General features: G+C 37.6%; 1 protein-coding gene across 1 annotated transcript; it reads right to left on the bottom strand.

The window, feature by feature from the left end:
- Nucleotides 1-15,375: 15,375 nt before the first annotated feature.
- LOC108345515 (nudix hydrolase 3) lies at nt 15,376-59,312 on the bottom strand. The gene is made up of 21 exons (XM_017584088.2): nt 59,081-59,312; nt 58,806-58,985; nt 56,934-57,011; nt 56,423-56,519; nt 55,370-55,503; nt 54,444-54,525; nt 52,619-52,705; nt 52,153-52,259; nt 51,611-51,782; nt 51,306-51,535; nt 46,373-46,454; nt 45,400-45,465; nt 40,711-40,788; nt 40,511-40,606; nt 40,113-40,219; nt 39,816-39,984; nt 34,157-34,240; nt 33,486-33,580; nt 33,311-33,401; nt 33,068-33,214; nt 15,376-15,674 (listed from the first exon to the last, which is right to left on the bottom strand). The coding sequence occupies exons 1-21, from the start codon at nt 59,152-59,154 to the stop codon at nt 15,621-15,623; spliced, it is 2,310 nt and encodes a 769-aa protein (XP_017439577.1). The 5' UTR covers nt 59,155-59,312; the 3' UTR covers nt 15,376-15,620.
- Between the last annotated feature and the right edge of the window lie 12,777 nt (nt 59,313-72,089).

Raw genomic sequence — 72,089 nt, 5'->3', positions numbered from 1 at the left:
TTAGATTGTGGAAAGTACTTGTTCAGAAATTTTGTGACCACTGCTTCCCACTCTGTGAAACTTTCTTCTGGAAAAGAGTTTAACCAAAGCTTAGCATTGCCCCCCAACGAGAAGGGAAACAAGCTAAGTTTGATAGCTTCGTCTGGCACCCCATTAATCTTGACCGTATTGCAGATCTCATTGAAAGTTGTAAGGTGCTCATATGGGCTTTCGTGATATAACCCATTAAATTGATTACTCTTCACCAGTTGAATTAATGCTGGCTTGACCTCCATGTTGGCTGCATTGACTCTAGGTCTTGCTATGCTGTTAAAATGTTGAGGTCCAGCAATATTAGTGTAATCTGCAAGAGTTCTTCTAGCATTGTTATTCTCCATACTTCTTGTGCTGTGAACAGAACCTTGTGGTGATGATTGGAGGAGAGTTTCTGGAGAAGGGAAAAGTTCTCTGGACGTTCTGATTCTTCTCCTCCTTCTACTCTCTTCTAGCCCTTCAAAAAGTGGTTCTGTTGTTTTCTTACTCCTAGTCCGAATTGCTTCCTGCATACACAAGAAAACAAAACCCTAGAAAAGATTTGTTAGCACAAAAAGATATAGAAGAAGATATAAATTCAGAAGATAAAAAGATTTAGAAGATAGAATAAAATAAGATAGAATAAAATAAAACCTAATCTAAAAAAATAAAATAAAATCAAATCTAACCTAATCAAATAAAATAAAATAAAAACAGAAAAATAAAATAAAATAAAATAAAATAAAAATAGAAAAAATAAAAACAGAAATTCAAAAAGTCAAAGATAATCAATAATCACACAAATTAACCAGTTAAACCACGAGTCCCCGGCAACGGCGCCAAAAACTTGATGGACAAATTTGTAAGCACCAAAATATGATGTCACAAACTTGTTTCACAATCGGCAAGTATGACCGAATCGTTCAAGTAATAAACTTGGTAAGACCAAGTATCGTTCTTCCCAAAGGACTCACGGCCTAGTTTAGTTGTGTGGTTTGTTGATTAGCTAAGACTTACAAATGAAATAATTGGATTATATTATGCAAAACGAAAACTAAACATGTATGCATGAATTGATCAATGGCAAAGACAAAAGATAAACACTTTCAATGGATTATATGAATGAATATGTTGTTGGGGGTCAATTTCATCTCATCCACTCTCATACATTTTAGGAATTCAACATTCAAATCATCATTGTTAATGCCACTCTCTAATGTACCATTCTAGATGGCTTCTCCCTAATCAAATAGTTCATACAATTCCTAGCATTCCTAATGATTAGTTCATGAGTGCAGGAGCTTAACGACAACCAATATAATATTGTCAGTATAATATTGGGAGAAATTCCCCGGATCTAGACTTCCCCGTACGTGTCCGTATCGACAAAACCAATAATCATGCAATAGAATGAGTTAAACAATGCAAGCATTGAGCAAAGAGGAAAAACCCTAACTAATGATGAAAGAAAGCATAAGTCTTAGATTAAGATGCAAGCATAAATTCCATATATGAGAGCTTCAAGAGATTACATTGATTCCCCAACAAACATACAAGGTTTAGTTCACCATATTCATGGTGAACCTAGATGAACAATAATGAAAGAATGAAAGAATAAACCCTAAAAAGGTGAAGAGGTAGCCTGAGCATCCAAGATCCTCCTTCAAAGGGGTGGAAGAGAGAGTGTTTTCCTCGTTTCTGCCAAAGATACCTAACCCTAGGACGTGCAAGCCCTTATATACTAATCTAGAGTTACAAAAGATTACAAAAGCCCAAGCCCAAAAAGTGCCGCTCAGCGGTAAATACCGCTCAGCGGTGAATGCGCGTCACGTTTCTTCCCCTCAACGGCCATTTTGCCCCTCAGCGTGACTCCCGCAACCTCCTGAGTGCCGCTCAGCGGTAAAATGCCGCTGAGCGGTGCCTTCGACTTCTCTTTTTGCACTCTTTGCTTCCTTTTATAATTCCACTTCTCTCCTTCTTTACTTCTTTCACTAAATTCACCTCAAAACCTGTACAAAAACACTCAAATCAAGCATAATCCTGTCCAGCTCTCTTATTTCTGAAAATATAGATAAAAGCATTGATTTCAAGCTAGTTTCTAAGTCTAAAGGTTGCTTTTAGTATCAATTTTAAGCATGAAAATAACAGTTTTCAACTGTTATCACAACCCCAAACTTAGAACTTTTCTTGTCCTCAAGCGAACAAAATGTAACTCAATCTCCAACCAATTCATATGATGGTTCACTCATTCAAAAATTCTCTTTTCAAGATAAGTAACAACTTCACTCAAACTTATGACCAAGAGTTCAATCAAGATGTGCACATGCTTTTAGTGATCACAAAGTCATTTAGATTCCAACAAATGCTATTTTTCATGAATGATCAATCAATTAAGCATGGATGTTCATGTGCTTATGGAATATTTCCTCACTAGATAAAGTGTTTCACTCATCACACAAGTGTATAAGAGGTAAAGTGTTTCACTCATTCACTCCACTATCACAATGTCACATGAATCAAATTTGCCTTTCATTTTACCACAATCAAAACAATCACAAGCATGCATCATCAAAAGGACTTTTCACTGGCTTATAATGTGGCTGGGCTAACAAGAAAATTGGTTTTTCTGGATCACAAAATCCTTGAGTTAAGAGAATCATCACAACACAATTTTTCTTATTCATTCCCAACTTTCTTTTGCCTTTGCTTTTGCATTGAGCTTTACTTCTTTTTCTTTTGTTTTCTTTTTCTTACTTTTTAGCTCTTAGCTCAATGCTTTTCATATTTTCCCAACAACCCCAAACTTGAACATTTAACAATACCACACAAGATCTTCTACTTAACTCAAGGTAAAGATTTTCAATCAAGGGTTTTCAGTGTATGTTCAAGGCTAAGGGTTCAAAGGATAGAACACAAAGTGTTCTCTTTTAGTAGGTTAATTTTATGTATTTGGCCAATAAAAAGGGTTTCAATAACACGGCCTTGATCATATGATGCAAAACAAGCAATTGATTCAATCATAGAAAACCTGGGCAAAATTATTCATGCTTTCAAAGTAATAGCATTCAACAATAACAACTCTGGAGCTCAAAACCTCACATATAAGCTCATTTACATTTGACATACACATCCTGCTTAATTTCACAATCACAATCATGATATCCTGCATTTGTTCACAAAGCTTGTGAATCACCTGTATAAGCATTTTAATGTGCACATCATCTCAACATCAATCAATCAATAAGCATCATCAAGCATTACTTATCAAACATCACAGTTAATAGCAAACCATCACACAAACCAGGTTTTCAAGAGAGTACATCAAACCCTAATCTAAAACCGAAAACAAAAATACTTACAAGATACTGGGTTGCCTCCCAGTAAGCGCTTGTTTAACGTCCCGAGCCTGACCCAACTTTCAAGGATCAACCAACAACATCATTGTGGAAAATCGTTGCACCTCTCCCCCTAGATAGGGCTTGAGACGTTGACCATTTACCACCCAGCTTTTCTGTGGATCATCAGCAGATGGATCAAATATTTCAATTGCTCCATGTGGATGCACTTCTTTTATCACAAACGGTCCTGTCCATTTTGACTTCAGTTTCCCAGGAAATATCTTCAATCTTGAGTTGAACAATAGTACCTGTTGTCCTGGATTGAAAACTCTATTCACCAGCTTCCTGTCATGATAAAATTTAATTTTTTCTTTGTAAGCCTTGGATGAATCATATGCATGTAACCTCATTTCTTCAAGCTCTAAAATCTGCCTTCTGCGTGTGCATTGAGTTTCATAAGGATCAAAATTCAGAAATTTTAAAGCCCATAATGCTCTATGCTCCAATTCAACTGGCAAATGGCATGCTTTCCCATAGACTAATTGAAATGGTGATAATCCCATAGACGTCTTCATTGCTGTTCTATAAGCCCAAAGAGCATCATCCAATTTGAGAGACCAATCCTTCCTTGATGAAGTCACGGTTTTTTCCAGGATTCTTTTTATCTCCCTGTTAGATACCTCAGCTTGTCCATTGGTCTGTGGGTGATAAGGTGCAGCTACCTTATGCTTCACTCCATAGTGTTTGAGTACTTTCTCTAGCTGATAATTGCAAAAATGAGATCCTCCATCACTAATCAACACTCTTGGAGTGCCAAAACGTGAGAATATCTGCCTCTTCAGGAATTTAATTACCGTACTAGCATCATTTTTAGGACAAGCCAATGCTTCCACCCATTTACTCACATAATCCACTGCTACCAGAATATATTCATTGTTGAAAGATGGAGGGAAGGGTCCAACAAAGTCAATACCCCAACAATCAAAAACCTCAACCTCTAAAATACCTTGTAAAGGCATCTCATGACGTTTAGTGATTGTCCCTGCTCTTTGACATTTGTCACAATTCCTAGCATGATTATGAGCATCTTTAAATAAAGTTGGCCAATAGAATCCTGATTGAAGGACTTTTGCTGCTGTTCTTTCTCCATTAAAGTGTCCTCCATAAGGTGAATCATGACAATGCCAGAGAATTCCTTCTGCTTCTTCATTTGTAACACATCTCCTCAGAAGATTATCTGCTCCAATTTTGAACAAATATGGATCGTCCCACACAAACTGCTTGGCATCATGCAAAAATTTCTTTCTCTGTTGCCAAGTTAAATCTTCAGGCATGACTCTTGCAGCTTTAAAATTTGCCATATCAGCAAACCAGGGCCTCTGCTGAACATACATGAGTGATTCATCTGAAAAAGATTCCCAGATTTCAGGCTCCTTGCAAGTGACCTCATTGTTGACTAACCGTGACAAATGATCAGCAATTAAGTTCTCACTTCCTTTCTTATCACGGATTTCTACATCAAATTCTTGCAACAGTAGTACCCATCTGATCAGACGTGGCTTAGAATCTGGTTTTGTCAACAAATATTTAATAGCTGCATGATTTGTATAGACAATCACCTTAGACCCAATAAGATAAGGTCTAAATTTCTCTAGAGCATATACAATGGCAAGAAACTCTTTCTCTGTAGTAGCATAATTCAATTGAGCATCATTCAACACCTTGCTAGCATAATAAATTGGATGAAACTTGTGTTCTTTCCTTTGGCCGAGGACAACTCCTATTGCATAATCACTTGCATCACACATTAATTCAAAATTTTGATTCCAATCTGGTGCTGCAATTACTGGAGCTGACACTAGTTTCTGCTTCAATATATCAAAAGCTTTCAGGCAATCTTCATTCATCACAAAAGGAGCATCCTTCATCAAGAGATTACTCAATGGTTTAGCAATTTTTGAGAAATCTTTGATAAATCTTCTATAAAACCCAGCATGACCAAGAAAACTTCTAATCCCCTTTACATTTGTTGGTGGAGGTAGTTTCTCAATAACTTCTACTTTAGCTTTGTCTACCTCAATTCCTTTAGCAGATATTTTGTGCCCCAATACAATTCCTTCAGTTACCATGAAATGACATTTCTCCCAATTCAAAACCAGATTTGTCTGAACACATCTTTTGAGGACAGTGTTCAAATTAGCTAAACACCTTTGGAAGGAGTTTCCAAAAACTGAGAAGTCATCCATGAATACTTCAATGCATTTTTCTAAAAGATCAGCAAAGATTGCCTGCATACACCTCTGAAACGTAGCTGGAGCATTACATAATCCAAAAGGCATCTTTCTATATGCAAAGATACCAAAAGGACAAGTAAAAGCCGTCTTCTCCTGGTCTTTTGGATCTACCACAATTTGATTATATCCGGAATATCCATCTAGAAAACAATAGAAAGCCTGCCCTGATAACCTTTCTAGCATCTGATCCATGAAAGGAAGAGGAAAATGATCTTTCCTAGTAGCTTTATTCAGTTTCCTGTAATCAATGCACATACGCCAGCCAGTAACTGTCCGAGTGGGAATAAGTTCATTCTTATCATTATAAATTACCGTCATCCCACCTTTCTTTGGCACCACCTGTACTGGACTCACCCATTCACTGTCAGAGATTGGATAGATGATACCAGCTTCTAGCAGTTTCAACACTTCTTTTCTGACCACCTCCTTCATAGCAGGATTTAACCTTCTCTGTGGTTGAGCACTTGGTTTATAATCTTCTTCCATAAAAATCTTGTGCATGCAATAAGTTGGGCTAATACCTTTGAGATCGGATATTGACCACCCAATTGCTTCTTTGTTGGCTTTCAAAATTTCTATCAATTGCTCTTCTTCTTGTAAAGATAAAGAGTTACTGATAATGACTGGCTTTGTTCCATCCTCTAGAAACACATATTTCAGATGTGATGGCAATCTTTTTAGTTCTGGAGACTGTGCTTTGATTGTTTCTTCCTTAGCCATTGTGTCGAATATTGGATCTTCCTCTGGACCCTTTTTCAATGTTTCCAAGTCCATCAGACATTCATCAATCAATTTCTCTTCTTCTTCATCCAAATCTTCACATGCATCAATGAGCGTTTTTTCCAATGGAGAAATGTTACGCACCATCCTTTCTTGAATCACACAAACTTCATCAAGTTCATCAAATTGAAAACATGATTTGTCATCATTTGGATACGTCATGGCTTTGGATACATCAAAAGTGACTTCTTCCTCGTCAACTCTCAGTTTAAGCTTACCATTCTCCACATCAATCAAAACTCTAGCAGTCTTCATAAAAGGTCTCCCAAGAATAAGAGGAACGTCACTAGTTCCTTCCATCTCCATCACAATGAAATCTACTGGAAATACAAATTTGTCGACCTTCACTAGAACATCTTCAACCACTCCATATGGATATTTAAGAGACCTGTCCGCCAATTGAAGAGCCATTCTGGTTGGTTTAATTTCCAACCCCTGAATTGTTCTGCACATGGAAAGCGGCATTAGATTAATGCTAGCTCCCAAATCAATCAATGCTCTTCCAACTTTCACATCTCCTATGGTGCATGGAATAGTGAAGCTTCCTGGGTCTTTAAGTTTAGGAGGTAGTTTCTGTATGATTGCACTGCAATTGCCCTGTATATTGATAGTTTCCTTCTCAATGTACTTGTGTTTCTTTGTGAGAAGTTCCTTCAAGAATTTTGCATATGCTGGCATCTGTTGCAATGCTTCAGAGAATGGTATAGTGATCTCCAACTTCTTAAACAGTTCCATGAATCTTTCCAACTGCTTTTCTTTCTCCTTTCTTGAATAACCCTTTGGATAAGGAAGTGGCTTTTCATACTCTTTTTCTTTCTGTCTCTCTTCTCTCTCATTTTTTTCTCTCTTCTCATCTTCTTCTTTTTTCTTTTTCTCTCTCTCAACTCTTTCTTTCCACTCACATGTTTCTTTTTCACTCTCACTCTCATTTTCGTTCTCTTTTCTCTCTTTTTTTCTCTCTTCTAACACTCTACCACTTCTAGTCACAACAGTTTTACATTCCTTTCCCAGATTATCATGTTTCATTTCGTCAACTATTCTCTCAACATAGACCTCCATTTTTTTAAATGCAGCATCCACATTATGACAATAAGACGCATTTGTCTTTAAGAATCTCTGGAAAGTCTCTTCAAGCGTTGTTGATTTCTCAACTGGAGTAGATTGCATCTGCCATTTTTGGTGCTCTTGAACCATTGAAACCTGTTGTACTTCCTGTGGTGTTTGAGAAAGTTTCATGGTCACTTCTTCAAGCTGTTGAGAGATAATTCTATTTTGGATAAGCAAGGCCTCATTTAATTGTGACAACTCCTTCTGACTAGGATCTCCTTTTTCAATATTGAGTTCGTTGTCACTAGTAGCCATATTTTCAATAAGTTCAGTTGCTTCCTCTGGCGTTTTCCAGTTAATATTACCTCCTGCTGATGCATTCAGTATCATCTTGGTTTGTGAACCAAGCCCTCCAAGGAAAGTTAGGACTACTTCTGCTTCTTTGAAACCATGCATAGGGGTTTTGCGTAACAAGCTCTTATACCTGTCCCATGCATGTCCAAGTGACTCCTCCATGCCCTGCTTGAATGACGAAATCTCTTGCTTGCCTTTGGTCACCTTAGATTGTGGAAAGTACTTGTTCAGAAATTTTGTGACCACTGCTTCCCACTCTGTGAAACTTTCTTCTGGAAAAGAGTTTAACCAAAGCTTAGCATTGCCCCCCAACGAGAAGGGAAACAAGCTAAGTTTGATAGCTTCGTCTGGCACCCCATTAATCTTGACCGTATTGCAGATCTCATTGAAAGTTGTAAGGTGCTCATATGGGCTTTCGTGATATAACCCATTAAATTGATTACTCTTCACCAGTTGAATTAATGCTGGCTTGACCTCCATGTTGGCTGCATTGACTCTAGGTCTTGCTATGCTGTTAAAATGTTGAGGTCCAGCAATATTAGTGTAATCTGCAAGAGTTCTTCTAGCATTGTTATTCTCCATACTTCTTGTGCTGTGAACAGAACCTTGTGGTGATGATTGGAGGAGAGTTTCTGGAGAAGGGAAAAGTTCTCTGGACGTTCTGATTCTTCTCCTCCTTCTACTCTCTTCTAGCCCTTCAAAAAGTGGTTCTGTTGTTTTCTTACTCCTAGTCCGAATTGCTTCCTGCATACACAAGAAAACAAAACCCTAGAAAAGATTTGTTAGCACAAAAAGATATAGAAGAAGATATAAATTCAGAAGATAAAAAGATTTAGAAGATAGAATAAAATAAGATAGAATAAAATAAAACCTAATCTAAAAAAATAAAATAAAATCAAATCTAACCTAATCAAATAAAATAAAATAAAAACAGAAAAATAAAATAAAATAAAATAAAATAAAAATAGAAAAAATAAAAACAGAAATTCAAAAAGTCAAAGATAATCAATAATCACACAAATTAACCAGTTAAACCACGAGTCCCCGGCAACGGCGCCAAAAACTTGATGGACAAATTTGTAAGCACCAAAATATGATGTCACAAACTTGTTTCACAATCGGCAAGTATGACCGAATCGTTCAAGTAATAAACTTGGTAAGACCAAGTATCGTTCTTCCCAAAGGACTCACGGCCTAGTTTAGTTGTGTGGTTTGTTGATTAGCTAAGACTTACAAATGAAATAATTGGATTATATTATGCAAAACGAAAACTAAACATGTATGCATGAATTGATCAATGGCAAAGACAAAAGATAAACACTTTCAATGGATTATATGAATGAATATGTTGTTGGGGGTCAATTTCATCTCATCCACTCTCATACATTTTAGGAATTCAACATTCAAATCATCATTGTTAATGCCACTCTCTAATGTACCATTCTAGATGGCTTCTCCCTAATCAAATAGTTCATACAATTCCTAGCATTCCTAATGATTAGTTCATGAGTGCAGGAGCTTAACGACAACCAATATAATATTGTCAGTATAATATTGGGAGAAATTCCCCGGATCTAGACTTCCCCGTACGTGTCCGTATCGACAAAACCAATAATCATGCAATAGAATGAGTTAAACAATGCAAGCATTGAGCAAAGAGGAAAAACCCTAACTAATGATGAAAGAAAGCATAAGTCTTAGATTAAGATGCAAGCATAAATTCCATATATGAGAGCTTCAAGAGATTACATTGATTCCCCAACAAACATACAAGGTTTAGTTCACCATATTCATGGTGAACCTAGATGAACAATAATGAAAGAATGAAAGAATAAACCCTAAAAAGGTGAAGAGGTAGCCTGAGCATCCAAGATCCTCCTTCAAAGGGGTGGAAGAGAGAGTGTTTTCCTCGTTTCTGCCAAAGATACCTAACCCTAGGACGTGCAAGCCCTTATATACTAATCTAGAGTTACAAAAGATTACAAAAGCCCAAGCCCAAAAAGTGCCGCTCAGCGGTAAATACCGCTCAGCGGTGAATGCGCGTCACGTTTCTTCCCCTCAGCGGCCATTTTGCCCCTCAGCGTGACTCCCGCAACCTCCTGAGTGCCGCTCAGCGGTAAAATGCCGCTGAGCGGTGCCTTCGACTTCTCTTTTTGCACTCTTTGCTTCCTTTTATAATTCCACTTCTCTCCTTCTTTACTTCTTTCACTAAATTCACCTCAAAACCTGCACAAAAACACTCAAATCAAGCATAAACCTGTCCAGCTCTCTTATTTCTGAAAATATAGATAAAAGCATTGATTTCAAGCTAGTTTCTAAGTCTAAAGGTTGCTTTTAGTATCAATTTTAAGCATGAAAATAACAGTTTTTCAACTGTTATCAGTGATATTGGTATTTTGGAAACCCTAGAAACTCTAAATCAAAGATAGAAGCATATGAGAGAGACGTTTTGGAGAGAAGAGAAAGACCAACAGAAACCCTTAGTGCAAAGGAAGATTGATGGTGTTTTGGAGTTCTAGTTAAAGCCCTAATATTGGCCAAGGTATGTGGAAGCTTACCTTTGTTTGTTTGTTTATTGCATGTTATATGTTCTTGATTATCTTGATTAATAAACCTTGTTTTGATGCATGTGTACATAATTAAGGTTATGATCATTTGTGGTTATAATTGGGTAAGGGTTTCTGTATGCATGGGGATAGAGTTTATATAATATTTGTGATAAGTTTTCTCTATGAATGTATGTATGTTTTGTTGGGTTATCCCATAATAAGGTTTGATGCTAAGAGGGAACAAAGTTATAATAATTGGGGGTTTTACCATGCGAATATATGTTATAAAGATGGTATGATAATCATATGTAGAAGGTTGGGGTTCTTTGGGTTATAATCTTAATAATGTTGGGTTTGGATGATGTATTGGGTATGTTATCACGTGACCTAAGGTTGTTGTATGTGTGTTTCAAACATTTGAATTCTGTCTAACATGTGTTTCGATTTGGATTTAATTGAATATCATTAGTCATAATCGATTATTTTCGCATTGGTTTTGAGTATGTTTTTTGGAATAATCAATTATATAGGTTGATAATCGATTATCTTTTCATAATGATGAATTATGGAATTGGTTGTGTATAACCACTGAGATAATCGATTATCACAGTATATTTCGTGAGAATATGAACGTTTCGAGAATAATCGATTATTCTAGTATATTTTTACTATAATAGTATGTTTTTATGAAGAATGGATGTGGACTAAGCTTGAGGAGCTGTAGTGATGATAATCAAAGAATGAGATCAGTGATTATGTTTAGGGTTAGGTTTGACTTGTGGTTGAGATGGGAGCATGAGTGAGTGTTGAGGTGTACCTGAATATGTGGTTGATGAGCATGAGAGTGGTGGATAAGTCTAGTTTTACCTAGTAAATCCTAGTTTTATCTACGGATAAATGCTTCTTTTTGCTTTATGTGCATAGGAAAGATTGTCCGGGTATTGAACCTTCCTTGTGTGGGGGTGATGGTGTTTTCCTTGTTCTTGTGGTACATGATTACATGTTCCTTAGTTGGATTTTTGGACTACTCGAGCATATCTGTAGGGGAAGCTACATATTGGTCTATAGGAGCAACTATAGACGAGTGAGGTAGCGTACGGGAGTGAGACTGACTCTTTCCACTATGGTGTGTATGGTATGATGATGCTCATGGTGTTGTTCATAATTAGAATAGTCATAATGGTGGTGTATCTATGATGAATGGTATTGGGGATGCTCCAGGTGATGTTGATAATGGTGTTACTATAACGATTATAGTAAGTAGTTAACATATATGCTAATAAGTGGATAGACCAAAGGTCTAGGGGTGAGATGTTAGTAATAACACCAAGGGTCAAGGAATCAAGAATCAAAATCTAATTGAGTAACTCATTATGATTAAGTTGTCATGTTAAAGGATTAGGAACCTTATTATTATCACTATTGGGTAAAGCAGGACGATAATAGGTTACGAAAAGGAAACATACATTGTATATTATTGACAGCTTGATATGTCTATGAATGTGGTTTAGTTTCGTGTATTGTAATGGATAATTTAGACAAATGTGAGTGAGTATGATTTTACGAAAATAGATGTTGCTGTAGAAAATGTTGAAAATATTTAAAGTTAGGAGAATCCTTGGATTTTTGAATGTATTGGAATAACGTTATTTAAAATTGTACTATTACATCCTCCCCTAAAAGCGATACCCCATAAAAAAGCGATAGTTTCCAAATGGCGTCTCATTAAAATTATAATAAAAATCTATATACCTCATTTTTAATATTTTCGAATTGAGTGTCGTGGAAGGTATTTTCATATTTAAAATACATTTGAAACAATTAATCCTAATATACTTTTTTATACATTTTACATTAAGTGTTGCAAAAAATAGTTTTGGATCTCAAAATGTCTTACGAAACACTCATTCTAAAATATGTAAAACAAATTCCAAAGTGAATGTTCTGAAAAACATTTCTGGATCCAAAAATATTTATTGAAACACTCAATCTGAAATACATAAAAAAAAATTCCATATTAAGTGTTTTAAAATGTATTCTGGATTTGAAAATACCTTTCAGAATACCTAATCCGGATTTTAAAACAATTAAATACGGTGAATCTGGAATTGAGTTCTTTATGCTAATAGTTCAAGTCTTTATAATGAAAGATAGAAACACAAATGGTATGGCAGCCTTACCAAAATCAGAACCTAAAATGTGCAAATAATGGTAACCATAATCAAAACCTAAGCAAGAGAAATAAATATCGACTTCAAGAATATCTTATTGTACAAATTTATCAAATGCGGCTACACTTGCTCAAGCCAAGAGGATAGGAATGAACATGAACTCGTATCCACGGAAAAAGTGAGTACCTCCCATCAGAATAACTTCTCTTTGAATCAATTTACATCTATTAAAATTAGAGTTGAGGATGGAAAGAGATCCTGACAGCACTGGAAGAAAGAAACAAAGTTGAGGATGGAAGGAGGCGAAGGAACTGTGCGACAATTGAAAGAACGGAGGGGAGAATGAGTTTGATTTAGGGGTTTCTAATATACAGCTAATGAAGGGTAAAATGGGTATATTAAGTTTTATAGAAGTGTAGGAAAAAAAACGAGGTGCAGAAAGAAGATAACCTACAAGCATCAATATATAAGGCCCAATCAAAATCACATATAACAGTGGACAATTTCTTCTTGCACCCCATGTTTTCTTTATCCACCTTGTAGCATTAGTGAAATGTCTTCAATATTCCCATTAGAAGGATATTAAAAACCCTAATCTCCCTCCTTCATCCCCTTCACCCTACGCTTCTGAGACATCCTTCCTCCCACCGGCAGATCTCTCCTTTGAAGTGTTATTTGATGCCACCAATGCTTTTAGCTCAAATATTTTAAATTAGTCTCCCTCAAGGTTCCAACTTGCACTTGTAGTTAAGCTACGATTACGTTGTCATCGCTAATATCATACAAAGTTGTAAACATGTTAGGGAAGGATGAAGGAAGCATAAACGAAGCACGGCATCATGCGTTCCAGATTCTCTATATTGGGAAGGGTTCTTTTTTAAAAAAATAAAAAATTCCAAATTGGGTAATCCAGAATATACTCTATAATCCGGAAGTACGTTTCAGATTCATCAATTCGAAAATCACACCTAAGTTTTGAATTAAACAATCCGGAATGTCTTCGCAAATCCGAGAATACATTTCGAATTTGACTAGTTCAAAAATTACACATAAGTTCCGAATTGGACAATACGATATGTACCCCCAAATCCGGATCTATATTCCAAATTACTTAATCGAGTAAATATTATTGTGTTTCGAACTAGAGAATCCAGTATATGCATCCTGGTGGTGAGAACCTTTTGTTGTTGGTTCCTCGCGTCGTGCGGCTGCACTCTCCCATGCATGGTTGTTGTTGCACTACTAACATCCACGCAACATGCACAGGAATTTTTATCTCTACGATCAGCCCATTGGATGTGTTTCTCCACTTCGTTGTTAATCCATGGTTTACTTTTAGTCGTGCTAGATGGAATATGTAACTAGTGCTATTGCCCCTCCTCCACACCTGCCTCCCTTGACCTTAAACTTTCTTACAACACCACACTCATCCCCACCTCCACGACAAAAACCGTAACATCTCTCTTCTAACTACGCGACAACAACTAAAGTTGAGAAGTATAATTGCAAAAAACACCATACATGAACTCCAAGCTGTGGCACGACATTGGTTGCCACTCCTATGTTGACTCTACACTCCATTGGAGTTGACCAAGCAAGCCACCAAAGTTGTCAAGATCGTCACGGCGACCAGGAAGGTATTGCGCATCATGGCACCTCTCGTTCACAGGAAGACCACACGGTTAGAACCTCGCATAACATCCTACACAACATTTCGTGTCATCCCTCTACAATAACTGTGGCATGGTCATGAGCTAATCTCTAACAAAATCAACATCTACACCAACTGTACAATGCCATCATCACGAGATCGACAACAACCACGTGCAATTGGGTTCGAGATCTTGGTGGCCACCATCCCAATCATTGACATTTACACCAACTATTATTTGTGAGGAGAAGAAGTTGCGGGCTTTAGTAGGGCATAAGAATCTGGTGCAATTCTATGGAGTCACGTGAAGCGTTTGACCGAGGTCCATGACCTTGCATGGCTGCTATGAGATATACCCAACGCAACATCCATGAAAGAGAAATCCAAATCTTCATCAAACACACGACCATGATACTTGGGGCTGCAAAGATATGCTCACCAATTGCTCAATCAACATTAAGGTAACCTTCAGAAAACCCTTTTGACTGAATCGTCTTCGAGGGCCATATCCATTACAACATGATCAACGCCCTTCCACCTCACGCATCTTGTAGCTCTCGCCGTCATCTCCTTGTGCTTAATGAAGAAGATGGAATAGGCAGCCTTTGGATGCAGTGGCATCGAAGAAAATCCCAGTGATGATGGCGTGGCTTGCAAGGGATGGAGGAACACCTAGAGACCTTGTAACTGTCGTGGTCTAATATGAGATGGAAGAGGGGTACCCACATACGAAATGAAGAAGATGCTGCCCTGACTAATCCAGAATGCAGCACCGAATCAAAGAATACATTTCGCATTGCTCAATCCATAACTCAATTATGATTTTTGCATTGGTCAATCCGGAATGTATCCCAAATTCAAAAATGTATTCCAGGTTGGACAATATGGAAATCACACCTAAGTTTAGGAAATCTGGAAGACGCACTGATTTGGAAATGCTATCATCGTGTTGCTCTGGGGAGATTTAAAGCACTCAATAGTGCTTTCACCTCTCCTTCATTTCCTTTCCCCACCTTTGAGTCTTCTCCTTTTGAGTAACATATTGTATACTGTTTGCCTTAATTTATTTTTTGGGTGACATATGTGAGATGTTGCTCTATTACCAAATAAAAATATATGATAAACCCTATCTAAGGTTTACGATGCAACCTTTCAGCAAGAAGGGACCATCAACAAGAGTTAAATAAGAACTTAGGAATTCAACGATTCAATGTAAGTTCGGTCATTCATCATTAGCGTAATAACAACATTGTAATTAAGACAACGTCTAAGAGACCGATTGCTTTTATTTGAATCAATGAACGGTAAACAGCAACATCCCAAAGAAACAAGTATTCCATCATTACACAGTAACAACTAGCTCAAAGACCGGCTTACAAAAAGATGGTACAGCATCGAAAATTTGCACATTGCTTCTCTTTCCTTCATTGTAATATTTTGCTGGCAATTGGAAAGGTCGGAGTTACATCAACAGGTACCTAGGGTACATACACGATACAATATATCCGGAATTAGTTTCTGTATGCACAAACAGACTATACCAACAGAATTAAGAGTCTAATAAAAATAATTATAAGATTTTAATAATACGATCAAGAAGATTTAGCTTAGTGTTTGTAATTTAATTTCCAGGTCCTCACAGTTTTTCTTTTTCCTATATACTTCTAGTCGAGATAGACTAGGCCATGATATTCTTATTGTCAAACAATAGCCAGCCATATTTAAGCTCTAAAATGCAAATCTTCGTTATTCACATATAAAATGCATAAAGTACAGACAAGCTGTAAGTGGATGAAAACATATAAGAAGCAGCTTTTGGCATACTACAGCCGGGTCATGAAGTGAGATGCTCAAATGTTTCTCTTGGGATGAGGGAAACTGGTAGGTTCCTTTCTAAGAACCTTTCTCAATTATACTAAAGGGCACTCAACACACCAACACCAAGAAGAAAGAATGAAATATTCTTGTATTGATAGCAAAAGAATACAGAGTATGTGAACTGTAAGAGCTTAACCTCCCCCTCAGGAATGATGAATTCCTGTTAGACTATTACAAAACAATCAACTAACTATTCACAATTATTCAATTAGCTATTTATACACACCCCTCCTAACTGCCAAAACAGTTAGGTAACACCAGCTTTATTCCTTCTTTCGTAAACCCTCCAACTCCTAACATTACCCTCCGCTCCCCCAACAACCTTGTCCTCAAGGTTGAATTCAGGGTATTGGTCAGCCATAGTGCTCCAGTCCTCCCAAGTGGCGCCCTCCTTTCCTCCTTCTTGCTATTCTACTAGGACTTGCTGCACTAGTTCTTCTCCTTGCTTCATTTGTCTCCTCTCCATAATGCGAGTGAAAAGTAGGGCCTTTTGCATGCAATTCAGGTGGTAACTCCTTCTCCACTTGCTGGTCTCCAATTGCTTTCTTAAGCTGGGATACATGAAAAACCGAATGTATCCTAGCTGTCTCCGGCAACCTGATTCTAAATGCCACCTCCCCCACCTTCTATAGTACTTTAAAAGGTCCGAAGTAACGAGCTGCCAGTTTTGGGTGAAGCCTCGAGGGCATCGATGTCTGCCTATGAGGCCGAATCTTCAAGTAGACCCAATCCTCCACCCCTATATCTGCTGGACGATGCTTTTTATTCGCTTGCTACACCATTAAATCTTGTGCCCGATTTAAATGAAACTTCAGCTGCTTGATGCCTCATCCCTGGTTAACAGATCCTAGGCCACCGCTTCCACTGGTGTCTCCCCTGAAATGAACCGACTGAGAGACGGCGGTGCTCTTCCATATACCATCTCAAAAGGCGTGCATCGGACTGCACTCTGATAACTGGTATTATACCAGTATTCAGCCCAAGACAGCATTGTACTCCAACTTTTCGGCTATTCTGAGCAAAAGCAATGTAAATAACCTTCCAAAATTCAGTTGATCACCTCCGTTTTCCCATCTGACTCAGGGTGATATGTTGTGCTCATCCTGAGTTGGGTCCCCTGTAGTCTAAACAACTCTTTCCAAAAGACGCTTATGAATAACGGGTCCCTGTCACTCACAATGGAGACTGGAATTCCATGCAATCGGATACGGGTGTTTAAGCAATACAAAATGACTATACTTGCTCAGCCTATCAACCACCACCAGGATTGCATCATAGCCTTGGGACTTGGGTAGCTTGACTATAAAGTCCATACTCACCTCCTCCCAAACTGCATGAGGTATGGGTAGGGGCTGCAATAATCCCTGCGGAGAAGCTGCCAAATATTTGTGTTGCTGACACACCAAACAGCTGGCCACGAAGTACGTGACAGATCTTTTCATTCCTATCCAATATAAGGATTGGGCTAACCTTTTGTACGTTCTGTAAACTCCTGAGTGACCACCCGTGCTCGTTGAATGAAATTCAGCCAAAAGTTTGGGGATCCATCCTGATTTCAATGACAATACTAGTCCCCCTTTATAATGGAGCCTTCCTTGCTCCAGTGTGTACGCGGAATGGGTATCCGGGTCCTTTTGAAGATCGTCCATAACCTTCTTGAGCACGGCATCTTCTTCTACCTCTGCCAACAATTCTGTGAAATCCTGCCAGTAGGGCCTGGCAATCACCCTTACCTCCTTTTCCTCCTCTCCCCTTTCACTTTTGCTGGATAGTGCATCGGCTGCCAAGTTAGATTTTCCCGCCTTATAAACAATCTCGAATTCGTAGCCCAAGAGCTTGGCCACCCAATTTTGTTGATTTTGGGTGGTGATTCTTTGTTCTAGGAGATATTTCAAACTCCTCCGATCAATATGCCCCATGAATTTCTGCCCCACCAAATAAGGTCTCCAGTGCTGAATAGCTAGCACCAACGCCATCATCTCCTTTTCATAAATCGATTTGCTTAATGATATCCTTCAAACAACGCCTTGCTGAAATAGGCAATAGGTTTCCCTCCCTGAGTTAAAACTGCCCCGACACCTGCTCCCGGCGCATCACATTCGATGTGAAATGTTTGGCCAAAGTCTGGAAGAGTGAGAACCAGTGCGGAAGTTATGGCTGCCTTTAGCCTTTCCATGGCCGCTCTGGCCTGGTCATTGCACCCAAATTTCCCCCTTTTTAGCAGTTCAGTTAAAGGCTTTGCCACCTTACCGTAATCTTTCACAAAGCGCCGATAATATCCCGTTAAGCCTAGGAATCCCCGTAAAGCCTTCAATGTTCTGAGCTCCTCCCATTCCAAAACCGCTTTTATCTTCTCCTTATCCATCTCTACCCCCTTTTCCGAAATCTGGTGGCCCAAATACTGAATCTGCTGCCTCCCGAATTCACATTTCTTTTGGTTGGCCACCCACCCATGCTGTTCCAGCAACTGTAATACATTCTCCAACTGCTCCATGTGATCCTCCCATGTGTGACTATACACCAAAATGTCGTCGAAGAAAACCAGCAAACATTTTCTAAGATATGGCTGCAGCAAGCCATTCATTACACTTTGGAAAGTGGCTGGCGCATTTGTGAGGCCAAATGGCATTACTAAGAACTCGAAATGCCCCTGGTGAGTTCTGAACGCAGTTTTGGGAATATCCCTTTCTCCCATTCTGATCTGATGATACCCCGCTTTTAAGTCTATTTTGGAAAAATATTTGGCACCTTTTAATTCATCTAGTAGTTCTTCGATCACCGGGATCGAGCATTTATCTGGAACGGTGGCTTTGTTTAACGCTCGGTAGTCCATGCAGAAACGCCAGCTAACATCTTTCTTTTTCACGAGAATAATCGGGCTAGAGAAAGGACTGGTACTGGGTCTAATTATCCCTGCTTTTATCATGTCCGCCACCTGTCGCTCCAGCTCTTCCTTCATCAAATGGGGGTACCGGTAAGGGCGCACGTTCACCGGGTCCACCCCTTCCTTGAGAGTGATGCGGTGCTCTTTATCCCGAGGTAGGGGTAGCCCGTTTATCTACTGAAACACCTTGTAGTACTTGTGCAGAACCGCACTCAACTATGCCTCCTGTACATCAGTCAAATCACCGCACCACTCACAGTCCACCTCATTTTCCACTAGTCCTAGATCCCAAACCAAAGTCCACGTTTCAGCATCTGCGAGCTTGAGGAGAGCTTTCGGTTCCACCAGCTGTCTCGACAAAGTAGGATCCCCTTTTACTCTCATCCTTTTACCCTTCAGGTTATACACCATGGTCATCTCCTTCCAATTTATTATCACCTCTCCCAACTTAGCTAACCAAGCTACGCCCAAGATAACATCTAAAAGTCTTCCTCCACCATAGCTTCCCCCAAACTCAGTCGAATCTTGTCACAACGCCCTCTGGTAATTTTCTTTTGCCCATCTCCCAGGCTCACCGGATATGGCGGAGTGTCCGTTAATGGTAGCTTCAGTTCTTCGGCTACTTTCCGGCTGACAAAGTTGTGGCTGGCGCCACTGTCAATGAGCACCACCACTTTTCTTTCTCCAATCCACCCCGCCAGTTTCATCGTTTTGGGTGGGGTCAACCCTTTGGCGAAACAGGCTGACAACTCCATGGATTTCTTATCCGTGTCTTCCCGCTCTTCACTCACGTCTTCCTCCTCGTCCTCCGCCAGAAGCAGCACACGTAAGCTTCTCTCCGTGTAGCGGTGGCCAGGTGCGAACGGCCCCCCACAACGGAAGCATCGGCCCTCTTCTTTCCTCTTAAGGAATTCTAGGGAATTCTAGGTAAGGCAGGTTCCTCACCATTCTTCCTCTGTTGTCGTTCCCTCCCATTGTACTCACCCTTGTATTCGAAGTGGTTGGGACTCCTTCTCTCTTCATCGACCCATACTATCTGTTCCTCCTGACTAGTTCATCGTGGGTCTATTAGGTTCGGAACGCACCACTACCCTCGTCGACCGCGACCCTGACGGGTTAATCTTGAACCCACTCCAGTGGCCCCCTTTTGCTCGTAGCGTCGCATCCTCCACGTCTCGTGCGATTCGCATTGCCTCCATCAACTCCTGTGGATCTTATGTCCTCGCGCAATCCGGCGAGGAAATAGCCCAAGACTTGTTCTTCGGGTACGCCCTTGGTTTGCCCCATCAAAACCTCAAAATCGCGAACGAATTCCTCCACCGTGCCCTCTTGGCGCAATGTCGCCAGCCTCTCAAACACCGTCCCCCGGAATCCTCCTCCAAACCGGTTGACCATGGCTGTCTTAAGGCCTTCCCAAGAATGGTTCTTTGCCTTTTCTTTCCAGAACTTGAACCAATAAGCCGCACTTCCCTCCATGCTAACATACGCAAGCTCCACCTTTTCTTCTTCGCTTGTCACCTTCTAGATATCAAAGAATCTCTCCGCCCTATTGATCCAACTAAGGGGCTCCAACCCTTCAAACGTAGGCAAATCTACCCTTTTCCGCCACGGTCTCTGATCGTCATTGCGCTCGCCGACCACTCTGCCTCCGACTTCCCCCACCCGTCTCTGTGAATTCTCGTTCACAGAACTATCATCGGACTGTCCCTCCGCGTTATTGGCGTTCGTTCCCAATATCCTCATTATTTGCTGTAAATCCCTTCGTACTGCGGCTGACTCCGCTTTCATCCTCTCCATCGTAATCTCGATTGCCTCCAATCTTCCCTCCGTATCTCTCTCCATTCTCGCTAACGTGCCCAATTTGGATCCGGCAGGTATGGTGAGGTTTGCACCCGCTTATATATTATAATTTGGCCTTTCCTAAGCTTCGTTTGGCTCCTTGGCTTCTTCTTAAGTCCTAACCATCACTTCAATGGCAGTTCTTCTTGTCGTCCTCTACGCCGCTTGTGCCACCGATGCATGGGCACCTAGTCCTACCTCTACTGCTTCCGCTATCTTCTTCTCCATTCTGAAAGGTGCCATTCTGTTACACCTAGAAATTGATTTGCTGAAAAATTGCGAAGAAGGCCTCCAATTCCAAATCTGTAGGGGGCCTTGGTCTTCAATTTTCCCTCGTGACCAACACCTTTTTGTCTCTTTTTTTGCCTCCACCAATGGTTTCTTCCTTTCCTTGTGCACCACTGATGTGTCTCCACCATCATTCTATTCAGAATCTTGAAGACCGCTCTCGACACCACTCACCTCTTCCTTCGATCATTATTGTTGACTTTCTTCTTGGGCTTGGGTTTATGTTAGGTTCCTTTATTCAAGGAACCGAACAACAACTCTAAGCTCACACACACTCAACAGTATAAAAGAAACATGTATGTATATGTATTTCTATTTCCTCTGTAATGTGTAGAAAAGAAAATACAAGTATCAATCTCTCTCCCAAGGAAGCCTCCCTTCCTCCACTGGCCAAGAGGTCTAGTCTAAATCCCAAAAATAATATCTGATCCCCTCTCCCCCCATTTTGTTTATTATTTATAGTCTCTCTCTTCTAACAAACTAACCTCCTTACGTACATCTTTAATTGTCTAACATTACCCTCCTCCCCAACATCAACCTTGTCCTCAAGGTTGAAATTAAGGAACTGTTGGCGGATATAGTGCTCCTCCTCCCAAGTAGCCCCTTCCAAACCACCCTCTTGCCATTTTATTAAGACTTGGGGTATCTCCTTCCCGTGTTGCTGATGGTTCCTTCATTGTAGCACCTTCAGAGGGATGTACGTGTGTCTATCCTCCTGCAATTCAGTTGGTAAAACTCCCTCCACCTGATGGTCTTCTACAGCCACGATCCTTTTGCTATTATTCAAATCATGATATGCTCCTTCTTGGCAAAGTTGCTGCAATTTCTCCTCTTCTTCAGAAAAAGTTTCATTTTTGTGGCTTTCCTTCCTCAAAAGCATCTGATAGTTTGCTAACTGGTTGTCTTTGGCAGCCTTTAGCAAAGCGAGCTCGACTCTCAAATCATTGACTTGTCCAAGAAGCTCTTCCTTCACGGTCTTCAAGTACTTTATGACCTCTTCTACAGCGGACAAGCAACTGATGAATTTAAGTTGTTGTTCTTCGTTAAGGTGTTCCAAATCCGATAGTTTCTTAGTCTTGACTTTGGTGTATTTGTCATGGAGCTTCGTGTTGCACACAAACTGTACTGAGTTAATTTGAATTTGAAGTCTATCTTCCTTCAATGGAATGCGATGGTCTATTTTCCTCTCAGGTGGCAGCCCCTGGGGTTCTTGAAACACCCCCTTGAACTCTCCCAAAATCGGTTGCAATCCCGCTTCCTGCACTGGTGCTACTCTCTCTGCTTCCCAGTCTCCACTTTATATGGTTTCTATCTCCTTCTTTAACAATGCCTTAGGGATAACCACTTTACATGCCAATGTTGGATATCCCTGAATTTCTACTTCCTTTTCTTTTGACTCAAATCGCATCGTAAGTTCTCCCTAGTTTACCTTAATTTCTCCCAGCCTTGCTAGCCTTGCTAGCCATGCCACCCCTAATATCACATCTCTTCCTCCCAAGTCAAAGAGGTAGAATTTCTCTTTCACTTCCAGTCCTTCCAAAACTAATGGAACCCCCCTACAGCATCCCTGAGCTAATTTTTTCTGCCCATCCCCCATACTCACCTTGTAAAGTGGTGTCTCACTTATTTCCAGTCCCAATTCTCCCACTAGTCGGTTTGAAATAAAATTGTGGCTCGCGCCACTGTCAATTAATACTAGAACTCCTCTCCCTTGCACCCATCCTTGCAATTTCATCATTTTCGATGGGGTGAGCCCTCTTGCCGAAAACACGGACAACTCCATGTTCTTCTGTTCCAATTCTGGGATGTCCTCCACTTCATTTTCATCATCTTCCTCTGCCAAAATCATCACCCGCAGGCTTCTTTTGACACACCTATGGCCTGGGCTATAAGGCCCTCCATAGTGGAAACAACGTCCTTCTTCTCGCCTTTTTATTCAAGGAACCGAACAACAGCTCTATGGTCACACACACTCAACAATATAAAAGAAACATGTATATATATATGTATTTCTATTTGCTCTGTAATGTGTAGAAAAGAAAATACAAGTATCAATCTCTCTCCCAAGGAAGCCTCCCTTCCTCCACTGGCCAAGAGGTCCAGTCTAAATCCCAAAAATAATATTTGATCCCCTCTCCCCCCATTTTGTTTATTATTTATACTCTCTCTTCTAACAAACTAACCTCATTATGTACATCTTTAATTGTCTAACAGTTTAGCCCATACTTCTTGTGATACAGTGCTAAGTATCACCATTTAGGAGTAGTCTAGCAAAGAACCTTTGGATCTCCAATCTATCTTTGGCTTTTTGATGCCATTTGTCATCCTTATGCTTTGTAAGTTGTAGCAGCTGTGATGCTCCTGTTGGGTGTCATTTATTTACAATTCTCCAAGGAAAGTATGTGGTTAACACCAAGGAATTTTAACACCAAACTCATGGGTTGAAGGTTACTCAAGGAGTTCGAGATTCAAAACTTAGTCAACAATTTAATCAACCCTTTGTCAGATATGTTTTTGGGTCCTTTGATGAATAAAGGAGATCATTATGATCTTTCACTTTCACGATTTGTCATCGGCGTGTCGTCATATCCGTCGTTCACCGTGAGGGGGAGTATGTTGTTCCAACCATTGCAAGTCCCACCAGTCAGAGATGGCAATCCCTGCAGTTTGTCCACTGCATGTCGTATCCTTACTTGATGGCAATTTAGTCCCTGCAAGCCCCATCAGTCAGTGATGGCAATTTAGTCCCTACAACGAGGGAGAGTATGTTTCTAGCCACTAGTCAAAGGCCCCAGCTAGTCAGAGATGACAGTCTCTGCTTTCAACCACTACAGGCCCCAATTAGTCAGAGAGTGCACTCCCTGTAGTTTTGTCGCTTTCAGCCACTACAGGCCCCAATTAGTCAGAGATGGCAGTCCCTGCAGTTTTGTCACTTTCAGCCACTGTAGGCCCTGTACTTACCTGATGGAAATCTAGTCCCTACAGATTTGTCATTGTCCTCCTTTGTCAAAGTCATTCTACTTGAAGTTTCATGGAGCTAGTTGAAGGTTTCCAGTTGTCCACCACTGTCCAATCCATATGCTGTTGTTAGTTGTTCGTTGACTTGTGATTGCACATGTGTTTGTCGCACACTCTTGAAGTCAGATTATATATTTCAAATTGAGTTTATTTATACCAAGCTTGGTTCATACAATCTATATGCTCCAGCTTGAGGGGGAGTGTTAAAGATACTATCTTTAATTTATATTTATCTTTTATCTTTAGTTAGTTTGTTTATATTTCTTATTTCTACTTTGGGCTTAGTCCATATTTGTTTTATTATAAATAGAGAACCCAATGTGTATATTGAACACAAGGGAGTTTTCACTATATTCAACTGTGACAATACCTTGTTCATCAAGCATTCCCCAAAAAGTAAACTTACACTACTCTTGGTCTATGTTGATGATATGATTGTTGTAGGAGATGATGAACGTGAGAAATAAATCTTGAAAGAAAAGCTTGTTGCTTAATTTGAAATGAACGGTCAGGGAAGTTGAAGTACTTCCTTGGGATAGAAGTAGCTTACTCGAAGAAGGCATCATTATGACCTAGAGAAAGTATGTTATTGATCTTCTCCAAGAAATAGGTATGATTGATTGCAAGCCCACTAGAGTTCCTATAGAACAAAACCATAAAATTAGGAGTGATGAAGGTAGTTCTACTTTGAATAAAGGTAAATATCAAAGACTTGTTCGGAAGCTCATTTACTTAACTCCACACCAGACCAAACATAGCCTATGCTATGAGTTTCGTTAGTCAGTTCATGCATGACTGTTAGGGGTTGGAAGGTATATGAGAGAAAAACGTATAGGAGAGAAGAAGAAGGCCGAACAGGGGACAGCAGAAGACTAAGCCGAATGGTGGAAAGCGAGGAGAGGCCAGACCGAACGATGGAAGGCAGGGAGAGTTCAGGCCGAACAATGGAAGACGGTGAGGAGTCGAGCCAAACGGCCGAAGCCAGTGAGAGCTCGAGCGAAGCGATGGGAAGCAGCAAAGACCCTGAGCCGATCGGTTGAAGAGTGACCATCCTAACTGGGACAACAGTTAGGATAGGCAGGAAATATTTAGTAATAATTATAGTAAATAGAACTATATCCTAGGAAAATATTAAGTACAAGTTAATTACAATAATTAGAGATATATCCTAGGGAAATATTCAGTACAAGTTAATTACAGTAATTAGAGCTATATCCTAGGGAAATGTTCAGTATAAGTTAATTATAATAAATAGAACTATATTCTAGGGAAATATTTAATATAAATAAAGCCTAGACGCTAGGGTTGAGGGCATGCTTTTGATTATTGAGTTTTGTTGACAGACAAAGGTTATGCTCCTAGTTATCTTTGTTTACTTTTATTTATTCAGATATTACCATCAATAAAACAGATTCATTCATCCACTATCATTCGTTCATTATTTTGTTACGTGTTGTGAGTGTGTGAGAAGTTGTCCTGGTTAGGTTTCGTAATCAAGAACGTAACAAGTGGTCTGACCTGCTGGATACTCATCGAGAGGAGTGAAGAACATCATGGAGGGAAGAATGATTGCAGTCGAAGGGAAACTGGAAAACATGGAGATGTCCATGGGGGGATTGGAGGCGGAGATGACGGCATACGCAAGGATTTACAAGAACTAATGAGGATGATGGGAGGACGAGACCGACAACTATATGGCAACTCAGATGGAAGCCAGGGGTCTGTCAACGAAAAAGGAGGGACCGGCGAGATGAAGAGGAAGGCGAGAAAGAGGGTGGTGCACAAGAGCAACCAAATTGGAGAAAAGGGGTAGAGTTACCAGTTTTTGAAGGAATTGATCCATTGAATTGGTTCAACAGAGCTGAGAAGTTCTTTGAATTACAAGGAGTGTCAGAGGAAGAGAAGGTGTGCCTAGCCTACATCAGTATGGAGGGAAGTGCCGGATGCTGGTTCAGATTTTGGAGGAAGAAGGCCAAGAATCGTTCGTGGGCCAGCTTAAAGGAGGCGTTGGTGATCAAGTTCGGAGGACAAAACAGAGGAACAGTCTTCGAGAGGTTGGCAGCCAATAAGCAATCAGGATCCGTTGAAGAATACAACCAAGATCTTGAAATCTTGGTGGGTCAAATGAAAGGAGTGACCGAAGAACAACGGATGGGATACTTTATGGCCGAATTACAGGAGCGGATTCGTAATCAAGTGCGACTGCTTAATCCGCAGGAATTGATGATCGCCATGAGGATGGCAAGGGACGTGGAGGAGCTCCACGGGGACGTGAAGACTGGAGGCGGAAGTATGATCAAGAATCAGTCTTGGGGAAAACCGAGCGGTGCAGTAACGCAGATGGAGTCCAGTCGGCCTAACCCGAGCCGAGCGGGAGCTGTGATGGAGAGCCGAGCGAGAGTCACGAAGAGTGTGGGGACAGGAAGACGGGAAGGAACCCAAGGGAGTGGGATAGGCCGATCGTCTTCTGACAACAGGGGGAGGAACGTGAGGAATCTGCCCTATGCTGAATTTGTAAAATGGAGGAAAGGGAGGGGCTTCAGGTGTGGGGGACCGTTCAGCCCAGGCCACCAATGTATGGAAAGGAGCTTTCAGATTGTTATACTGGAAGAAGATAAGGAGGAAGAAGAAGAAGCTGAGACCGAACTCGACCAGATGCAGATGGAGCTGTCGGCCTTCTCGGCTGGCAGCCTTACCCAGCCAAGAGCGATGAAATTACATGGACAAATAAGGAAGAAGCAGGTGTGGATCTTGATAGACAATGGTGCTAGCCACAACTTCATAAGCAAGGAATTGGTGAAAGAGCTGGGATTCCCCATGGTAGACACTCCACCATATCTGGTAAGCTTGGGAGATGGACAGAAAAAGAAGACGAGGGGGTGGTGTGAGGAGGCAGGGATCCACATAGGAGAAGCAGAGGTAACCAAACGATTCCATCTATTTGAATTGGGCGGAGTTGATGTAATTCTGGGGGCAGAATGGCTAGCCAAGCTGGGTGAAGTAACCCTAAATTGGAGGGAACTGACCATGGTGTTCGATCAAGAAGGGAGCGGGAGCAAGGTGACCATAAAGGGGAACCCTACTTTAGCTCGAAGATTGGTTGAACCAGGAGCCTTGTTCAAAATGACAAAAATGGAAGCCTGGATGTTAGTGTGGGAGCTAGGGTGTACAGGGAAGAGCGAGGAAGGATAGTCGTTTGGTCAGGGATTGACAGAGGACTAGAATCAGGCAATGGATCAGATTTTAGATTAGTACTCAAGGGTATTTGATAACAGTTGAAAAACTGTTATTTTCATGCTTAAAATTGATACTAAAAGCAACCTTTAACACTTAGAAACTAGTTTGGAATCATGTTTTTGTTCATATTTTTGGAAATAAGAGAGCTGGATAGGTTTATGCTTGATTTCAGTGTTTTATGTAGGTTTTAAGGTGAATTTGGTGAAAGAAGTGAAGAAGGATAGAGATGGAATCAGAAAAGAACTAAAAAAGTGCAAAAGGAGAACCCCCTCAGCGGCAGTTTACCGCTGAGCGGCACTCAGGAACACCCATTGGCTCCGCTGAGGGGTGAAAATGCAGCTGAGGGGAAAATTGACATTGCGCTAGTACCGCTGAGCGGTAGTTTACCGCTGAGCGGTGGTCTTTTGGGCTTAGGCCCACTTTTCTGTAATATTACGAATAATACATAAGCTTTAGGTTTTCCTAGGGTTTGTATCTTTGGCTGGAGACGACGCAAACACATACTTTTCCACCCCTGGGAGGAAGATCTTGGATGCTTAGGCTACCTTCTCATCTTTTTAGGGTTCTGTTAGATGTTAAGATGTGTGTTTCTGTTATTTGGGCTTAGTCTATTCTGTATTAAGGGCATTGGCCCATATCTTACAATATAAATAAACTACCCTATGTGTGGTCTAAACACATAAGGGATATTTTCTCCCAATCTTCTTTATTTCTCATATGGTATCTAGAGCACAGGAATAGTTCCAGTCAACTCCACGGTCTCCGGCACCCATCACTGCTGCTGTTGTCGCGTCGCCGCCGCCGCCGCAAGAGTCGCCGCTTCCGCCGCGCGTGCCGGCGCGTCGCCGGAGCTTTCCGCCGCCGATCAGCACCGCCGTGATCGCCTCCTCGCCCTCTTTCTGGATCTGTGGTCGTTGCATCAATCGGAGCACTTTGAATTTTTAGGGTTTCTCCCTCTCCATGGCGTCTTCCTCGTCTACAAACACCTCTATTGGTGGCTCATCTTCTGATCCCTCAATATATACTAATTATGTGAATGTACACTTGTCCATTGACAAGTTAGATGGCACAAATTATGCAACCTGGGCGTCCGACATCAAACTTTGGTTGAAGAGTCAGGGGTACTTAGATCATCTTACTCAAAATGTGAGTACTGCTCTCATTGATGACACTTCTCGCTAGATGAAAATTGATGCTCAGTTATGCATTGTTATAAAGTCCACCATTCACTCCTCACTGAAACAAATGTTTCGATCCTATGAGACATGTTCAGAAGTATGGGCACAAGCGAAGTTGTTATACACAAATGACACTCAGCGTCTTTATGGTGTTTGTCAGGACCTATTAACTGTTATTGGTCCGCGCAATCCTGGTCCCATGGCAGAATATTTGGGTAAAATTCATGCCCTTCTTCATGACTTTAATGATATATTACCTCCTGCTTCCACTCCTGCTAAAGAATTGGAACAACGATCAAAGTTCTTCATGTTGTTGGCATTATACGGACTCTCTGATGATGTTTCTCATGTCCGTGATCAGATTTTGGGTTCTCCTGTCATACCCAACTTTACTTCTATTTGTTCTGCTCTTTTGCGTATACCGAGCAAACCCGTCACTGAGACATCTCCTCGTACTGATGATTCCTCTGTTATGGCTGCTCAACGTGATGATCGAAGTCGGTCTCACAAGCCAAGTAAAGGACGTCCAAAATGTGACCATTGTGGCAAGTTAGGCCACAAGATTGATACATGTTATGCTCTCCATGGACGTCCTCCTCGACCTGTAGCAGTGGCAAATTCTGATCCACCTCCCCGATCACCGTCTGCAGACCATCCTACTTCATCTAATATCATAGACAAACCCGCAATCTTTAACGAATTTCTCAGATGGTATGAGGATCATCAGCACTCTGGTTCCACTACATCTGCATCTGTTGCACGTACAGGTACACCTTTTGTTGGTCTAACTCACTCCCTTGGACCTTGGGTCCTTGACTCAGGCGCCACCGATCATATCACTGGTAACAAGTCCTTGTTTTCTTCCTTGTCATGTCCGGCTAATTTACCCTCGGTAACAATGGCTGATGGGTCTAGAGTCTCATCTCATGGTATTGGTACTGTTAATATTTTTCCATCCATATCCATTGATCATGTACTTTATGTCCCTGGGTCTCCCTTCAACTTATTGTCCATTAGTCGTTTAACTCGTACTCTTAATTGTGTTATTTCCTTTACTAAAGATTCTGTTTGGTTGCAGGACCGGAGTTTGAAACACATGATTGGCACAGGATGTGAGTCTCATGGCCTTTATCATCTCCGCCCTTCTCCACATGTTGGCGTAGTCATGGAGTCACCATCCCTTCTTCATGCTCAGTTCGGTCATCCTAGTCTTGCCAAACTACAACAACTTGTCCCGAGGTTGTCCAGATTATCAAGTTTGTCGTGTGAGTCTTGTCAGTTAGGGAAGCATACTCGTAGTTCCTTTCCTCGTAGTGTCTCACAACAGGCGTCGTCCCCCTTTTCATTGGTTCATTCTGACATTTGGGGACCTAGTCGTGTTAAGTCCATTTTAGGTTTTCAGTATTTTGTTACCTTTATTGATGACTATTCCAGATGTACTTGGTTGTTTTTAATGAAGAATCGTTCTGAGTTGTTTTCTATTTTTCAATCTTTTTTCAATGAAATAAAAACACAGTTTGGGGTGTCTATTCAAAATTTACGTAGTGATAATGGCCGTGAATACCTTTCTCAACCGTTTAAACAGTTTATGGCTTCTCATGGCATTCTTCACCAAACCTCATGTGCTTATACCCCTCAACAAAATGGGGTGGCTGAGCGTAAGAATAGACACCTTATTGAAACAACTCGTACACTTCTTATTCATGGTCAAGTACCCTCACGTTTTTGGGGTGATGCAGTTCTCACAGCATGTTATCTTATCAACCGCATGCCATCTTCCGTCCTAGATAACAAAATCCCTCATTCTATCTTATTTCCTCAAGACCCTCTGCATCCATTACCTCTTCGAGTTTTTGGGTCTACATGTTTTGTTCATGATTTTAGTCCTGGTCTTGATAAGTTATCTCCTAGGTCTCACAAATGTGTCTTCTTAGGATTTCCACGGTCACAAAAGGGCTATAAGTGTTTTTCCCCTTCCCTCAATCGTCATTTTATTTCTGCTGATGTCACTTTTGATGAGTCTTCTTTTTACTTTTCACATCTATCTTCTAGTTCTGTACCTCTCCCTGTTACTGTTGATATTCCTCTTATCTGTGATCCTCCTGGTGATGCTCCACCCATTTTGTCTTCTCCTTCTCTAGACTCTCATTCACCACAGGATCATCCTTCACCTCCACCCCTTCAGGTTTATAGTCGCCGTAATTGTCTCCCTCATGACTCACTTCCGGTGCCGCCTCATGTGTCTCCTCCGGCTCCAGCAACTGAGTCTGACTTGCCTATTGCCCTCCGTAAAGGTATACGCTCTACCCGTAACCCTTCCCCCCATTATACTGTTCTTAATTACCACAGATTATCTCCATCTTTTTATACTTGTCTCTCATCCATTTCTTCTGTGTCAATTCCCAAATCTGTGGGTGATGCCTTAACTCATCCTGGTTGGCGTCAAGCTATGATGGATGAATTAAGTGCTTTACAGGAAAGTGGAACTTGGGAGCTTGTCCAATTACCATCTGGAAAGTCTGTTGTTGGTTGCAGGTGGGTGTATGCTATCAAGGTTGGTCCTGATGGCACATCGTTTGAAAGCTCGATTGGTTGCCAAAGGCTACACACAGATTTTTGGTTTGGATTATGGTGATACTTTTTCTCCAGTGGCAAAAATGACCTCTGTTCGCCTTTTCATTGCCATGGCCGCTCTTCGACAATGGCCTCTTTACCAACTTGATGTCAAAAATGCTTTTCTCAATGGTGATTTGCAGGAAGAAATTTATATGGAGCAACCGCCTGGCTTTGTTGCTCAGGGGGAGTCATCTGGATTGGTATGTTGTCTTCGCAAATCCTTGTATGGCCTAAAAAGTCTCCTCGGGCCTGGTTTGGTAAATTCAGTTGTGTTGTTCAACAATTTGGTATGTCTCGCAGTGAAGCGGATCATTCAGTGTTCTATCGCCACTCAAGTGCTGGATGTATCTATTTAATAGTGTATGTCGATGATATTGTTCTCACAGGAAGCGACTATCTTGGCATCTCTCAGATGAAACAACACCTTTGTCATCATTTTCAAACCAAAGATCTTGGCAAACTCCGGTACTTTTTGGGTATTGAAGTAGCACAATCCAATGATGGTATTGTCATATCTCAGAGGAAGTATGCGTTAGACATCTTGGAGGAAACAAGGTTAATGAACTGTAAATCTGTTGAGACACCTATGGACCCTAACATGAAACTCCTACCAAATCAGGGGGAGCCTTTCTCAGATCCTGAACGGTACAGAAGACTAGTTGGTAAATTAAACTATCTTACTGTTACGCGTCTTGACATTTCCTTCGCAGTTAGTGTGGTGAGTCAATTTCTAAACTCCCCATGTGAAGACCATTGGGATGCAGTTGTTCGTATACTGAAGTATATTAAAAGATCACCTGGAAAAGGTTTTCTATATGGCCCTAACAACGATACAAAGATTGTTTGCTATTCAGATGCTGATTGGGCTGGTTCCCCTTGTGATAGGAGGTCTACTTCTGGATATTGTGTCTCTATTGGTAGCAACTTGATATCTTGGAAAAGTAAGAAGCAAAGTGTTGTGGCAACGTCGAGTGCAGAAGCAGAATATAGAGCTATGGCATCAGCTACTTGCGAGCTTGTGTGGCTTAAACAATTGCTTAGTGAATTGAAATTTGGAGATGTCACTCACATGATACTTATATGTGATAATCAAGTTGCTCTCCATATTAGCTCTAATCCTGTCTTCCATGAGAGAACCAAACACATTGAAGTTGATTGTCATTTCATTTGAGAAAAAATCATATCCGGAGATATCAAGACTGAATTTGTTAACTCAAGCAACCAGTTGGCAGACATATTCACTAAGTCCTTACGAGGACCTAGAATTGATTATCTTTGTAACAAGCTTGGAACATATGATTTATATGCTCCAGCTTGAGGGGGAGTGTTAGATGTTAAGATGTGTGTTTCTGTTATTTGGGCTTAGTCTATTCTGTATTAAGGGCATTGGCCCATATCTTACAATATAAATAAACTACCCTATGTGTAGTCTAAACACATAAGGGATATTTTCTCCCAATCTTCTTTATTTCTCATAGGTTCTATCTTTCATTCTTTCATTATTGTTCATCTAGATTCACCATGAATATGGTGAACTAAACCTTGTATTGTTGTTGGGGAATCAATGTAGTCTTGTGAAACTCTCATATATGAAATTAATGTTTTAACATCTTATTTTAAGATACATGCTTTCTTTCATCATTAGTTAGGGTTTTTCCTCCTTGCTTAAAGCTTGCATTGTTTAACTCATTCAATGCCATGATTATTGATTTTGTCGATATGGGAACGTACGGGGAAATCAAGATCCAGGGAAATCTAGATAAACAAAATCCTTCCATATTTGAAGACAAGTCCAGGAAGGGTTAGAGTTCTCTACATTTAGAGACTGATGTACTCCTTCAAATGATAAATTGAATAAAAACAGTGCAAAACAGGCTGTCTGCTCTGGTTTTCAAAACAGTGCAACTAACACAGTACTATGGTTGATTTATACCTGAATAGTCTCCAACTTTTTGAGAGCAACTTTCAGTGGTTCAGACAACACGTTGTATTTCTGGAGAAGTAAACCAGCAGCCTCTTTATCCCCTTTGGCTTGTAGGGTGAGTATCTCCCTGCTCAAGCTTTCAACCGCTCCTTCAATCTTGAGGAAGAAAAACTTAATTAATATCACTCATCTCTGGGAAACAAACTCAGGATGGGGGGACCAAGATAGAACACTAATTTTAAGCCATAATACCTTGGTAAAATCAACAGAAATTGTGCCTTCAGTTTTCCATACAAAGGCTCCTTTCTCATATAACCAATTGAACTGCAATGCTTGTCCTTTTCTGACAATATGCAGTAGATTAGATGTTAAATTACATCACAACAATAAATCAAGATGAAACTAGGATGTAAAGTTATCAGCGCACCCATGAGCTTCCTCTAAACCAAAACGTACTGAGCGGATGCATCCAGCAAGAAAAGAAACATACATGGACTTCAATAAACTTTCAGAAAGCAAATCCTGGCAAAATCATAGAGAAAATCAATGACATTATCATCTGCTCTAAGCTCCAAAATAAAGATGTCTACAAAACCTAAGAAGCCAAACACACAAAAACAGTGAAACAACTTAGCTACCAAGCGATGAAGACAGACATATAAAGCATAATTAATATTTCTACAAAAGGTGTAAAGCATAGATAATGTCTGATATTAAGTAAATATATTAATTGTACAGTTGTTCAAGAGTTCTGTAAATTGTCACTTGAAGAAAATTCCGTTGTCCTACCAAGCCTGAACATGGAAGTTTGCTGGAAGAAAGAGAAGTTTTACACATTTGTGTTCTATAAGTTTGAATAGTCATGTAGCTTAAGAATACAATGTAAGACTTATTGTCCAAAATGGATTTTTCAGGGGGTTTGTTTCATAAAAATTCAGAGATATAGAGTGCATAGCCAAGCTCATGGTTTCCCTTCTTGTTCCTGTTCCTTTTACAGGTTTTCTCATAGTTAGGACGACTCCTGATAATGTATTTATTTTCCCTCAACATATTTCCCTTTTTAATCCTGTGAGAAAATAAAAGAGTATAATAATTAACCTGGGAGATTAAAAACCTCAATGCCCAAAGGCCAACTATATCAGCTTTTGCTTCTTCCACAGCGGAGTAAAATTCTTGTAATTCCTGCATCAAAAGGAAAGATATTGCAGTAATCATAGACAAATAGATAGGTTCAATAAGGTATGCACAGAATAATATTCTTCTAAGCTAAAGATGATTCTCATTACGTGATTGATAGAATCCAATGATTACTGAATGCAAAATATTTGAAACATATACCATCTAATAAAAGACAGAGTAGTCAACTTCACCGTGTCATACCATACTACTAAACTGGTGATAACTGTTAAATTTGCCAAACCAATCCCAAAAAGACTGTTTAAGGCTACTTCAAGATGATATAGGTTACTTGATACGAGCTCTAATGCTGAACCAGGAAGAGACTTCTTAGAATTTGGAATTACGATCTAATTCAACCTCACATAATCATTTTGCACGGTGAAGACAACCGATGATTTAAATTTTTCTTTAAATTATATCTCTATTTAATGTAAGACTACATCAACACCTTTGAGCCTATAACTAAGCATGCCCTCAAAGAGTTCATAAATAAGGCAGCTAGGGCTGACTGCAATTAAGGCTGATTTCCAATAATCCCTCATAATTAGGACTGCAATATCTTGAGTCTCACATTCTTCCATCCATGAAACAGGTTAACTCTATTGATTTAGCTTGTGTAAACTATAGTAAACTCGTTCAAACTAATCTAAACTCACAAGTCCAGTGACGGTTTCGCGAGTTTAGTTTGGTTTCATTTTGGGTGTTGATTTCATGGTTATCTCTAATCTTCATTCATCTGTTAATGCATGTCAAATGTGTCGCAATTGCAGAGGTGGGGAGTTGAAGAAACAATAGTGTCATGCTGCAATAAAGATTGAAACAAAGCAGCAAAAGTGATTTTATTGGCCGTTGCACAAGCTCATTTTTTATATTTCAATTTATTTGTTTGGAAATTGATGCAACAAGCTGAAAGCTTATTGATCTTCAACTAGGCTGGTAGTGTTAGAAATGTTAGAAATATCTTATAATATCATAGAATATTTTAGAGAACCTTAGAAGATCTCTTAGGATTTATTCCTGTACATTTAATAATTAACTTCCTTATTTAATTAGGATATTTATAATTATAGGGATATCTTCTTAGAAACAAATTTATTCAAACTAATTTATATATCATGTATAAAGGAATAAAGTTCCTATAATCTTTTGTATTTACTATAATTTGGCATCTATACAATCTACACAGCCATGGGTGTGAACTACGAGAATAGACAAAGGTTTAGATGGAAGGTTTATGTACGAAGAAATAAGGGGGATAGACAGTTGTAACTGTCTGGGGGTTAAACTGTTGTAAACAGACTATTATATATAGTTTGTACAGGCTTGTTTCTCTTCAGTTTTAGTGTTGTTTTAGACAAAGGGAAGGGAGAGACAGGTCCTCTCAAAAGACCTGGTGTTGTGTGTGCTTGTTTTTACTTTCAGGTGCAGACCAAACTGTCTCGTCTGTGGGAAAAAAACTTTCCAAACAGCAGAGGATAACCTATTGATGAGATATGTAGACTGCTTCTCCTTAATAGATATTTGAAACATACAACTGGAGGACTCTCACAACTTCACGGAGAGGATGATTCCTACTTTTCGCAATCCCATTTTGATGAGAATGTAATTTGCATGATTTTTATCAGTAAAATCAATTCCTTGTTCCCCTGCATTTTACAAGTTGGTATTACTATTAGAGGACCTAACCAGGAGCTCTATTTTTCTTGTTGCACAACAAATAAACAACCACACACCACCACTATCCATCTTGTCATTATGGTTAACGGTGGTGAAAGTCAAAGAAGTGCACCTCATGCAATCAATTGCATCATTTAAGGAGCCCCCACATGTCGTCACCAATACCAATGTGTGTAATTCATGCACTTAGTTCCGAAAACACCCCCCACTTATTGTGGGCAGAGGGAGAGACTCTGAAAAACCTCGAGTTTGTTCTGAAGGGCAGTGGCTTTTTGAATTTGTCTCAGCTTTGAGTACATATGAGATTTTCAATTCTCTTACCAAACAGGTTCTCTTTTCTAAAAGATCTGGGATATTTTTATGTTTTTTTTTTAATATCAAAGGTGAAATACATTCCTCTCGGTCCTAATGATCTTCAATGTAGTGAGTATTTACGAATTTGATGACCAAATTATTTGCAATGGACCTAGTACATTCAGAGGATCTCAAGGGACGGTCATGATTAGATCACATCGATGGTGGAGGAATTAGGATTAGTTGAATCTACTTTAGGTAGTTGGGATAGTGAAGACTCATTGATTATGACTTGCAGGCATTCCATGGTTCTCCAGATACGTAGAAACTTTATGGTCTTTTCCTCCACTAAAGAAATATAGGGATGCTTTAAACTATTCTTGCCCATCAAAGAAATTTTTTTCTGTTATGACATTGAGACCAGAGTCTTCAATACAACAGAGGGATCTCTCTCCTTATCAAAATATTATGAACTTTTTGAATGGGTTGTGGATCAAACTAGAACAATACCAAAATGTGAAAATGTGTAAACCAAATGTCTCTGCACATGTTGAAGACATGGAAAGAGGAAGAATCTTCAAATTCCTACATAGGTTGAACCATGATTATAACCCAATTAGGGTACAAAATTAGGGAGAGAAAAATTGCCATCACTACTAGAAGTTTTTTAATTGTAAGGGGAGAAGAAACTCAACAGGTTGTCATGCTTAATGGAGGAATCTCCAACACAAGCTCTACCATGATAACAAGAAAGAGGTCCACAAGCCATTAAATGCTAGAAAGAAGTCCTCTAAAAATTGTGTTAACTGCCACATCATCTTTTAAAAGCTAATAGAGCTCTTCTTTTATATATGTTTGTTCCCAATCCTATGGGTGACAAATTCTGTTAATTGCCGTATACTCCATTAATAGATTATCCACTTGTATCTTAGACCCAATAAATCCTGTTAAGTCTATATTGTTTTGTGTTCCCTCTTCTTCCCAAAAATCAAGTCTATCTTGTCAAGTCTTTTGGTGTGTTGTTTTTGTTCATTCATCATTTATGTAATTAATTAGATTATAGGGCTCTCAAATGTGTAAAAGGGGAATAATTGTTATCGCTTCAGAGTTGTCAAGCGTTTATCAACCTAGGAGATTGCAGACAAACATAGAAAAAAGGGTCGTAGGGTGCAAACCAATTACTAACTATGAAAGGGGTTTGATGGGATACTATAGGAGATTTTTCAGAATTAGAAAGTTGTGAGGCATGGACTTAAACCTCTCAAAATATCTAGATGGTGTGTGACATTTGTTGTAATTAGAGAAAATATCTATAGAATCTTCTTAATTAGAGAAAATATCTACAGAATCTTCCTAATTAGAGAAAATATTTGTAGGATCTTTTAGATTATTTTTTACTATATTGTTTCCTTATTTATTTTTTTAGAAGATTAGATTGCTACAAATAGAGGTAAAGATAATGTAATTCATATGATTGAAAATAATAAAGTCACTCTCTTTTTCAAGTTGGTATCAGAGCTCCCGATCTTAGGAGCTCCATTTCCGCTGCAACAGTACCCACCATCGTCTTTGTCCAATATCCTATCATTTATGACTCTTGATATGAAAGCTTACACGGAGGAACTCGAGCGCTTGAAAGCAATGGTTGAATTAATGAGTAAGCACTTTGAACCATGTACTATGTCCATGAAAGGTAAGAATTGTCTCAATACTATTGGCCATGTGTCTCAAGGTATATGGATTCTTGATTCAGGAGCAATTGATCCAATGACTCCTTTTCGTGTGTCCTTCAACTCATACGGTAAAACAAATAGAGAACAACTTATTACAGTTGCGAATGGTCAGGGTATACCTATATGCAACCCTGGGAATATAATTTTGGACTCATCTATTGTATTAAAGGATGTTTTACATGTTCCACAATTAGCCAACAGTCTTGTCTATGTGAAAAAACTCACAAAGATTTAAATTGTTGTTAGGTTCCTGAGTTGGAGACCTAACTAAGACAACCCAATCACACACACAAACAAGAATTAACACTGTAAAAGGAATGGGTTTCTATATTGATATTGAAAGAAGGTACACAGGTAGCGTTAATGGAGGCCTAATCCTCCTCTTAACCCTAGCGGAGGCCTAATCCCCCTTAACAAGGTCCAAGACCTGTTTACAAATAGTAAAAATGATTGCCCCCTTCCAGAATTACCCAAAAGGTTTATTTATACTCTCTCTCCCTCTAACAACCTAACAAACTTCCCTGTTCTTCTTTACTCCTCTGCCTTCTATCCTAAACCCATTACCCATAATGCCCTATCACCCTGTATCCTAACAATTGTTCAGTAACATTTTTCTCAACTTATTATGTTTTTCAAGATCTTGCCACGGAGAAGACGATTTTAACTGTTAAGGAACAAAGTGGATTGCATCACTTAGAGTCTAATGACCAAAGCAAACCAAAAATTATGAGTCAACAAGTTACATCTAAGACGTGGGCAAATTCTCAAATATGATTACATTATAAAAGGCTTGAGCATCCTTCATTCAATCTTATCAAGTCCTTATTTCCCCATTTGTTTACCAAAGAGTCTGTTAAGTCTTTTAATTGTGATATTTGCCAATTGTCAAAACACCATTGTGCATCTTATTTTATTAGTAATAAAAAGAGTACTTCTCCATTTGATATAATTCACTTTGGGGACCTATAGTAGAATCTATTTTCGGTGTCAAATGATTTGTTACCTTTATTGAATATTGTACCAGTGTCACGTGGATATACCTTTCTAAAAATAAATCAGAAGTTTTCCAAATCTCTATTAATTCTTTCCATCTTGTCCAAAATCAATTTGGAAAAAATATCAAAAGAATCAGGTCTAATAATGGTACTGAATATGTAAATCATAAATTTTTCAATTTTGTCTCATAATGGTATTGTTCATGAATTAACATGTGTAAACACCCCTCAACAAAACGGTTGCAGAAAGAAAGAATCGTCATCTTTTTGAAGTAACTAGAGCTCTTCTTTTTCAAATGTTTGTTCCAAAAAATTACTAGGGAGAAGCTATGTTAACTACCACATATCTCATTAAACGATTACCCCCCTTATCTTAAATGGCATTAGTCCAATAAAATCTCTATTGTCTTTTGTTCCTTCTTCCCCCCTCAACTAATCTAGCTTTTCTTTTGTTCCTTCTTCCCCCCTCACAACTAATCTACCTTTTCTTGCTACCTTCGCCAAGGGTTTTTATCACCATGCAAGATATTATTAGTCCTATTCAATTATTTACGATATTTTAATAATTGTATGGAGTGACAATTGTAGTACTATCCGCTCTCTCACATATACAACATTTCATCCCTAAGCTACCTTGCATTTTCTCATACTTGCCTAATGATCCAGCATTACTAAGTTTACTCTTAAAACAGCAAGCTTAATATATATACTTATAGCATCATGTCCAAGGAAAATTTTATTAAGTAAATGTAATAATACTAATATGACAATCAATTTAGTGCCTTGGACTAACACCATAGTCTGGCCAATCTGCTAGTCAGTTTAATACAGAAATTTTAGCAATCAAAGAAATTGATCAAGTGAGGTATTGCAACTAACCAATCTGACAGTAGACTTTTGGCCATTTGGAAGTGTTATGGTATGCGGTCCAATTCCATGGCAGCATTCGTGGCAAATTGTGTGGGTAAAGAATGATTCAAAATCTACATGTTCTTGTTGCTCCTCTGCAACACAGGCAGCAGCTATAGGAAGAAGAATATGCTTGAACCTGTTAAGAATTGACAGGATCTCCCAAGATAAATAATCCATTTAGAAAAAGATGTAACGAAAACATGCAATTCATAATTGTAAGTGGTAACTTCAACAAACTATAAATTTAATGGCCGGAAATATTACTTTGCCTCTGAAACATTCTTAAGCATGACCATTGATGTTCCCCGGTCTTTTACAATACTATCATCATTTGGTAGATTGAATGCAAGAGTTTGCGGTCCCTTCACATCCTGAAATAATTCATAAGTTTAAAATTTCCAGTTTTAAGCACAAATATCCAATTAAAATGGAGAAAAATGGCCTTGGAATATTATCAGAAAAGATATGGAAAACATCGTCCAGCATAATAACTGCTTAAACCAGATATTATCGACTGTATTGTTAACCCATTGAAATTCAACAAGAACTCCACAGTTACTGCCAGAACTGAAAACTCAGAAGCATCTTTCTACTTCTGTTACACCCACACTAAAACACACACACACAGACTCAAACAATATTCAAATATTCCTAACACTTACCCCAGCATTATATAGAAGTTGGATAACCCGGATAGGAGCTGCCGACACATCTTTTGATTTGTATGCACTATCCATAGGGAGATTTTGCTCCAGAAGCTTAATAGGTAGAAATATTTGAGAATTAAGGTGTCAAATACACTTAATTTAGAAAAAATAAAAGTTACAAAACTAACTCTCAATGAAATGCTTCAAGTATATACCTGCAGATTATCCCCAAAGAGTTTCAATTGAGCTGTTGCTTCATCGTCCTTGATTCCAATAAATGCTTCAAAGGTAGCCTAAAAGAATTGAAAAGCACTTATTGATTCATTAATTCAAAGTTAGCGTCATTTGTCATTTCAAGTGGGATGCCGAAAATTTTCCAGTAAATTTAGACATTCAAATAATTTATATTCTTTATTCATGATAGTATAGAAGAATTTAGAGATTCAATCCAGAACATCGCATCCATATTCAATAGATAGTTTCTCTTTAAAGAATCATTCATTTACTTGTTACATATACTTAAGATTGAAACTGTAAAATAATTCTGGAAGGCTTAATTGATCCCTCTCACAATTTTCTATTTATAAGAATAAATTGATACACAAGTACATAATAAATAGGATAACCCTAGACACAATATAATCATGATAAATAGGGTAATCCTAGACACAATATAATCATGATAAATAGGGTAACCCTTGACACACTATAATGATAATAAAATAGTATAAATATCCTAACACTGATGAACAAGGACATGTTTTTCTTATACCTCTTCTACATTTTTGAGCCAAATAAGTCAATAAAAACCCTTGGAACCTTAAAGAAAAATTTCTTCATTGAACCTCAAGCATATTGATAAATCCCTCACCTCCTTACCTTGAGTTGAGTAAAGCATTCATTTTTGGTTGAAGAGAATTGTATAAAGTTTGGGGAGTTCATTCTATAAGGGAATATTGAGAAAAACAAAAAGAAAGAAAAAAATTAAGAAAGCAGAAAAAGTTAAAGAAAAAGAGTTTCATGAAAGAAAGTTGGGAATTGGTTATACTTGAACTGAAGCAAAAAAGATAAATATATTTTCATGATTTGAATTGTTTACTCTCTTAGATCAAGGTACTTTGTTATCCAGAAAAACCATGTTTCTTTCTTTTCTTAGCCCAGCCACAATACAAGCCATGAAAGTTCTTGTGATGCTAATTTGCTTATGAATGTGTTTATTTTTGTTGAAACGAAGGGCAAAGTTGATTTGTGTGACATTATGATGGTAGAGTGAATGAAACACGCCCTTATACACTAATGAGCTTGAGAGAAACACTTCTTTGGTGAGGAATGGTTCCATGCATTTCATGAAAGCATTTTGCCATGTTTGGTGCTCCCTCATAAAACCTTTGCATTTGTCTTGTAATCTCTAATGTATAAGCACCATAATTGAAGCTTGATTTGTGTACGCCGCATTATCTCTTGAGTGGTTTTTCTATGATGAGTAAACATGATTGATTTAATAGTCTTGAGTGAAACTATTTTCTTGAGCTGTTAAACCATTATAGTTGAGCTGTTTTATCTAGACCAAGTTACCTTTTGCTTAAGGACAATCAAACTTGTAAGTTTGGGGGAATTGATAATCCTAATTCTTACCATTATTTAAGTGCATTTTTAGTAGCAAATTCAGCTCTACTTTAGCTTATTACTTGCTTAAATCCTCTCTTTATCTTATTCTTGTATTTATTTATATTGTTGGTACACTTGTGCAAATATGATAAAAATCCCCTCTTTTGATAACTATATTGATGATAGGAAGATCGTCAGCAATATTGAAGAACCCTGGATTCAGAGAAACAAACAAATCTGCACAACTTGGAGAATTGATGAAAGCCCAGAGAGACCACCGTTGAGCACCACTCCCTAGTGTTGAGTGCTACCCCTTGATGCTAAATCCAGAGAGTCCAGTGTTGAGCGCTCCAATCCAACACTAAGCGGCTGATTCTAGTGAATAGGGCGTTGAGCGCCAGAATCCCAACGCTGAGTGCCAACTGTGTTGATGTGGCAGAAGTAGGATGCTGGAATTAATAATTCTCTCGTTCATGCTTGTGAAACAATACATAAGTGTTTAAAAAGAAAATAACCATTGTCTAATTAAGGTAAAAAATCTCCTGAAATAAAGTCTCTAAATCAAGAGATATGTATCCAATAATACCAAATCTTAATAAAAGGAAATATGCCCAATAATAACTAATCCTAATCCCTTAATTTTAGGGATTACACATAATTGCTATATTAACTGGGTAATAAATTCACATATTCTGACAATAGTTACTGGCGATAGTAGAATTTCCCACATCTCTAGAAAAACAACTAGTCGTTGAATATAGCCTATACCCACTACTACCCTTGTTCATGCTCAATGTTCCCCCCTTTGACATAATTTTTATTTTTTCCCTCAACAATCTAAGCCTACATCATCAATTCAACAAGATTATTGGGTTCATATAACTCCACTTCCTTTTTAATGTCTTCTTTCAAGCCATTAAAAAATATACTTGTTCAACACCATGCAAGAATTCCACATATTGTTCAAAATGCTTCAAGAATCCCATTTTGTGTTAATCCAATTAAGATTTCGAAAGGATCTTTTAACATATTGGGTTGAAACATTCTTACCACTAAAACCACTTTATCGCCTTTCCTTCCAAAGAAATCATGATCACTTGCATTCTTTCCTTTAAACGAAAATACCGCTCCAGCCTATTTGTCCAACCATAAGCTTCTTCACCTACAAAAACAAGAATATCATGTTTCCTCCGCAATGAGAGTGTGGTTGCCACCCGATGGTTTCTTGCCACATATCTTTTCTACAACAACAATGAGGCCTCTTATCAAATCTTCTGATCTTTGTAACTACTCATGCTGCTCATTTTCAGCCTTTTCTCTGTCATGAACAAATTCTTGCAACATTCTTTCCAACCCATCCATTCTAGTATTTACCATACCCCTTAAAATGCACCAGTGCTAAGATCATGGCTCTAAATACCAATTAATAAAACTAATATTAAAAAGAAAAGTTAAAGTTGTATTGATCTCTATACTCTAATTCCCATACCAATGTAGTAGGTAACAGAGTCAATGAACAAAAGGAGTTTTAGTACAATACAATTGAGGTTATTAGAGAGAACCCCACTCTCCAAAATCCTTCTTAATAATCCCCAAAAACTGTCCTTTCTCCTCACTCGTATGACTATTTATAATAGTCCGTTACATATGTTTAATTACAACTCTTTTCCTTTTTTTGTACAATACAGCAAAGCTATCATGTACTTTCTAAGAGAGGGTGTATTGTGATAATAATCAAGCAACTCTACACATTGCCTCTAACCTTATGTTTCACGAAAAAAAAAATACTTAGAAATTGATTGTCATTTTGTTCAAGAAAAGTCATTAGCCAAGGAAATTCATACCAAATTTGTTTGGTCTAAAGATCAACTTGCATATATTTTGAAAAAATTCTTGAGAAGACTTCGAATTCAATTTATGTTTCAAGGTTAATACATACAATCTTTATGCTCCAACTTGAGCGAGTGATAGAATAATTTATATTATCTTCTGAGCAAGTATGTAAAAGTTTTTCGTTGTACCTATTTGTCATTTAGTGTCCTAGGAGTAAATTTTATTTTTGTTTCATTTTCTATCTCTTGTACTTTTGTTGCAAGATACAACATCTCTACCTCCTCTCTCTTTATCTATACTGTTAGGTTCCTGGGTTTGGAACCTAACAAGAAAACACTCAAAAGATAGAAACAGAAATGAATGAATGAGTTTTGCTATTATTCACCGTAAACGAATCTCTTTACAAGGACTGGGTTTGGGAGCATAACCTCCCTCTAGAGAGCCTAACCTCCCTCTAGAGAGCCTAACCTCCCTCCTCAGGATGACAAACCCTGTTAGACTACAATCAAAACAATCGACCCCCCACTACAATTGATTATTTGCTATTTATACAACCAATAACCCCGCTCTTCCTAATTGCTAAGGCAGTTAAGGCAGTTAGGCATTTAATGTTTTATTCCTTCACTCGTAAACTCTCCATCCCTAACATATACATACATGTGTGTGTGTGAATCTAAAGAGATATCTAAGTGAGACATCACAAGTAACTTTTCACATATTATTTCCCATGTAATAGTAATATGGTATAATTTTTAGATTTGTTATATCTATGATTTGATTATAATAAGGATATACGATATAATTTGATTGGGAAATATTGCACCAAATACTTCCCACTATTAGATACTGATTTTTTTCTCTTACTATTGCATCTCTTCTTCATCATAAATAAAAATGCTTATCTGTACCTGATAGGAATGGAAATAATCAGAAGGCATGTAAAGATTATTATAGAAGGAAAAATAAAGAGTGCAGTGGAATAATAAATGAAGAGGTGGAAGTGATGCGGCAGGACAAATGAATCAGCGTTTTCGGAATGAGATTTCGTCTATATAATTGGACCAATCAGATTCTTTCAAGGACACCTTTTTTCTTAAGAACTGAGTTATAAACGAGTGTCAGCTCATGTGAAAGGAGAGAACTCCTTTGTATGTATTTTCTGTTTTTCTTAAGCAGTAAAGACAGCACCAACACTAGTTTTAATCATTAGTGCTTTGAGTTTCTTTTTTCCTTGTTTCTTTCTTTTATCTTTTGTTCAATTATCCTAACAGTACCGATACACAAAAATCCATTATATTATTTCTCAGTTTCTCTCTCCTTGACACGGTAGTAGTCGTGACTTGTTTCGTCATTAATCCTTTTAGAAAGAGGGAAGAACTTTTGCAATATGAAAAAACCATCTAAGTCAAATATATTCGTAGGACCATAACTGTATACCCTGCACAAAACCTCATTGGAATTACCTTATATCCAAAAAGTTTATCCTCATAAGTTTCATATGGCCCAATAGTGACATCCAACTTAGAGTCCTGCAAGAAAACAGAAAGATACAATTTTTTTATCCTAAAATTTATCACTATCAAAACACATTACAGTAAGAATACTAACATTCAAAATTTAGAGAAACATTACTAAAATCGCTCACTGGTAAAAAAGCCTATCCGTAAGCATAATTTTTCAAGTAATTTGGTTGGGTGTAAGACCATTTAATAAGTAAAGGCCAAAATTTCATAATTCTTTTTTAATGTCTCCTTTACTCCAGATAGAACAAATTATTTTGTCAAATTCAGATTCAAAATGATCCCCAAGTGACACTTTTTTTAGCAGCCCCAAAATTTCCAAGTTTTATGTCTTGCTGATTTGCACGACACAACTAAAAACAGAACCATGCCCTCACATTTATTAAATCAATTTGGCAATAAGTTAAAACTATGTAAGATTAATAGTATTTGTTCACACAAAAAATAAAAATTATCACCTTCTACATAAATAAATCTTTGGATTTAGTCAGATAGGGGCAATTAAGATAAAAGACGTGATGTTTTCTATTTTGTTTTGCAAAGGAAACTAACCAAATTCTGTACAGGAGAAAATGGAAATAACTCAGGGTGACAAGTGGAACAACAAATATTATAACATTATCATCAAAGTAGAGTAGTGAGATCATGTCTGCATGCATGACTAAGAATCCACACACGTGAACTGGTGGAACCTTGAAAAAATTAACATTCTTCAAATAAACTCTCATTTGCATTGAAGAAGTTAACAATATAGATACATTGAATTTTAGTTATAGAATATTTGAATACTGGAGTTATTTTTTTATGCATGAGAGCAACTACATGCTATTAGTATTATTCACCGGTCTCACCAACTTAGCTAGGACTTAATTTATAATGGTGGTAGCACAAAAATAAATGAAAGGATATGACTAACCAATTCCAACCAGGCTATATCTGAGTCATAATAATTATTTGAAAGGAAAGCATCAGCCTTGCTATGTAGCAGCCTCTTCAAACTACAACAGGAAGGAATGAGTTAACCAAGTTACACCCACTTCATGCGGTCACACATAATAAAAAGCTCAAAGAACAGTAAAAGAGTAAAATAAAGTAATTCATAGTATTGTTCAGTGATACCGATATTGAATAATGGAAAATATCAAAGACCCTAAAAAGCAATACAATATATACATATAGATTATTTAATAAAAGAATACAAAACTACAATTGTAATGAAAACTACAATTGTAATGAAATAATAATAAAAGAGACCATAACTGTCAGGCTTCAGAAAAACGTGCACAGTGGAGTCCACGTGGCGAGCGCAGAACGCGCCACCTCAGCAGCGCACATGGAGGCAGCAGTGTCTGACGCACCCACTGACGGACGCCAGCTGTCGCACGCCGAGCTGAGTCAGAGCACAGTGGGAACGTGCGTCAGGCATAGTGGAATACACGTGTCCGCCTGGGAGTGGACGTCCGGCATCTACAGTCAGAGTGAACGTGCGTTCGGCTTAGTGGAGTACACGTGTCCGCCTGGGAGTGGATGTCCGTCCAGCATGGCAGTCAAAAGCGTAGTGGAGAACGTGCTGCCAGCGTGTGAACGTGCGATCGGCGATGGTGGAAGACGCGTGGCAACTGCAGAGTGGTCGACCGTCCGTCGTGGGCTGTCAGAGGCGTAGTGGGGGTGCGCTGGCGGAGTGCGGACGAGCGCTGGCGGGGTGGAAAGCAGATCTGAGATTCTGAACTTATTCTCCATTTCCCTCTGCGCGCACCTCTCTGCTTCATTTTCTGAGATTCAATTCTCTCCTCCTTCTCTCTATACTCTCTGCATCTCTCTCTAAGAAACCACCGTTTCATCCCCTCCGTTCTATTTTTCCGGCACTGTTGAAGGACGCTCGGCGTCAAGGACTTCCAGAGAAGACGTTCGGTTGACGAAGCTGGACTGGTAAGTCCCTTCCTGCTCTCTGGTCGTTCGTTTTCATGCATGCAAACTCAGTTTGAGCTGTACGTTCGTATTTTTCTCAAAATGGGTAGTTCTGATTTTTGGTATTGGGGTTCGTTCGTATAGTGGATTAACGAGCGTGGGCGAGTAGAGTCTGAGTGGAGAAGCGTCTTTGTGCGTCTGTGAGCGTTCGTTCATTTCCAGGTAAGGGAAGCTTATTTAATTTAATTGTTTTTGATGCATGCTGTGTATGAACGTTCGTATGAGTATGATGTATGATGTTTGATGAAATGGAATGATATGAACGTTCGTTATTTTACTGCATGAGAATAATATATGATGAATTGGATGTGATTTAGATGCATGAACGTTCGTTGATTTGATGAAATGAAATATATGAAATTATATGATATGAGTCGTATGAAATATGAGATTTGTGTGATGTGAACGAGTGGAACTATGAGAAATGAACTGGAAATGAAAAATGATTTGTAAGAGAATTTGATGAACATGTACGTTCGTACTGAACGGTCATTGACCGTTCGGTTTTCCTTAGTAATATGGTTGAAATGTTGATTTTGTCATTTGGATAAATCCTTGGTCGAGGACGAACGTCCTCACTCTAAAATGCTCTGTTTGAGCGTTCGGTCAAACTTTGTTGAATCTAGTATTTTTGATAAACTTCTTTCTTTTTGTACTTGTATATGCATATGTAACAGTGCATTTTCCCGTTCGTAAATACTTCTTCAAAAGTCCCTTAGTTTATTTTTCAAGTTCTATCAATCTGAGATATTGAACGTTCGGTCTTACACCTGACGTTCGTACTGGGAAGCGTTCGGTCTTACACTGAACGTACGCTCTAGTTGGTGCTCGGTCTTACACTGAGCGCTCGCCCTAAATGGTGCTCGGGATTATTCTGAGCGCTCGTTCCTTTCTCGCAAATTAGCGTACGTCCAATTTTAGATTTCTACGCTCGGTCATTAACCGGCAGTGGATTCAGAATGAGAATATTCGTAAGGAACCTTTCATACATCACTGAGACGTTCGCATGTGATGTATTCGGCCCAGAACCTTTCCACTTAAACTATTCTTGAAGTACTGTTTTGATTTCACGAGCGTTAGTTCATTCAATTGATTCTCAAGATAAATAACGTTCGCCCAAATGAACAGTACCTTACTCGACCATTTCCCAAAAAGAAATTGTAAATCTGTTGTTCGTATTCGAACGAGCGTCTTTTGGTCTTGTCATCAGCGTTCGTCCTCGGTCTTATTGGGGAATAGAACGTTCGATTTTTGATGGTTTCTTTATTAATGATAAAAATGATTATGGATTGATGAATAGTGAATGATGAACAGTATCTGAGATGAAATGAAAGTTATGAATATTGAACGAGCGTTCCAGGTAGGAACGACTCTTGGAAAATGTTGGAATTTGTCAAGTATGACTGTGGGAAGTTAATGTTGGTTGTTCGATCCTGATGTTCCGTGAGTGCTCGTCCTCAAGTAGAGGGCGCACGTCATGCGTGGGAACGGCAGGAGGTCGTCGTCCTTAGAGGTACTTTGGACGAGCGTTCTAACCTCGGGTGGCAGCTGATGAGGATGCCAATTACCACACCACCCGGGTGCGTGAACGCCTGTAACTATGCAGATTTCATACAGTCCGGACGGTCAGTCGTGTTGAGTCTTATTTTGTGCGTGCGTTAAAATGCCTTGATGTGTGATGAATTATGTACTGAATTGTATGTTGATGCATGAGTTAAATTACGTAAGCTTACCCTGCGTTTTTCCTTGTGTTGTCTCGTCTTGTACGTCCGTCTTGTCATTGCAATGATCATCCGTGTGGATGTGAGCAGAGGGAGACGAGCGTTTGGAAGAGGTGCTGAATGAAGAGAATTTGGTTGACGTTGAAGTGAAGACCGAGCAGTGAGACGCTCGGCCATCTGTTGTTGGTTTGGGTGGTCGTTCGACCACTTCATGTTTTCGTTTTTAAGTGATGCTAGACCGTTCGGTATTTTTATGTGTAAACCGTTCAGTCGGTTTCAACTTACGTTCGGCTTTCATTTTGTATTTCTTGTGGGACGTGCGGCCTTGTGCGTCCGTTCTGTAATATTGAAACAGTGCTCCAGGACGTTCGTCCTCGAGCGTTCGTTCTTTCGTTCTGGATTTTGTTTTATTTGGAAAAACTGTTTTGGATTATTGTTAAATGTGATTTTCTGAATATATAGTTTTGGCTGTATTTTTGGGATGTCACAATAACCAATAATATTATTTGGCTCTCAAAGAAACAACCCATTGTGGCACTATCAACGTGTGAAGCCGAGTATGTGGCAGCATCCTTAAGTGTCCGGCATGCAATATGGCTTAGAAACCTATTTCAGAATTTGGAAATAATGCAAGAAGAGAAGGTGCTAATCCGAGTAAAAAACATATTGATGTTCGTTTTCATTTATCCTCATTTTATCCGAGAAAGGAAGCCTGGAATCCAAACACATAGGAAGCAAGGAACAAATAGCTGATATATTCACGAAACCATTGCCTATTGTTCCAGGAGTACAAGAAGTTAATCGGGATGAAGGAAGAAAGAATTTAAGTTTATGGAAGAATTTTGTTAGATAAACATAAATTAAGAAAAGGATTTATTTGTAATTTTGAGAGAGTTTTTATTTTGTCTTTTGTTATATTTTCATTTAGTTGCAGCTGTACGATCAACATAAAAAAGAAAAACAGAAGGCTCCTAAAAACTCCACTCTAAAAAACCCACTAGAAAATACATTACATTTCAACACTTTGTTTTACTTGTAACATAGAAAGATTAATTCATATGACTATCCATCGAATATTTTGTGGACCCACTGTCCGTCCGTGACATATTTCTTTTCAGAAGTCGTTTTCCTTTCTGATATTCAGAATCCTCTCTTCATTGTGTCCTTTCTTCTAGTGTTTTCTGCCTTATTCCTCTGCCAGCATTCCAAACGGTGACCCCACTATCAGAGTCGCTCGGTCAAAGCAACCATTGTGCTGCCAGACTCGTGGTAGACAGAGCACCCACGGCCTTCACACTATTAGTTTATGTTTCAGTAGTGATATATTAGACAGACCAGCCTTAGGTACGAGCTTTAGAAGCTCTACTGGAGATGGTTCCAGTTTTTTTTGTTATTGATTATCATCTATGTCAACATATTATGGTTCCTCTTGAAGCTTTTTGTTTTTCTCATGCACACCAACTTTGGTGATTTACCTCTTTGATTATTTCATTAATATTCAGCTCTTTTGGCTTGGATTTGATGGTTTTAGCTTCTGTGTCATGGTAGTTAAGCATATATTTGTCTCTGGAATGTAGAATCTGCCAAGTGGTGGTTATGGTTAAGCCTTGAGTTGTGTTTCTTCTTGGTTGTTAAGCATTCCTTGCCTAATTGGAAAGTGATAGTTCCTCCCAATAGTCAAATTCTTGATGGAGAGAATATTGCAGAGACACTCGAATAAGTTCAAAACAACCTAGATGGAAGTTGAGAACTTCTATGAATTATGCACCTCAGCCATTGTCACTTTATTCATCATGTTATTTAGTCGATTTATTTCCAGCCTGTTTCATTGTATTTCACTTTGGTTTGAAATTTGAATTGTTCCATACCAAGTTTGGAAGTGTAGTGCACATCTTCCAGCTTGCAGCGGGTTGTTGAGATATAAAATGGTTATAGTTTGTTGAATCAGTTAGAAAATTAGTTGGGAGATTAGTGGTTTAGATTAGCCATATAATTCTCATTATACTCTTATTAAAATTATTTTTATTCGTTATCAATACAATTTTATTTTCAGTTTTATATATTTCTCCCAATTTCCTCCTTTGAATCATGTTTTCTAACATATAGCATAGAGAAGAACAATGAGCGCTTACTCATGAGAATATGGACAGAAAACATTACCTTGGTGAGTCGGTAATGTCTCCAGCTTTATGCAGTAAATCGGCAGCTTTTACAAGAAGAGGTTGGTATTCTTCGGAGTAAGGAACTATATATAGATCATGAGAACTTCCTTTACTAGCAGACTGATGAGAATCTAAAATAAATTCACTGTGCCTTTTAATAACACTGAAGAATCCTGTTGCCTCTTTCTGTTCATCCTTTTCTAGACTGTCCTTCCATAAATCAAACTCCTGCAAGATAAAACTGTATTCATTTTCAAATTTGCAAACGATTTCTTTTAACAGCATATACTTGGTGCAATATACCATTTTGTCCATGTCGGGTGGATAGAAATTAGCGCAAGCAGGTTTCGATACCGGAAATGCTGCTCTGTATTCCACACCCTTCCAATCTCTGACTGTCCTAGTCGCGTTAGAGAACAACCTTATTGCTGAATCTGCAGTTGTCAAGAATGCCACATCTTCATCAAGGCTAGACCTGTCAACAATTAATAGATTATAATTATACAACATGTCTGGACATAAAAGGGACATTTTACAATAAGTAGGTTCCTCCGTTCTACTCTGAAAATTAAATGAACACGATTTGCAGTGTTCAAGGCAGATGCATGTTTACATATCTGTCAAGAACACTGTCCGATCCTAGCAATTTCATGTCAAAACTTATCTTGGATGGTAAAAGAGAGCCTTAGATTAAGAAAACAAATTCTGTACAAAAACTTAAAACTAAAGTAACAGCAAATGAGCCAACTAAGTCCAGGAAGGCATAAAATAATGCCAAAGTCTGTCTACATGTCTACTATAGAAAACATTAAGTAGGCAGACTGAATTATCAAGAAAACACTTACCATGGGCTCTTGTTAATCTGATAATAGGACCATTTCAACTTATTTAACTCTGATGAATCAGCATACTCCTTCAACCAATCACTAAGAGCTGGATTACTGTACCATGACTGACAGTAAAATAAATAGATAAACTTTAGCAATGTACACTGTCATGTGAACATATCCATATTCCTAGTTCTACTCTACCAGTTACAGTTAAAATATTAGAATAACTTTTGGAGCAAGAAATAAGTTACCCATGAAATTTCATAACATTATTAACAAAACTTAGGTATCAAGCATGCTTCATGACACGTAATGACTTGCATATGAAAAATTTTGCATGGACAAAAGATTAACAGTCAATTTACCATTAAATTTTACATACTTCATGAGCATTAATATTGAACATATAGCATAAAACAAATAGAGACAATATACAAAAACAAATGAATACAAACACAGTATAAAGGATTGTAAACACAACCTGTAGAAGAAATATTTCATCCATAACAGCTGCAGCCTTCACAACCAAACCCAGAGCCTTTCTGTCCAAATCTGAAAGCCCAGATAACTGCCAGAATGAAACATTAAACTTATTTTAAGGTTAACTACGAACCACAAATTTTGGGACAAAGTCAACTGATAATGTTATTAAAAATCCAAGGGAGAATAAACTTAACCAATAATGATATCATTGCCTTTGTTGAAAAGTGAACTTTAAGACTAACTCAACTTCACAAAAACCAGCTTATAAGATGATGTTTGCACTCACTTATAAACTATAAATTGACCTTATCTATAGTCGATATGGCACTTCCAACACTCCCTCACGCCGACACATACATCTCGAACGTGGCATTAGACATAAATAGATGATCCGATAGCGGCACAATAGTTAGTGGAAACAAACAACAAACTCCGCTCGGATGGACTTTAACTCATGGCTTTGATACCATGTTGGGGAGTTGGTTTTCAGTCTAACTCACCTTACAGAACTGGCTCGTGAGGTGAGGTTTGTACTCACTTATTTATTGTAAATAGGTCTTATATCTAATTGATAAGGGACTTCCAACAACCTTCAACATTTATAGAAACATGTTGGCAACACTCTCTAACACACTCTTCCTAAAACAGCCCTAGTAATGGTTGATACTTCTAATTAATTTATTTGGGGTTAAATATGCTTTTAGTCCCTCAACTATCAAGCAATTTTAGTTTTAGTCCCTCCTTCAAACTTTGGTACACTTTGATCCTTGTCCTTAAGGAAACTATAATTTTTCGTCCTCCAAAACAAACGCCGTTAAATTTAATCTGATGTGGCTAACGGTGTGCAAGGAAATCAAGGGGAGCACAATAGTGGCTAGCACAATAGACCCAAATCTCGACAAAGATAGACTATGAATTGCTCTAATATTGGTATGAATTGCTCTAATATTTGACTATGATATCATATAAAGGTAGTGGAATTTAAACCTAATGCAACTGTACTAAACCAAATCAATATTGGTGACTTGGGCCCAATTACTAGAAGCATGGCAAGAAAGCTTCAAGAAGAATTTGAAGACCCATCCAAGGATTCTAAAGTGCTCTTCCTCAAGTTCAATTGGCAGCTATTGGACTAAGGACAGCCCACCCAAGCTCATGAAGATTGGAAGCCTCCTTAGTTTCTAAAGACATGTGGCGCTCAGTGCCCTCTGCCTGGTGTCCAGTGGCAACGCGTAGGAGCCTTTATTTCGAGCACATGTATTTTGTGCTTCTCTTCGAGTTTTGGAAGCCTTCCTAGGAAGTAAATTTAAAGTAAGGCTTGCACCCCCACTTATATACTATGATTGAGTCATATTTCTAGTTGATGTGAGATCTCTAGCAACAAGCAAAATCAAGGAAGTCATACTTTATTTGTAAAGCACTTCATTACAAGTAAACTCACTATACTACCAATCTATGTGGATGATACAATTATTGCATAAGATAAAATAGAGAAAGTGCCTTTTAAGGAAAAGAGGCTGCTTATTCCAAAAATCAAGTATTTCCATGGAATAGAGGTTGCCTATTCCAAAAAAAGGAAATTTTCATCTCCCAAAGAAAAAACTTTTTTAAAGTTTTCTTATTTCGAAAACACTTTTTTAAGTTTAACCAAACTTTCTCAAACCTCATTTGCATTCGAGGAGAAAATATTAGAAATACAATATTTTAACAGTATAGTTTTCAAATTGACAAGACGGAATGGGGGAGACAAATAGCTAAAAGTAGACAGAAACAGGTCAGTAAAATTAATACAAGAACCAAAAACAGATGAAAATAAAAACAACCTCTGCACTAAGGGAAACAGGAGCATAACGACTTATTTGCTTCTGTAGAGTCAAACTGCGTGCTACAGTGTTTTCCTTGTACCTTAAACAAATATGCAAATGTATGAATACCAAAATAAGTATATAATCAATGTCTGCTTTAAAGATCATGTAGTTGCCTTTGATAGAATATAATCAGAAGTATATTTAAAGTTAAGAAAGTTGAGTTTGGCCATGTGATTCTGCAGTTAAAAGGAAATATACATAGTTTAGTTTGGAATGGATACAATGACGCTTCTTACTACATACTGGTAGGCAATTTTTTGTCTGGCATGAGATGGTAGGCACATTCCATGAATATTCAGTTTTCCCATTCACTTTGCACGAAGTTTCTTGGTATACTTAAAATGATTTGGAAGAGGGGCCAATATCAAAATTCTGTCTACATATGCTGTTTTTGTCTATATCTGCAGAGGAATACCCATACTTTTAATGGCCACTATTTACTGGGCCAAGCCAACATCTAAGACTGTGCCTGACCCTAATAAGACAACTTCTAAGCTATGAAAGTACAGACATTCTTATTACAAGAGTTGTCAAAATGTTAGACACAAACCAAGCAAGTTCAAATAGTTTTGGTTCACTCCCAATTCTTTTATTACCTTATTTTCTTTTCTATTTGGAAGGACATCTCATTCCCTCTGTAGTTGTACCTCGCTTCTTTTCTATTGAATAAATTTTACTTTAAAAATGAAGAAAATAGAAAGACATGGCCAGCTGAACTGGGAGTGAAGTTCTATACTGGTACAAGGAATCAAACAACAACAATAATACTTTTTACGAGAGTTATTGCAGATTGAAAGAGGTTTTGTTTCACATATAAGAATCTTTTATTCAAAACTAATTATAGCACACAAGAGTTGACAAAAACTTAAATTCTAATATACCTCTTTTCGATTACATCAAAGAGTTGACCGTATTCTCCATTTACATCATAGGGGACATAATCTGAATCTTCTTTGGCCAGTAACCTTTTGTATTCTTCATAAAAGATATATTTAACAGCTGAAACCTCCGATTCCTGCCAATGAGAGAAAATCCCCACAAAAAAGATCAGGAAAAATTAAGATAAAATAAGTCATGCATGCACCAAGAAAGGCATAAAGGACATGAGAGTAATGGAATTAGATTAGCACATCAATTAAATATCTTTTGTCTACAATCAACCATGTAGAGATAGTATATACTGCCAGCCCATTATTGACTTACAGACAACCACCCTGAGAATTACAATGCCATCAATGCATCTAACGGAATTTAATCAACACAAGACATAAAAGAACACAAACAGAAGTGAAAATAATGAAAATATAATCAATAAAGCCACATGACTATGAATGATCTATTGCATAAGTCTTCTTGCATTGTCAAAATTGTTTAATTGAGTTTCACCAAAGATGTTAAACATTTATGCAACTGATGTTATAAATATTTTTTTCTGGACTAGAATATCATGGAGTTTAAAAGTAACTCCTATGTGCCAAAGAGTTAATTAAAATGAAACAATCAAACAAAAAGAACTATATCCAATATAGTTCACAGATTACTCTAAATTCAATCACTAAGACAGAATTAAAAGACATAAATAGACATTAAACAAGAATAGATACCAAGATATAAATAGACATTAAACAAGAATAGATAGCAAGATATGACCAGAAAAACTCAAGTTCTATTCTATCTCAGTATATAAATCTAGTAATTAGACTCAAATCACGGATTACAGAACAGAAACTTTAAAATAAAACTAAGTCATAAAAAATATGCAATGATCACAAATGTCATACCTTTAAACTGAATTCTAGTACTTCTAAAACAAGTTAAATTTGTCAAATAATGAAATGCTATAAAGGCTGGTTCCATAATCAAATAAAGGCCACTTATTATGTCTCTCAATGAGATCTAAAAAGTCCAATTTGAAACAACTTACACATCCTCACCTGAAGTGCAAAGGCTTCCAGAGGTATAGGATCAAGAGTTGTTACCAGATACACATCATTAAATTCGTTATTGATGTATTTTCCATCATTTATGACACTGCATTCCATATTTAAAGATCATATTAGCTAGTCCACAGATAAAATAGGAGAGAAATACACTCATTGAAGATAAAAATCTTATATGCTACAATAACAGAAACACAAATTAACTTGACAGTCTCCTTCATATGCGGAAGAGACTCCACAATACGTTTAAACAGACCCTCAATTGAAAGGAAAATCAGAGGGTGTTTACTTTTTCTTCCACTTTTAAATTCAGTGCATTTGTTTTCATATTCAGTTTTCAATTTTGTGAGAAGCAAACTAAAAAAGGAAATTTTAAAAATGGAAAACAGCCTAAAAGCAATAGCATTTACGAAATGATAATTATAAAATAATAAAAAATTAAATAAATATAAAAACAAGACTTTAACTTTTTGCGAAATACAGAAATACATCATATACTACTTACCTGTGCTGGAGGTAAATAAATATCAATTCAAATGCATCCTTGGGGAGGATTACACCCAACTCTTCTTCAAGCTCTCTCCTGAAAAATTAGTCACACAACAACACCAGACTTGATTAGCAGTACAGTCTCTTTCTACTCAACATTCTGAATAATCATACTTTGGTGCAAAATAACCGTAATTTCATGCAATTTGAGAATGCAGGTAGGTCTGATGTTAGAATAAAAAATGTCAACTATGCTTATCTTAATATAGGGGTAACCATTGCTGTGGGAGTATAAATTCATTAATTAGGGATAGCAGATACAATTTAATGGGAACATCCTGAGTGTCTATGGGTTAAGTGTAAACCGATGGAGCGGCCATGGATGGCTTCTTGAGAGGAGCATGTAGTAACCTCATTTTGGATTATGGAGCTGCTATAATTGGTTGCTTTTCTATTGGTGAACACCTTGCCTTTTGAGCACGGGAATTTTGCCATTGTGAATGCTATTGAAATTGCTCATCCCAAAAAATGGTAAGTATTTACTACTTTTACTATTGTTCCTGTTGTATAAAAACTAACAAAATCACGAATAGTATTTCCTGAGACGAGTAGTTTTATTGTCCTTAAAAACTTATTCGCAGTGTATTGCACAAGTTTCCCAGAATACTGCAAGAACTTCTCGAATTGTATTCAAAGATCTCAAAACTAGCAAGAAAATTTGATAAGAGTTAATACATAGGATAAATTTTAGGAAAAGAAAAGAGAAAAAGAATGAAACTAAGAGAATGAGAGAAGAGAATTTTATGATGGATTGGAATGGAGGAAGAGCTCTATTTATAGAGCTAGGGAAGAATAGAAAAAGAAAATGTTTGACCGTTGCATCAGTTAAGGAACGTTGCCATTGGAACGTTGCCAAAAGAAAAGGATCGTTGCACTGATGAACGTTAGGCGACGTCTCTTTTGCAATAATATAATATTATTACAACAGTTCCTTGAAGCCTTTTGAATAGATGACTAAATGTATGGTTCTTAAGGAGATGAGTTTTAAAGTTTCACATGATACAGAAAGGGTAATAGATGTGCAGACTTACTTACAGCACAAGGTATTAAATATCATATTGATAGTTGGTAGAATGTTATGCCTTCCTTTCTTAGTATTGATGTTTTTAAGGACAGACATAATTTACCTTTTAATATATAACTAAACAAATACAGTAGCAACCCGCAGTCAATTTGGTTTAGTTACTCCAGTACCATCAGTCAATTTGATATTAACTCCTAAAACTAGCGCACGTCTAGGATCATGCCTTTCAAAGGTCATGAACTAAATTTCTTCTTTCATTTGTGTATCAAATCACATAAAAGACGGGAAAGCATGAAAGAGTTGCTTCTATTGAGTAACTAAATTAGCTGCCAAAGACAACATAACTAAACCTACTTGTTCATATCATCAAATACCAAATTGACTTCTCATGTAATGCACACAATACTAGGGGTCGTGATTAGAAAAGCATTTCCTGTTTTCACGTTGTTTTCTATTCTCTGAAATTTACACAGAAAAAAGGTTAAATGAGAAAACAAAACCAAAAGCAATATTCAATTTATATTTCACCGTTTCCTGTCCAGATTCTTAAACACGAAACAATCTGGAAAAAACAGAACAGAACGTTTTCCCCAACGACAAAATTAATGTTGTCCAACGAGATTTGAAGTTTAGCATAGTAATACGCCACGACATTTAAAGAAATAGTTTCCTATAGTGATTATCGAGATGAAACTTATTCTCATTTAAAAAAAAAACAGCAACAGAACGTATTTTCCGGTATGCAAGTCCTGTGCTCTCTCCAACCAAACACGAAACGATCGGTAATTTGACAATGCAGAGTACCTAGCAGTGATTAGCGACGAATCGCCAGCGGATATGTGACCGGCGCTGGAGATGTCCCAAAGATCAGGCCAAGAGTCCTTGCACGAGGCGCGGCGTTGGAGGAGCAGCTCCTGCGTCCGCTCCGCGAATAGCCACACGTGAACGGCGCGGTGGTAGTCGCCGTTGCGATGCACATCTCCCCTGAACACAAACGCCCACACACACAAATGCAAGCGTTGTTATTTCGCACGCGAATCTGAGGAACTGTGGCGAAGAATGATTGAGTTCGCGATTACCTGGGCTTGGAAACACCGGTTTTGAGACCGGTTTTGGTTAGAACGTCAAGGTGTTCCACTGCTTGCTGCTGCATCTCAGAGTGTTGTTGAATGAAATTCGGCGGTGCCGAGTGTTAGTGAGGGAGTCAACTATAAATCTGCGGAACGTGAAATCGGAACGGAATCAGTAACATGTACTTTTCAATCTTATCATGTCTTATCTTTTCCTTTTTCTCACCTGTCTTCTTATCATTCTGCAATGGTATTATTATATTACTCCATCTTTCTCGAATGATTTCTTTTTAATAAATAATTTTAATCTGTGATTTTTAAATTTTAAGATAACATAATTTTTATTTTAATTAATTAATATAAAAAGAGAAAATTATTTATGATAAAAATAAAAATACAATGATATATGAGTATTATTGAAATAAAAAAATTATAATATATTCTTTAGTTTATATTATATAATTTACATTTTTATAAAAGATTAACTTTCCTTTCTTTGTCCGTATTAAGTTATTAATAATGAGAATAAATTAAATATATTGGTAATATTATTTTAAAAGTCATGAAAATAATGTAAATTAATTATTTTTATTAATGTAAATAATTATGTTAAAGTGTTTTATATCAAGGACAGAAGAAATATAAAAAATATATATACTTAATCTTAATTATAAAAATGATTATTTTTAATATGGGAAACAACTTATTTTCAAATATACTATTTTGTAAATTTCCTTTTATCTTTTTAATCTTTTGTGAAAGTTATTCATTAGAATTCAATCATCCTTAAAAAAGGTGCATCACTACTTAATGCATTCAAACATTGTTATGAAATCCAGATCAAATTAGGATTTGGTTTGATTGATGGTAGGTAAATTAAATCCGGTTGATATTCAAAGAGAAAATGTAATTAATTTAGTTTGATGTGTTCAAGTAAATTTCAAACTTGGTGATTAAGTTGGTCTGAGCCGACTTTTCTCAGTTTTAAGCTTTTTAATTTTTTAATATATATATATATATATATATATATACTATTTATCATTTAAATTTATTTATGGAATTATGTTGCTTATTTATTTATTTTAAAATTTATATTATTAAAAAATTATCTTAAACATTAACTATTTTACAAAAATTATTTATAAAAATTAAAATATGGTACCAAATTATCTCAAAATTTATTTATTATTTCTTATATTAATACATTATTGTGTAAAAAATTATATTTAAATAAGTCTATATGTTTTTAGTGTTAACTAAGTAACACAACGGTATCACCGAGTTAATCGGCTGGCTCGTTTTCACGTTGTCAATAGTACAAAAACAGCTTATTACGTCGATTATTTTTGGTTTTTAACGATGAATTCGAGTTCGACGTCATATCTAGTGACGTAATTTTTATGTCAAACATTACTGGGCGACGATACTCGAACAATTTGATGTCGAATGGATAGTAAATTGACGTAATCTTAACGTCGATTTTGTACAACAACGTGACGTTACGTCGACTAGTAAAGAGTTTGACGTCCAATATTTGAATAAATATTTATATTTATAGTAAGATTTCTCGTCTCATGTACGGGGAACTGACGTAAAGTTGACGTCGTTGTGGAAGATATTTGACGTAATGTTCACGTTGAAGTTCAAAGTGGACGTCAATTTTTGAGTAATATTTGAATAAATATTTATTTTTGAAGGAATATTTGACGTCACGTATAAGGGGAAATGACGTAAGGTTAACGTCGAACTTGTCGATATGTGACATTACTATCGTTGAGCCGTAGCGATTCTCACCCAGCGTTGCATTATTATCGTTATCCACTGCATTATATGAACGTCATTCAATGCATCGTTCGACGTTAAGATGCATATATGAACGTCGAACAGTGTATAATTCGACGTCCAATATTTGAATAAATATTTATATTTATAGTAAGATTTGTCGTCTCAGGTACGGGGGAACTGGCGTAAAGTTGACGTCGCTATGGAAGATATTTGACGTAATGTTCACGTCGAAGTTCAAAGTGGACGTCAATTTTTGAGTAATATTTGAATAAATATTTATATTTGAAGAAATATTTGACGTCACATGTAAGGGGAAAAGACGTAAGGTTAACGTCGAACTTGTCGATATTGACGTTACTATCGTTGAGCCGTACAGATTCTCGCCCAGCGTTGCATTATTATCGTTATCCACTGTATTATATGAACGGCATTCAGTGCATTGTTCGACGTTAAGATACCTATATGAACGTCGAACAGTGTATAATTCGACGTCTAATATTTGAATAAATATTTATATTTATAGTAAGATTTGTCGTCTCATGTACGGGGGAACTAACGTAAAGTTGACGTCGCTGTGGAAGATATTTGACGTAATGTTCACGTCAAAGTTCAAAGTGGACGTCAATTTTTGAGTAATATTTGAATAAATATTTATATTTAAAGAAATATTTGAATAAATATTTATATTTAAAGAAATATTTGATGTCACGTATAAGGGGAAAGGACGTAAGGTTAATGTCGAACTTGTTGATATGTGACGTTACTATCGCTGAGCCGCAGAGATTTGTTAGCAAAATGATGAAGATGAAGTTTTGATGATATCTAAATCAAGTCAAAAACAACCAAGACTCATGAAGAATGATTTTTGAAGACTTGTAACTTTTGTAATAACTGTATGAACATAGGAAATTAGTGGTTTTATGTATGCATTCAAAAGTGATGTAAAAATGAACCAAGAGCAAAAACTGTGCAGTGCTAACCGATTAACAAGGGTATCTAATCGATTAGCGTTAATCGATTAACAAAGGTAAATAATCGATTGTTCCAGAGACGAATGGAGAAGCACAACAATGCATGCTAATCGATTAACAAGGGCTGTTAATCGATTAGCAGAGGCTGTTAATCGATTAACAAAGTGACCGTTTGAAAAACTAGTCGTTGTTGAGCCGTTGGACTATCCGTTGTTTTGTCTTTTAGTGACTAATCGATTAACAACTTAAGTTAATCGATTAACACAGTGAGAAAGGCTGAAAACGAAAAATGGAAGAGCCTTTGGATGAGTCTATAAATAGACTCTCATTTCCTCTTAAGATCATGAACAGAAACTCTTCCCTTGTGCTCAAATACTCAGAAACTCTTGAGAATTGTGTGCTCTTGCTCAGCTAAGGAAACTTTGTCTGTAGAGTTGGTGAAATACTGCTACGGTGATAGAGGAATAGCTGGTTCATCCTTGGTGTATCTAAGGAAGTGTTCGGAAGAGGAAGTCATCCTTCGTGAAGTATTCGGAGGAAGTGTTTCATCCTTTGTGAAGATTCAAAGGAGGTGTTGGTTCATCTCTTGTGGCATCAAGAGAGGTGCTTTCTAAACTTTTACAAATTGTATCTGTGTGATTATAGTTTGTAATTGTTTTGTGATTAGTGAATTGTTTATCTTGTTTTGAGATAAGCGACTAGACGTAGGATTGGTAAGATCCGAACCAGGATAAAATCATCTGTGCAAATTTCTCTCAACCTTACTCTATTTTATTGTTATTATTAATTGCTAAGTAAGTTTAATTGAGTAGAAATTTTTAAGGCACACGTTTTTAGTAAGAACCAATTCACCCCCCCTCTTGGTTTGTTGTTCCACGCTAACCCATCCGCTGCAGCCGCTCTGACAAGATTCTCGCCCAGCGTTGCATTATTATCGTTATCCACTACATTATATGAACGTCATACAGTGCATTGTTCGACGGTAAGATACATATATGAATTTCGAACAATGTATAATTTGACGTTACCGTCAGTGTTTTTTTTTTTTAAATTTGATTCGTTTTAGCTCATTTAACCAAACCTGAAATACAGAAACCAGTTTTCGAATTCATATATATTCACAAAATTAATTAATTTAAACCATGCTATCATCAATTCCAATTAAATAGTAAAACTAAAAGACGCTAATGCTATCATAAAAACTTAAAAGAACCCAGTTTCCATTCATCTATTCACAATATTCATCTATTCACAATAATCTATTCACAATTTAAAAGTTGCACAAGTAAGCAAATGCTACTATCATGAAAGGAAAAACCTAAAGCTATAGCTATTTAAAATGTTTATTCAAATATCATGCCTAATCCTCTCTTATCGTCTTTATTACTGCATTGGACAATGAAGAGGTAGTGTTGAACCACTACAAAATCAAGGAAACTTTACTATTATATTCATTTTATTGTCAAAAGTTTATTGATATTTGTATGATTTTCAAATGTAAATTTCTACCTTAGTCCATTCCCCTCTGATTTCTGCTCGGATGATTGCCTTTGTCAATGACATGATGTAGTAGCCACATGCCCAGGAATCATTCTGCTTATTACACTAAATATGTGAAAGAACTTAGTCAAATGTAATGGTTTAAATTTGACTACTAAAATTAAAGGTTAAAGATCAATGCATTCCAACCTTAGGATATATAATTTCAAGTTGTTGTCCTCTGGTCCTAGTCACAACTCTAAACAAATTTGAAACATTTGAAAACATTAGAAACATAAGTTAATATATTAATATCATAATGAATTGATAAGAATGAATGTAATACTTACGTTTGTATCAAGGACTTCAACTCCGCTTTCATCTTCCTATGAAGAGAACAAAACCATACAACTTGTGCTTTTTTTGGAATGATCACCATGAGTTGCCAATGGCCCCTATCATGTACCGGCAACTAGTGAGTTTATTGATTAAAATTTGATAAAAGTTGACAATATTGGGAAATACATATGCATCAATGTATGGCGCGATATATATCTCTCTGTTAGACTCAATCATCCATGTTTTTCAATATATGATTTTCTGGAATCTAAAGTGTTTCCAGATGGTTGAATGGTCTGAGGTTCAAGAAAACCATAAACTGGCGCCCAACCTGATTCCACTATGATGGTGTCCATGTACCTATAGGAATAAAGTTAAGTATATTTATTAAAAAGTAATAATACTAATATACAAATTGGAAAATAACAAATAAAAAACTTACATGCACCATAGTTGTATGCATGCAATGTTCAACATTTTTTCTCCACCAATGATCTCAAATGCATCATCGAAATTAATATACAATGGAACATGGCACTTGAGGCCAAATGTTCTTAACTCCCACAACAGCTCTACCGGTCCTTTTCTCAACTTATTTAATCTCGAGGTCAATATCGATAGAGGATCATCGTCTTCTGCTTCCTCACGAGCCGCATTCACAGATTGAGCCATTGGTTGTTTCTCAAGACGGTAGACCTGCAACTCACATTTACAAAAGTTAGGCATCATTTAATTATAATTTGAAGATTTAAGATAATAAAAAGAAGAATATAATATCGTTGGTGGGCCAAAATATGGCATCATCATAGCCTTAGGCCACGCTATAAATGTGCCTTATGCGTTCACCCATGCGTTCCTATAATTTGACTTGCACCTGTTGCCTAATGCTACTAACCATTTCCTGAGTCACAGCCTCTGTGTTTCATGGTTTAGGGCCAAAGTAGTCCCTCAATCTAGTAGCTCCTCCAACAGCACGCACACGACCTGGACGGTCTAACCGACCTGTGGCTGCTACTAGGAGGTCCTCCCTACCTTGTGCCAAAAATGTGCCTTGAGTTGTGGGTCAACCAATCCATCATGCATATCAAAATGAAGTTAGACACATTAAAAAGTTTGTTACATAATTTTTTTATGAACTATGGTAATTAGTTAAAAGTTTCCACTTACAATTCTCTAGGATATCTCCTAAGCAGACTGGGATGTAAACTGGTCATTTCCAGGTTGTCTAGGACCCGATATCATCATAGACAACATCATGTATTTTCTCTTCATGCACAACATAGGAGATAGATTGTAAATCATCAAAATAACTGGCCATGAACTATGTTTGCTACTTAAGTTGCTATAAGGATTCATACCATCGGTAGCAAGTGCAAGTCTGAAATTTCTTGGCTCTGCACTAAATTCGGGAAATGTGCCATCAATGTTCTTAAGACTATGATATAAATGAGCTCTTCCAAAATTTTCTTCGCCAACGTCTTGCACCATTTAATCTAAGTGATCACTCATCCATTCGTCGACATAATCCGAACCTCTTAAAGTTGTTGGCTTATATAATACTTCCTCATGCCAAGTCCAAACTGTATAACTTCTCATTATTCCATAGATGAACAGATGATCACGGATGTTGTCCAAGTCTTCACATACTTGATTAAGACAACGAACACAAGGGCAAAAATATTCCCCGTTCACTGGTTTTGCGTGTTCTTTAACATATTGTATGAACTTAGAAACCCCTCGCTCATACTCTTCACTAATACGACGCTGATGAATCCATCTTCGATCCATACTACTACACTAAAAGCAAAGAATCCACTGAAAAAAAAAACTAACTTACGTAGAGAACCAAAAATAAATACCTATCATACGTTGAAGGAAAAAAAACTATCATAGTATACGTACACGAACACAAATATTTATCGTTATACATATATCATACGTCCAGAATTGACAAACACAACACAAACACGAACACATATATCATACGTAAGAGATATTAAAGGAAAAAAAACCAAACTTGAAATGGTGTCACTGGAGAAGATGACAAAGTTCGCTGACCACGAACGAACACAAATATCATACGTTGAAGGAAAAGAAAACTATCATAGTATCGTTATACATATATATATATATATCATACGTCCAGAATCGACAAACACAACACAAACACGAGCACATACATCATACATAAGAGTATTTTAAGGAAAAAAAAATACTTGAAATGGTGTTACTGGAGAAGATGATGAAGTTCGTTGACCACGTACGAAAAACAGCCTAAAGATAAACAAAAAACAATTGGTCAACCTTATAAATGAGTGATGAGTGCATATTTATGCCCACATTTATGCTTTAAAGTTAAATTTTTTGATGAGATTCATGTGCTTAAATGATTGATTTAAAGTGAATTTGTGATGATTGGAATTGTTACGTTTGAGAATTAAAGAGACGTAAAAAGCGAGTTTTAGCGCATAAATTATTCTTGGATTTTCTAATATTTATTTGTGTAGCTGAAATTAAAGCTTTATTGGTCTAAATTACAAATTAAGGCCCAAAATCAGGTTTTATTTGGAAAATAATGTATAGATGGGCCAAACAGGCAACTTTTACCCTTGCACCTCCCAATTTTCCTACATACACCCCTCTTCTCTTAACCAGGCCCAATACTAAGCCAAACAGTAACCTTATTCTAAATACACCTCCTAAATTTCCCTACCTATACCCCTCCTAAGCTAAACTCCACCGGATTATGCCAGATGTCCAAATCCTCTACACACAGATCTAACCATTAAGAAATTGCCACGTCATTAATCCTCTGCACACCAAATAGACCAACCACATGCTACCACATCATTCCCCTCTGCCACATCATCATCTTCTTTCCAGAAACCCTAATTCCCAAATCCAAACCCTAGGTCATGCACAGCTGCCGCCAATAGCCACCAGCAACCACCTTGTCGTCGCGCCACTACAGACCACCACCAACCTTGTCGTCAACATTCATCGCGCCACCACACCATCCGCAACCATGCTGCACCACCTTCGTCGGACCATGCCGCCGTGAAGCTGCCGTTATCGCGAGACCAGACGCGAGTTCTTCGCCTTCATCAAATCGCGAAGCCTTCTCCTCCATCCTTTCCACTACGCCACCGTCTCCACCATCAACACTCAGACGCGAGTTCTTTTCCGCCACCATGTCGCCAGCCACCATCATCTTCATCGCGACAGAGAGCATTTCTTCTTCCACTACCTACAAAGCAAACACAGAGAACCAGAGGCAGCCATTGACGCACCCGAACTGCTCCTCCATTCGCGAAACACCACCATTGAGAGAACCTCCTCGTATGTTCGTCATCTCCTTCACCAACGCTCGCCTTCAATTTCGAAACCTGCAAGAACCCTAACCAGATCCATCATCCTCACGCACAGACCAGCAAACAAAACCCAGAAACAGAGGCAGAACCTCGTGACGGCGTTGGAGGAGACCTTTCTCCTTTTCCCCAATCTGGAAAACCCTAATTTTGGGTAGGGAGGAGCCTGACACGTGTCAAGACCCCATTGATGCGTCATTTTTTAATCAAAGGTGGTCAATTCTGTTGGAATCTGGTCAAGGATTGGTCAACAGGGGTCTTTGTGCAATTTTGGAGAATTCAGAAGGGGCTAAAGTGCAGATAGAGGAAATTTCAGGGCATTTGTGTAATTTTGGAAAGTTAGAAAAGATAAAAGATAAAATTCAGTTGTTGAATTAATTTAATTTGGGAATATCAACAAAAAATATCTTCCAAATAATGTTATAATTATCTAAATCTTTTAGTTATTTGGAAGATATAAGATAAAAGATTCTGTCAACTGAACATTCAGAGTCCAAGCCTAATCAAACCCTGTATAAAGAGACCCAGGGGAGACTTCACTTCATTCATTCATTCTCTCATACTCCTCTTACTTTTCTTTCATCTTGTATTCAACTCCATTCATGGAGAGCTAAGCATCTAGGGCTATTCTGCTGTAATTCCATTATGGATTCTGAGGTTACGTTAAGTTAATGCAATTATTTATTTTGATTATTGATTTAAGTTGTTCTCTCTCTATGTCTTTCATCTCTCTATCTTGTTAAAAGTAAAGATTTTTGCGTCATAATGTGTTTGAATCTACATGCATATTGATTATATGAGTTTTAGGGTTTCTAGGTTTAATTGAGAATCTACTTTGATTTAATTTAGGAACTTTCATATGATTAAATGGTTTTTACTATCAATTGAGAATGTACTTTGGTTGGTTGTAATAATTTCAACTATAATCAATTGAGAATTTACTTTGATTGCTTAACTTTTAACTTGGTTAGGAGATTTAAGAATAGACATGATTAAACACAATATAATTTGATTGAGAATGGATATTGGTTGAATTTATTGTGAATAATTGATGACAAATTTATGAACACCGAAAAACGTCGCCAAAAACTTGTTTAACCCTCGGCAAGTGTGATCGAATCGTATCAAGTAATAAACTTGGTAAGACCAAGTATCGTTCTCCCAAAGGACTAACGACCTAGTTAGTTATATGATTTCTTGATTATTTAAGACTTGTGAACAAATTGTTATAAGTTTCAAATGCAAAAGACAAAAAGTAAACATGTATGCATGTGATGATCAATGGGAAAGAAGAACACAAACACTGAACGAATTATATGGATGAGTATGTTGTTGGGGTAATCAATTTCATCTTATCCACTCTCATATATTTTAGGAATTCATCATTCTTTTCATCAATGTTAATGCCACTCTCTAAATTACCTTAAACTCGATGTCTTGGCGAAGAAAGCCTAATCATAATTACTAGTTTACAATGTCTTGTCTCCCTAGAAATTAATCATGCATTATAGTGAACGGAAGCTTAACGACAACCAACCATCATACTCCTATGTCTAGGTTTATACTGTTGTTGGAAGAGTTTCCCCGGATCTAGATTTTACCGTATGTGTCCATATCAATAAAACCAATAATCATGACATCGAATGAGTTAAACAATGCATGCTTTGAGCAAAGAGGAAAAACCCTAACTAATGATGAAAGAAAGCATGTATCATAGATATGATGTTTAAACACAAAATTCCATATATGAGAGCCTCAAAAGATTACATTGATTGCCCAACAACAAGAAGAGTTTAGTTCACCATATTCATGGTGAAACTAGATGAAATACAATGAAATAGTGAAAGATAGAACCCTAGAAAGTTGAGTAGGTAGCCTTAGCATCCAAAATCTTCCTCCAAGGGGTGGAAAGGTGTGTGTTTGCTTCGTACTCTGCCAAAGATACAAATCCTAGAAAGTCCTAAAGCTTATATACTATTCTAAATATTACAGAAAAGTGGGCCTAAGCCCAAAATAATGGCGCTCAGCGGTAAACTACCGCTCAACGATAAGTGCGTGTGTTGAGTTCTTCCCCTCTGCTGCACTTTCACCCCTCAGTGGAGCCAACGGGTGTTCATTAGTGCCGCTCAGCGATAAACTGGCGTTGAGCGGTACTTGCGGCTTCTCTTCTTTTGCACTTTTTGAGTTCTTTTCTGATTCCATCTCTATCCTTCTTCACTTCTTTCATCAAATTCACCTTAAAACCTCCATAAAACACTGAAATCAAGCATAAACCTGTCCAACTCTCTTATTTCCAAAAATATAAACAAAAGCATGATTCCAAGCTAGTTTCTAAGTGTTAAAGGTTGCTTTTAGTATCAATTTTAAGCATGAAAATAACAGTTTTTCAACTATTATCAATAATCTAGAAAGGTTTTCCATTTGATTGAGAATTTACTTTGGTTAAATGCATGATTGCCCTCAAATTAATTAAGAATGTACTTTAATTAATTTGAAACTTAAACAATAATCAATTGAACAATTATCCGTGAATAACCGATGATGAATCTATCTTGGAAAAGCAGTGGAATTAGCCTATTTAATCGTAACTGTTTCTTATTTGTTCTTTAAACATTCTCCAAACATTACTTTTATTCCTCAGCATTGCATTCATAAGATTGAAATATTGAAAGGCAATTCCGTATTCATTGGGAGACGACTCAAGGTTACTTTAACCCTATCTACTTTCTTGAATACTACTTGGCAATACTGAAGTTTCCTTGAAAAGTAGTATTAGTTTGATAGCTTCAACGACAGCTTATCAATGAGAACCAAATGACATTACTAAGACAGAAACGACTTAAAAATAACCTTCTTTCTTTATCGCAGTCATCCACCAAGAAGAAATTCAAGCAGAAATGGAACCGCGAACAAACAGTGAGACTGTGTTATGTTTTTACAAATAAATTTCACGTCGAATACAATACAAATTTGACGTTATATTTAAAAAAAACGTCGAAGCCCTAAATCATTCGACATTTTCTCTTAAAACAGCATGCCTCTTTTTATTGATTTTTTTCTTATAAATTGCAAAGGTTATGTCGAATTTGAAGGGGCTTAGACGTAGAATTGGAAGCCAAAAGTTTCTACCTTTTTAATTCTTTTTACTTTTTTCTTTTACACACGAGAGCATTAATAGAACGTCGAATTTTGTTGGAATTCGACGTTTTCTTCTTCTGCCAGTATCAAAAAGTACCCTACTTTCGGATCTTTTTTCTCTTCTCCCCTCCCATAGAACATCAAAGGTTGCGGGGCTGGGATGTGAAGGGAATTGAAGTAGTTGGGAGCATTAATGGTGTGCTTAATAGAACGTCGTATTCGATGGGGCTTCGACGTTTTTTTCTTCCGCCAATAGCAAAATGTGGCGCTCTTATGATTCTTTTTTCTTTAAAATCAGATTTGTTCTTTTTACTTCTTCCTTAATTGATTCAAGTTAGCAGTGTACTGAAATTTACACTTTTAAACCAGTGATTAGTTTTTTATCAATATTAGAACTGCATAATCTTCTCTTCTCAACTAGATTGAGGGTTAGTCCACACACAATGCAATCAACATTCACAATTCACATATCGTTTACTAAAATAAATCTTCATTTCATTTCAAAATAAAACCGAAAGCAGTACATAAAACCAGAGGTGACTTAATAGCCATGATTACAAAATATGAAAACAAAACATAGAAAAGTAGTCCCTATTCTTATGAAGAAGATTCCATTCAATCTTCCTTAGTTGACTCATCATAAGAATCTTCAGTTTCAAAGCCAATGCCATTCTTGTTTCCCTTCTTCTCCCGTCTGAAAATAGTATCTTCAACTCTCTCATCCCTTTCAGACTTCTTCCTAAATTGATCAACAACATATTTCTCAAAATCAGTTTGTGGAATGAAGGCAGTATGATCTACATGAGGAGTAGGTGTACTTCTAACAATTAGCTCATCTCTGAAGAACCATCCATTCATAGTCCTTTCTAGCCCAATAGAAAATAGACGTAGTATACAAATTTCTTGTGACTTGTTGCACAGAAGTCTGTCTTCTTGAGATACATCTACTCCTTGGAGTTTCAGCACCTTGCTGATAAATACTCCATATGGCAATTTCTGTGCGTATTTATCACCTGCAACGATCATATGGTCTTCTAGTACCGCAACCCAGTTGGTTGGGATTCTAGTCTTGATAGAATTCAACAAAAATACATCTTCTGTTAACATTCTATCCTCGAAAAATCTTCCAGGCAGCAGTAGCCAAGTAAGGACATAAGGGATCAGTTTGTCCTTCTTGTTTAAGCCATCATGTAGGTACTGCTTATCCACCTTGTACCTTCGAGGATATCTTAAGCAGATTATATATATAACTCTCTTTGGTATCCATCTGTTTGAATCAGAATCACGGATATGAGAATCCAAACCCTCAGCTTTCAGTCCAGCAACATATGACCAAACATTATCGTCAATAGTAATGTTAACACCTTTTACCCTTGAGTGAATGACCCCATTTAGAGCCCTGAGGTTTAAGTAGAAAACCTCTACCAAATTTGGATAGCAATCTCCTTTCATTTGGACAAAATCAGTAAGCCCTTGATATGCAATCCATTCTTGAAAAAGGAACCCTTCTTTCTTGAAAAATTGCAGGTCCAAATACTTGTGAGGAACTACAAATTTTATATGTCTCCAGTATAAAAACGTTCCTAGGGTCTCTTCATCACTTATCCATCCAGATGGGTTTACATTTCTTGTAACCCGAGCAACCTTCTCTTTTCTTCGTGATGATGATGAAGAAGCCATGTCTGAATAGAATTCTCGTAACATCTTTCACAATCTAGTGTTTTTAATTTCTAAATAATACAAACGATACGTCGAATTCTACTGGGCTTCGACGTATTAATTGTCAGTCAGAAGACTGAAAAAACACATGTGATACGTCAAATTCTACGGATATACGACGTTTTCTTCTTCAGACTCCCGCCCTTTTGTTTCCTTTTTTCCTTTAAACCTCCCATAACCTCCCGTTACCATTATATTTTAAAATATGATTTACATATT

The sequence above is a fragment of the Vigna angularis genome, chromosome 6 (genome assembly GCF_016808095.1).
Source record: "Vigna angularis cultivar LongXiaoDou No.4 chromosome 6, ASM1680809v1, whole genome shotgun sequence".
Classification (NCBI taxonomy): Eukaryota; Viridiplantae; Streptophyta; class Magnoliopsida; order Fabales; family Fabaceae; genus Vigna; species Vigna angularis.
Note: the sequence above shows the minus strand (reverse complement) of the source record. Positions and strands in the feature narration are given on the sequence as shown.

Coding starts and splice junctions, on each gene's coding strand:
- LOC108345515 (XM_017584088.2), bottom strand. CDS start 59,154: ATGCAGCAGCAAGCAGTGGAACACCTTGACGTTCTAACCAAAACCGGT. Junction 46,455..51,305: donor GACATTACCGACTCACCAAG/GTAATGTTTTCT, acceptor TTCCTGTTGTAG/TTTGAAGAGGCTGCTACATA. Junction 15,675..33,067: donor AAAAGTTGGAGACTATTCAG/GTATAAATCAAC, acceptor TATGTACCCTAG/GTACCTGTTGATGTAACTCC.